The following is a 72,089-nucleotide window of genomic DNA, read 5'->3' as shown; positions in this document are numbered from 1 at the left end:
CCTGCAGCGTTTGCTGCTTCTCCTTGGCATACTGGAGGTGCGTACGCAAACCTTGCAGGTGGTTCTCCAGTCGGTGCTCTGCTTCAAACTTTTCATCTTCCAAAAGTTTATTTATTTACTTAAGCTCGTGCAGCTTTTCATTCTTTCCCTTGACGTGTTCTGTCAACTCAGAATTTTCTTTTTTTAATCTTAAATTTTCTCTTTTTTCAGTCTCTGTACTATTCAGGGCCTCCTTGCAGTCCACCTTCCATCTTTGCACATCTGCTTGGAGGCGGGCTGTCTCCTGGCGTGAGACTTCCATCTCCAGGTTTAGGTTCTGAAGCTCCTTCTGAGAGACTTTGAGATCTACGTTAAGATGTAGGATAGTTTTCTTTGAAATGTCCAGCTCCTCAGTCAGACTGTGAAGTTCCTTTCTGGAGACTTCCAGTTCTGTGTGGCATCTGTTGATCTCATGATGTGAGGCATCCAGTGCTCTGCGGAGTGTATGAACCTCCTTCTGAGATACGTCTACCTCTGTCCGGACACTGTTGACCTCCAGTTTTGAGGCATTCAGCTCTATGCGAAGTGTGTGCATCTCTTGCTGGAAGACTGTCATCTGATTCAGTGCCTCCTCATACTTCCGCTTCAGCTTAGCCATCATTTTATCAGATTGGCTCCGCTTTTCATCCATGGCGGTAATATTAGAGTTTGCAGTATCTAGCTCAGTCTTGAGATCGTCCAATTCTGTCCTGGCCAAAGAGTACATTGTGAGCACATCTTTCTGTAGCTTCACGTTATTTTCTCAGAGCCGATTACAGAAACGCCTGGCAACCTTCAGGGCATCCCCAGGGCTGGTCAAGGGATGGTCACTCAGCGGTTCTGGCTCCGCTTCCCTGGGATGGTTGGTTGAGGTTTTTTCACTATTAGCACCGGACAGACACTTCTTTGGGGTACACGACTTCTGCCTTGGGCCCTCTGGATATTCGGTCATCCGCGGGACGACTTCTCCATTTTCTCTAGGTTGCAGGGCATTTCGGACCCCCTTTTCCTCCGCAAAATCTGCAGATGTGTCTGTTTCTTCCACGGTAAGTGAAGAACCTCTTTTCTTTTTCTTTTTTCGCCTTTTTGTTTTGGATGACACTGTCCCCTCAGGGATACTGGGGTCTCCATCTTCATTTGAAATTTTAGCAGCGTCACTGGATCCACCTGGCTTTTCTTGCAACTGTAACAGCTGACAGAAATATTCGGTGATCCACTGCTCCCGCTCTTTCTCCTGCCGATCATATACGTCATCATAGGGAGCGGTCTTTTTGGTTCGTACCGAGTTCAGGCACCCCCACCATTCTTGGGGTGTTTTGTTGGTGTGACTCGGTTTGGGTTCCCCATAAGAGATATCTTCCTCCTCATCGGACTGGAAGGGCCACTCTTCCGTGGGGTAGGGTTCATTACAGGAACGCAGCATCTTGTCCTCGATATTGGGGCCATCAGGTGTATTTTTCTTCCTGACCTCAGGAGGCGCTATTGCAGCTCTTGCCACTGTATTTGCTAGAACCCCAAATGGTTGTAGTCCTACAGGTGGGCATATTTTGCTTGTAGAGGTCGTAGCTCTCACAGGCCTCTCTGTAGACTTTTTCTTCCCTTGGGTAAGTTTTACAATATTAGCATTACTGTGCATGCATTCACTCTCGTCGTCTGAATAAGGCCTGAAGGGACACTGCTCCGTGTGGTGGGGTTCTTTACACCAGGAACACATTTTCTTCCCTATTTTTACAGAGTCTGTATTTGACTTCAGCTGGGTGGCCATTTTAAATTCCCAGGGTTCTATTTCTTTAAATAAAGTGCTTGCTAGCTGCCCATTTTCTGGCTTCAGCAAAGGCATTTGCTTTACACTATTTACTTGCTATATGCAATCCCTCCGCTTCAGCAACAGAATTGGTTTTCTGCTTGAATTCAGTAATTTTCAGTCTCATCTTTGGGTATTATGGCATTCACTCTTCACACTTTGGGTGTCTGTTTTACTCCCAAGATACATAGGCAGACTTTTTTACTTGCAGAAAAAAAAAAAAATCTTTGCAGTGGAATATTTCTTTTACACAGTTCAGCAATCCCTTTTTCCCCGGTAGGGCAATTTTACACTCAGCATTTATTTGCTGAAAATTCTCCTGCTTCAGTACAGTCTTGCATCAATTTTCACACTTTTCTGCATATACTCCATTCACAGCTGGTAGTCCTATGTGGTGTGGCAACCTTTATTTGCAGAATCAGTACCGCTTGTGGGTCACCATCTGTATTCACTGCTTCAGCGAAACTTTTGAAAACAACAAACACCTATCCCTTTTAAGGGCTAACTCACTTCTTGAACCCTGACTATGGCTGGAAGGCAAAACCCCTATTTCAATGACCATATTACACTTTGTGACAGGCAAATAAGGTTTACCTGCTTCAGCAGTCTCTCTCTCTCTCCTCTTGGGATTGGGAAAAAGAGTCCATCTGTGGTTTTGTGAGTTTCAGTGCAGTGTAGATTTCCTGCCTGGGTGTGTCGCTTTAACTCTGATCTCTGCTGCATGTAATTGTTTATGTTGCTCAGGTTGTTTGTAGGCAAAAAGCCCCCAAAAAAAATTCCACAGGAAATCTCCGGGTCCTAACTTCAAAGACCACCTCTCATCCCACTTCTGACACCATATGTAGGAGGACATGTGCAGAGGTACACAATGGAGACTGTTGTAAGGTGAAATTAAAACAAGGCTTTATTGTGCCTGTCGCTTTAAACATAGCAAAAAATCAACATAAGCGAAATAGTGAGCCAAACAAAACCTGCTCCACTTTGGCATATATGTATCCTTATATTCCAGCCCTTTTTAACTGGGTGGCTACCCAAGCTATTCAACAGCCCAAGTCATATATATATATATATATATATATATACAATAGTCATTGGAAAATAAAGTCTTATACGAAAAGTCTTACCTGTTAGCTGGGCTGCTGTAGGGGAAGCTTCTCTGCTCTCTTGGATCCAAACCCATGTGTGCTAAGGCAATCTCCGGGCTCCAGGTTAGAATCTTGTCCCCTTTGTCTTGTGGTCAGCTTGTCGCTCAAGACATCTGTCCTTCCTTGGTTCAGCCCAGTTGTGGACTAAGGAATCTCTGCTCTGTCTCCTAGTTCAGCTCAGGTGTGAGCTAAGGAGTCTCTCTTCCTGTCTCAGAGGCAGGCTTTTTCTACCACCTGTAATCAGCCAGGTGGTGTTAGTTAATTGCCTACCAGCAGTTAACCACCACACTGCTGGATTAGAGGCACATTTGTGAACAGGGATAAGTCCCCTGTTACAATTACAGTAATGTAGCAGGGGGTCTCCGTAGCTGAAACACATTGATTTCAAGTCCGGGGACCCCCTACTTCCCGAGATATTGGCCATGTTATGGGGTGCCGGTATCTCCTATCTCCTATGCATGGAAATGTCCCCATCACGTGACGCGAGATATTTCCATACATAGGAGATACCTGAGATTCCTGTATCTCAGGAAGCAAGGTGTCCCCAGTGTGGTGATGGAGGGGTTAATCAGGCCATTAATAAAGGTATTGTACCCGGATGATTAACCCCAACTCACATTGGGAGTGAAGGGGTTAAAAGTATATGCATTACCCTGATGTATTTGCCCCTGTCCCAGTCTTCTTGTCCCCATTTTACAGCCTGTTCCCTGCCTGCAGTAATAAGAATGCATACAAACTGTAGTATTCGTTTTTAGGCACAAGATGGCGTTGTGAGCGTTGAGCCAAGCGCTGATTGAAGAAGCGTGGCTGGGTGTGGGAGGTCTGATTTGAAGAATATCTATCCAATTTCAAGCACTCGACCTCGTAACCGCAAGGTCAATTGAGTAAGTGCTTTGCGGTTAAACCTGAAGTGGTTGTTATCAAAATGTATCTCTCATCTTGTTAGCGTTCATAACTTGAAAGGGGGAAGTCTATTGCCGTGAGAACTAGGTTAACCACGGAAACCAAAATAGACACCTTTCAATTAAATACGCTAACTCGAGAACCAAGGGGGCCAGCACTCTGATTTTTGGTGTGCAGCTCAGAATAAAGAAACCATACACTCACATATAAAGTTTATTCCAGTAGCATAAGTAGAACATACTTTACTAATAAAATGTATTTTACTGTTAATTTTAAATGCACAGACAGGAAAGGTTTTTTCTGCAAGCCCGGGAAAAACCCTTTAGTATGTAAATATACTAAGGGTGAATGAACTGAGGGTATTTTCCTCCCTGTACTTCAAAGAACCCCTGCTAAGTGGGAGACTTTGTGTCTAGTGAATACAAGTTTGAAAAGCCTCAGAGATTCCAAGTGTGAAAATGGCCGGGAAGTTGCTGAGTGCCAGATCCTGGTACTCAGCATGAGCCATTGACACATTGGGACAAAACCCTAGACTGAGGGTTGCAGTCGCGTCTTGGACGCTATAAAGATGGCGGCAACACTGGCACCCGATGCCCCATACCGGGGTCTGTAACTCAGGAAGCAGGGGGTCTCTGAGGCAGAAATCAATGCGGTTCAGCTCAGGGGACCCCCTGCTCCCGCACACTATTATTAAAAATACATTAAAGCAGCTTCATTACCATAGCGGATAGCCGCTACGGTAATGAATTCTTATTTATTGTTATGTGTGTTTTAATACTAGTGTAGATGTGCAGGGGGTCTCCTGAGCTGAACCGCATTGGTTTCAGCCTCAGGGACCCCCTACTTCAGTAGATACAGCCCCATTTATGGGGTGCCGGTATCACCTGCAGAATTTAAATGTCCCGGTCACGTGACGCGGGAGCTTTAAAATGCAGGGGATACCGGCACTTCATATCCTGAAGTAGGGGGTCCTCGGACCTGAAACCAATGCGGTTCAGGTCCTGAGACCCCCTGCTCATGTACACTATTATTAAAATGTTTTTATTTAGTGTACGATCGCCTGTAACAGCCTTGCATGGAGATACAGAATCTCCATGCAAATGTTACATACTTTAAGTGCGATAGCAGGGGGAAAATAAATTGCACGCACGATAAGCCAGTTTTGGGCACGTCCGATAGAAAATGGGCTCAGGGCCTTAGTGATTCGCGCTGCCGGCTTCATTTTTTATCAGACGAGCTAATTTTTTTCAGGCCAGCGTGAAAGCTCGGAGCTTAATGCATAGCCCCCTTTATTTCTGCAGCTTTCGTGCAAAGGACAATTTATTTTGTTTCCCCATCCCAGTAAGTGTTGTATTAAGTGTATTCTGAGGTTGTCGTGTGTTTGTCTATTAAGGAAATAAATGATAATTTATTTTGCCCTCCTTGTGTTCAATCAAGAATCCCAAAAACACCATTGGGGCATGTCCCCGTAGCTGCTGTGGCAGCGGACGCTACTCAGCTCGGAGTGCAGGAGGTCCCTCCAGCTCCGGGACTGCAAGGACATGGGGAGATTGCCAGTGATGGCCTGGCTAGTGGTGGCGTGGTGCCAGGGAGTGCGGAAGGGGTAGTCGCTGCGGCTGCCAAACTTACCGTCTCTGGGCTCACTGCACTTCTTGCTGCATGGTGAGAGGGGGTTAGCACTTCAGAGCGTGTACAGCTGCTGGCAACAGTGCTTGGAAGATCCTCCCACTCCCCCCTTGTAAACAGGGAACAGGAGCTTCCCCGGGTGGACCACCACAACTTCAGCAAGTTTGTGGATGGCACAGATGACATTGATGCATTCCTCAATAACTTTGAGATGCAGTGTTCCCAGTTCCGAATTCCAAGGAGGGACTGGGTGGTCAGACTGCGACCACTGTTATCTGGCAAAGCCAAGCGGACTGTGCAGGGTATTCCACGTGTGGATGACGATTACTACGGTCATGTGAGAGTAGACTGTTGACCCAGTACGCCCTGACCCCAGAAGCATACAGGGGCAAGTTCCGAGCAGGAGAGGTACTCCCCGGGGAGTCTTTTGGGACTATGCCGGCCGGGTGGCCTTACATGGGACTCAGTGGGTGGAGGGAAATGGGGTTACAAAATGCCATACCCTACTGGACTTAATGTTTCAGGAGCAGCTACTGCAGTGGCTCCCCTCGACCGTGAGGGCATGGGTCTTTGATCATAAACCTAAGACCTATGAGGTGGCAGCGAGGATGGCTGATGAATATGTGGCCAGCAGGGATGCAATGGATGAAGCAGCAGCTCCCAGAGGAGTGGCCCAAGGGAGCTAAAAATACCCCTCAGTGGACACTCAAACCTGCAGCAGCAGTCAACGCACCCAAGGCTGCAGAGTTTAAACACGAGAGGCAGTGTTTTTTCTGTAAAAAGGTCGGACATTTCAGACCAGACTGTCCGAACCAGGACCGGTCCAAGGGACCCCATCAGGAGCAACGATCACCAGCTGCGAGGTCAGTCACCCGTGTGCGGAAGGTGACCATCGGGGACTGGCAGGCTCCTGGACTCCAGTGCCACCATGACCCTTGTTCGCCCTGATATGGTGTGGCCAGAGGATTTGCTCTGGGATGCAAGTGACCATGCCAGATGGAGGACCACAGCCACTCCAGGTTGCCCAGGTCATTTTGGATTGGGGTGCCGGAGGTGGGGTTTTTGTCCGGGTTAGATGCTGAGATCCTACTTGGCAATGACCTGGGGCATGTAACCTGCATTTTAACAACTGAGCTGGCACCTGTTGCAGCGATCACCAGGAGCCAGTCAGCTAGGATCGCAGCAGAACCAGCCCCCTTCCCCCTGCATTTGTGACCTACGGTACCAGCACTCTCTGCGGAGACCAGACAGGTAAGCACGACGAAGTCGCATTCTTATCCTGACTTACTGTTCCCTGTCCCTGTTCCCTGTCCCCCTGACTCAGGGATGACCGGAGGGTGGCCATAGTTAGGCACCCAGTATAGGGATGCAGTGCGATCTGACCCAAGCATGGACGGCATGAGATTTCGGGCGTCCGAGTCTAAGCCAAGGGAAGGATCTGATTACTTCTTGTGGCACCGCGGGCTCCTGCATAGAGAGCAAGGAACTACAGAGTTAGATGAGGTATGGACGGGCAAGGGAAAGCTAGTGGTACCCCAGGAGTGTAGACAGCAGTTGTTGCTGGTTGCCCACTCCATTCCACTAGCGGGGCATCAGGTGGTCGCTCGGATGCGAGCCCGGCTGTTGCAGCATTACTACTGGCCGGGGGCATCCAGTGCAGTGGCAGAATTTTTGCTTTTCCTGTGATTCCTGCCAGCGAGTAGGTAAGGTTGGTTACCGTGTAAAGGCACCCCTGAACCCATTACCGGTAATAGGGGGAACCCTTCCAGCGGGTAGCCATGGACATTGTGGGACCCCTTAAGGTTCCCTGCTGGTCCTGGAAGCGCTACATCCTCACGGTGGTAGACTTTGCCACCCGGTACTATGAGGCAGTAGCGCTTGACAGCATTGATGCTAGGGCAGTAGCTAAAGCCTTGTTAGCCATTTTTCCTAGGGTAGGTTTCGCTAGTGATATCCTAACCGATCAGGGGTCGCAATTCATGAGTGAATTGCTCCAGTGTCTCTGGGAGGCGTGCGGGGTGAAGCACCAGCGCACGACCCCTTACCACCCCCAGAGCAACAGACTATGGGCTCTATGTAGTAAGCGTTGATAAGGCTTTTTTCGCCATTTTATAGGCAAAATTGGGTTTAAGATTCAGTAAGCGCCGATATGTGCTTGATTTCGGCAGGTTTCGTAGCCGATAATTTTGTTATGGCCAGTCTGCTGTCGATAAGCCTGTTTTCGGCACTTATCGCCACTTTTTTAAATCGGCTGTATTCAAGTAGCAAAATCAGCTTATCGGGGCTGATCGGCACTAAGAAATTGAGATGTTATGGCCAATTTCTCCCGCCAACTAAAGTTGGCAAGTTGGAGGGGAGAACGATCGCTAAGGCTGCCAGAACGGCACTTAGAAAAAAAAAATCATCTGCACATCAATGGAGTCAATGGAGCGGGGACTATAACATTATAGTACTGTTTACGTTCCATTGCTCACAATACAAATGTGATTAGCATTACAGTGGGGGGGGCATTCACTGCATTGTGTCACACCTGACGTGTATTATTTGATTTACATTGTACTTTTAGATGTTTTCATCATTTGCGTGTCACATTACTCATCATGTGATGATGTGTCAAGGGAAAATCCTATACTCAACTCTTAAAGGAGAACCTCACATCATATCACACATTTTACTGAACTGAGCGACAATTGTTTATATATATACAAAAATAGATACAAAACCTGGCGCATAAGTGAGTGTGATTAAAGTCCAAAATGAATGGATGAAGTGAATGATAGTCCCAATTCTACAACCTTGAGTGGCCGGTGAGAAATGAACTCAGTTCACAGTTCATAGGGGCAGAAACCAGTTCTTCTCATGGGATGGGATTAATCCTGCATATGTGAGATATTAAGCAGAAAGAACAAACATTGCGCAGTATATATAAACAGACAATAATTATATTCTGAATGCTGGGTTCACTGAAATGCCTACTTACTAGAAGTAGCTAGATCGCATGCAGGGGAGAGAAACTGTGCTTTAAGCCTTCCTGGCCCCGGAAGCCTCTGGTATGGCACGAACCCCTCGTGGTGTCCTTAGCCTCCGTGGGTCTTGAAAAGCTGTCTCTTCAGGTCTTGTCTTTAGGAATCCTGCACCTTTTTCTCCGGTAAGAAACAAAGAGGGACAGGGGATTGCGCAGCACAAAAAAACTTTTAATGACGCCTTCCTAAAACACAAATAAAATACTCACAAGAGAAGGTGAGTGTAAAAACAATAAAGAAGTGCCCGGCACCTTCTCTTGTGAGTATTTTATTTGTAACATATAGAAGTGCACATATTATATGGGCACCACCTCATACACTCACCTTCTAGGTGTGTTGAGCGGCATGTCCCAGGTGAAGACACTTGTTCCGTCTCAGGTGACACATGTCCTCCAGGGGCAACTATATATAACAATAACATCAGTTGTACATTTACATGTGTAAATATTGAACAAACAGTTATTGTATGTTCTGTATTTAAGAGTAATTAACAGCATCAGTTCCTTAACCGAAAATGTGTGTGTGAAAGTGAACATAAATAGTTGTAATAACAATGTACATGCCTGTGTACTTAGAACTTTTGAGTTCCCTAACATACAACATACTATGTTTCTGCAGTAATGCGTTAGGATAAATTGATTACATTTGTACATACAAATCATATGTTGTGTAGTCATATCAGTATCATAATGTACATAACTATCATGAGATGAACATTCACAATGGTTATCATGAAGGTGGTCATATAGCTAAAATATTCATTTTTGGTAGAGGATATGTGTGGTACATTAATAGAAGCTGTGGCACGCCTGAATGTGGCTGCCACTCAACAACACAACACATGCAGTGTGTGATAATGTGGTGTTGATATCAGTTCAACTATAGATATGAGTGAACGAATGTGTGACGTACGGTTTGATAACTAATGACTTGTTGGGGGATTTAGTACCTAGAGTTAAGCTTTCAAATGAGTGTGATTACCTTCAGTTTTGCTAGTCAGGTTGTAAGAACGGTATTCCATTCCCCAAAAACCCTAATGAGACAGAACTTTCAATTACTTCAAAAGGTGAAAATGGTGTGAACTAAGTTGACCGTAAGATGACCCTGTAATGTGGGTGTGTGCTGAACCCCACCCCCGCTGTTCACGTGTATGCTGTGATGACATATTCATTGCAGCTGCTTTAACACAATGGTAGAGGAGCAAAATAGTCGTCTGAAGTGTGCAAGTTATGAACACAATGACATAACATATGCTACGTGTGCCTCATTATGCTGTCTGTATATGACATAAAGCAAAAATGGACCTGTTCATAAACAACTATACATTTGTTAGATGTTTGTAGGCCGTTGCATGCAATATATTCGATGCATGATTAGAATAGGCAGTAATGTCGTGTTTGTAGGAGTAAAATAAATAATATACACATTAATATTATACATATTTATGTTCTGTACCAGTAGCTAGTAATAATTTCTCATTAGCATGTGTTACACATGTGTGCTACCTTGTTGTTCCCCATCTTTGCCCACCATCAATTGCTTCCACTGCAGCAATGCATTTTGGGAATTCACATGTAAATGACCACGCAATGGCACGTGGTATATTAGTTACTGCTTTTAGTAGGACTACAACATATATGTCTATTTTGAGAGATATATATATATATATATATATATATATATATATATATATATATATATATAGAGAGAGAGAGAAACAGACATATACATATATAGATGTAGGTATGCTTATATTGTGAAGACAGTATAAAAAGCAGCGGAAATATGTTAAATAACTGTAAGCAACGACACGCCTAGTACAGTAAGATTTCTCACCTGGTGGAAATTGTGAGGGATAAATTCCGATTTCCCTGTCACCGGCCAAACCCTCCACGACGATGGGAAGTAATTTTCCCCAAAGCAGCTCCTCCAATGGAGTTAAGATCAGACGTTGTGGTGGCGGACCACCTCCAGTGCCAGAAGCATGCACGCGTTGGTCTTGTATTTTCTTTTTTAATTTTGCCCTAATATCGTCAAATCTTTTGCGACAATTCACCTTGTCCCTGACACGATTCCCACACGCATTGACACCAATTATTATTGTGTCCCACATTTATTTTTTGCTTGATGAACTTGTCCGCGCTTGAAATGCAAACAAAATATATGACGTTAATTCATAATAATAGAAGCACCAGTTTCCTACACTGCTAGCTGTTCCAAGAGATAGCAAACATACTGTTTTAGGTGTAATATGTGAAGCACATGAGCATTCACTACTAAACCTAGACATGTAAGCAAGCTTGCATTAATATTGTATGCAGTTATCGCAAATTGAACGCCTAAGTTTTGTTGTCCTTGTAACGCATGATAAAAAGCTGTGTTTCCACAATAATTAACATAGAAAGATATTCTGGACCCATATTTGCATATTAACAAAACTCACATGACCTAGGATCACATGTATTTGAAGATTAAATGGAAAGGTACACTTACCTACTAAATGTCCATAGAGACTGTCATAGTGCTCCAGAATCCCAGTGACAAGAGCTGTATTTTCCTGGTCATTGAAGCGAGGATTACGTGGATGCTCCACATGTTTCTTCCTAGCACGTTTAGGCTCAGAGCTTGCCTGCTGCTGACTGGACTCTCCTTGTTCCAATGGAAGAGACTCCAAAAGCTGGCCACCAGCAAGCACGCCACCACCAGACACCCCATCAGCAACTGAGCCACCAGCAGCACTCCCACTCCCACCAACAGCACTCCCACTCCCACCAACAGCACTCGCACTCCCACCAACAGCACTCGCACTCTCACCAACAGCACTCCCACTCCCAGCAACAGCACTCCCACTCCCAGCAACAGCACTCCCACTCCCAGCAACAGCACTCCCACTCCCACCAACAGCAATCGCACTCCTAGCAACATCACTCCCCTGAACAGTACGTTCACTCTGATGCATACTCGCACGAGTACCACTACCACTCACACCAGCATCACTCTTCCCACACTTTGCGGGCATACTTACAGCACTCACAAAAAACAGAAAACAAATGTACAGCCAATCACACGAAACACTTCCACATAGAAAACAAGACAAATATGTAAACAAAACAACAAAGGACAAAGCTTTCACAATACACAACAAGTCTCTCAGTCAATTTGCAAATATTAAATCGCCCAGCTCTGTGCGTCTCTCTCTCTCTCACTCCCAACAACACAGAGAATGATTAACAGTACACGTTGCCTTTAAATATGGCGCGCTATCCAATACATGCTGGCTTCGCCTGATTCAGCAAGATTTTTGATTGGCGAACGTAACACCACCCCGCCACGCACGCCGATACACCTGTATGTGATCGGCAAATCATCGTGAGGTGGGCGGATTTGTTTTCGTCTTGATTTTGAAGGGATTCGGCACTTACTGCATACGGAGAGGGAAAATCGCCAATAACATGGCTAATCGGTAAGCTTGCCGATTTCACATATTCGTCGCTTACTGCATGAGGCCCTATGTGAGAGGTTCAACGGGAGCCTGAAGCAGATGCTTAAGACTTTTATACAGGCAGAGTGAAAAGGGAGATTTACCTGTAGCACTTGCTGTTTGCATACTGAGAGGTATCGCAAGAATCTACAGGCTTTTCTCCCTTTGAGCTGCTGTATGGTCGCAGGGTATGGGGACCTCTGGACCTATTCCGTGAGGTATGGGAAGGGGAGAATACCAATACTGATGCTTCTGGGCTTCTTTTTGTGGTTGATCTCAGAGACCGGCTAGAGATGCTCATGGGGTTGGCACATGACAACCTTACGGCTGCTCAGACCAAGCAGAAGACTTGGTATGATCAGAATGCCCATAGCAGCAAATTCATCCCAGGACAGCAAGTACTTGTTCTCAAGCCCACTCGGGAGAACAAATTAATGGCTGCCTGTTCGGGACCGTATCCGGTACTCCAAAAGATGAATGTGTGCAACTATGTTGTACAGGTAGATGCTGAGGCAGGGAGAAATAAAATTTATCATATCAACCTGCTCAAAGAGTACATAGCACCCAGTGTGGCATCAGTTCTGGCTATTTGTAGCCCACCGATGGGGGTCCTTTTGCAAGGGGCGCACAGTGCCAGCCCAATAAGTCGGTGAATATGGCAAAGTTTGTTCTGGTCCATTGGGGTTCGTTAGATAACCCCCAGCCCTAACGAAATCCTGAAGCAGAGTTGTGTCCTTGGTTCCACTGTAATGAACTCGTTGCGTTCAGGAATCGTTGCTGCTGCTCTCATCCACTTGTAGAAGCAAAGCGGAAATTCGTTCACATTGTAGAACAAAGACGAAAGACAACGGGGATAGCTCGGGGGGCATGTATATAGGGTCTGAGATTATATCTCCAACATACCCACTCAATCCCTCTCGTGGGAATTTTCCCATTCACCAATCCCCAACTTGCCCACAGTTTGCAGAGTGGGCACTATAGGGATTTCAGGTTAATACAGCGCCTCTGCGACATTGCCACCTTGGCTGCTTAACATACAGTATGTGCACTCCCCTTTTTACCTGGCATCTCCCAGGCTTTGAGTGGGACTCAGGGTGTGAACTAGCCCAGATGGCTAACAGGAACTCCCATTCAGCGGGCATTCCGGCTAATTGACACATCCTGGCTCTGGGGCTTTCATATGCAACACTTCCCTAGACTCACAGGCTCTGCCTCAACAGGGGGTCTATGAAGTCTGCATAGGAAAGTGCCCCAGCTAATGGGTGTTAAAAAATTTGGTCCCTGGGTGCATTACAATGACAGTAGATAAAACCTCATCCTGCCTGTACCCAGTGTGGCATCAGTTCTGGCTATTTGTAGCCCACCGATGGGGGATCCGGCGAGCAATGCTCTGCCAGATCTCCTGAGGGAGGCAAGGCAGGGGGGTGCAGAAGAGGAGGTTTGTCACGGTGGACTGACCTGATCAATAATTTTATATTTTTGGGAACAAGATTGAGCACACAAGTTGAGCAAAATAAACTGACATTTATTTCCTTGATAAACAGACCCACGACAACCTTAGAATATACTTGACAAAAAACACTTACTGAGGGAGAGAACGGGATAGAATGTCCAGAAGTAAAACAAAGCCCGGAATATTGTCTTTTAAAATGCGTGTCCTTTTGCAAGGGGCGCACAGTGCCAGCCCAATAAGTCTGTGAATATGGCAAAGTTCGTTCTGGTCCTTTGGGGTTCGTTAGATAACCCCCAGCCCTAACGAAATCCTGAAGCAGAGTTTTGTCCTTGGTTCCACTGTAATGAACTCGTTGCGTTCAGGAATCGTTGCTGCTGCTCTCATCCACTTGTAGAAGCAAAGCGGAAATTCGTTCACATTGTAGAACAAAGACGAAAGACAACGGGGATAGCTCGGGGGGCATGTATATAGGGTCTGAGATTATATCTCCAACATACCCACTCAATCCCTCTCGTGGGAATTTTCCCATTCACCAATCCCCAACTTGCCCACAGTTTGCAGAGTGGGCACTATAGGGATTTCAGGTTAATACAGCGCCTCTGCGACATTGCCACCTTGGCTGCTTAACATACAGTATGTGCACTCCCCTTTTTACCTGGCGTCTCCCAGGCTGGAAGTGGGACTCAGGGTGTGAACTAGCCCAGATGGCTAACAGGAACTCCCATTCCGCGGGCATTCCGGCTAATTCACACATCCTGGCTCTGGGGCTTTCATATGCAACACTTCCCTAGACTCACAGGCTCTGCCTCAACAGGGGGTCTATGAAGTCTGCATAGGAAAGTGCCCCAGCTAATGGGTGTTAAAAAATTTGGTCCCTGGGTGCATTACAATGACAGTAGATAAAACCTCATCCTGCCTGTACATTTAAAACTGCAGCCAAAAATACACTTTATTAAAAAATACATGTTTTACTTGTCCTAAAGTTATACTTTTAATATGTGTGTGCTTGCAGTGTTACTCTGGGGATGCACACCAAATTTCAGGGTGCTTGCCCTACCCGTTCCTGAGTTAGTGCTTCTCCTTGAGCTGGCAATGCTGGGCTATGGGCTTCTCACATCAATTGACTTGCGGTTAACCGAGTTTCCACGTCAATTGGCTGAGTTCCCACGCCAATTGCCGGCTGCCTTGTAAGTTACGCTACTAACCGGGACGGGGATACTTTGTATCTGATAACCACTTGAGACTGAAAACTGAAGCCCTTTGATTCAATTGACTTTACGGTTGCGATTTCCAGCCTCAGTAATGGATACCTATACCTCTCAATGGAACAAAGAGACTGCGCCACGCTTCTCCAATTAACTTGTGGTTTGGCACTCGCAGTGGCATCTTGTGTCCAAAACCAGTAATGCCGGTATACCATGTAATACATTACCGCAGGCATATACAATCTTGCAAAATAGGGACAATAAGGGACAGAGGTAAAAACAGTACATGTATGGTGCATATAAAATTAACCCCTTCATCCCCAATGCGAAACAGGGGTAACCAGCCGAGCATACTGCCTTTATTAAAGTGCTGATTATCCTCATATTCATTACAAGGTTGAGATACGGTCTCAGCTGAGTGTCAGGCAGAGGACAGAAGCCAGAGCTATGCTAGAGCAGTATAGGGCTCTGTTCACAGACAAGACACACATTACAGATCACCCAGTGCTGACAGGGGATCTGAGACCTCTGCATAAGCATGCTTACAGAGTATCAGCAGAGACTAAGGGCAGTATAGAGAGGCAGATAGAAGAGATGCTGGCCCTAGGGGTAATTGTACCGTCCCTGAGCTCTTGGTCTTGTCTGTTAGTCCTGGTGCCTAAGAAGAATGGGACCACAATGTTCTGTGTGGACTACCGGCAGCTCAATTCAGGGACAGTGTCAGATGCCTACCCCATGCCCCGCATGGATGAGTTGTTAGATGAACTTGCGGGGGCAAGGTATCTGACTACCATGGATCTCAGTAAAGGTTACTGGCTGTTCCCTTTGACCCAGGATGCTAGGGAGAAGTCGGCATTCATTACCCCAAGTGGCCTCTATCAATTTCTAGTGATGCCATTTGGGATGAAGAATGCACCGGCTACCTTCCAACGCCTGGTCAATCGTTTGCTGGATGGTATGTAAGGGTTTGCAAGGGCATACCTGGATGATATTGCTGTCTTTAGTAATTCATGCGTCTCACATTTAGTGCATGTAACTGCGGTGCTAGCCAAGATTAGGGAAGCGGGACTCACCTTGAAACCCACCAAGTGCTTAGTAGGGATGGCAGAAGTACTGTACCTAGGGCACAGGATGGGTGGCAGGCATCTTAAACCAGAACCAGCTAAAGCGGAAGCAATAGTGAAGTGGCCCATTCCCAAAACCAAGAAGCAGGTTATGGCTTTCTTAGGCACCGCAGACGACTACAGATAGTTTGTCCCTCAGTATAGCCAAACCCCTGACTGACTTGACCCAGAAGCGACAGTCTGTGCTGGTAGTCTGGTCTCCTGCCTGTAAGGTCTGCTTCCAGGCATTAAAGACTGCACTGGTCAGTGCCCCTATTCTAGCTGCACAGACTATGCAAAAAAGTTCTTGGTGCAGACTGATGCCTCTGATTATGGCATTGGTGCTGTACTGAGCTAAGTGGGGGAGGAGGGCAGTGAACACCCAGTGGTGTATTTGAGCCTCAAGCTGCTGCCCAGAGAGGTGGATTATGCCACCATTGAAAAGGAATATCTGGCCATCGTGTGGGCTTTAAGAAAACAACAGCTATACCTGTATGGCAGACCTTTTATAGTAATTACGGACCACAACCAGTTGAGTGGGGTGTCAGGGGAAAATGCTAAACTCTTGTGCTGCAGTCTTGCCTTACAGGAATTTAACTTTACCATCCAGCACAAAAAGGGCAGCGTGCATGGCAATGCTGATGGCCTTTCCAGCTAGGACAGTCCTCATGATCTACTAACTTCAAGGGCTACCAGGCTAGCCCAACCACCGGACAAAGTGGTCAGGGCATATCCTGCACTTTGAGTTGGGGAGGTGTGGTGATGGAGGGGTTAATCAGGCCATTAATAAAGGTATTCAACCCGGCTGATTAACCCAAACTCGCATTGGGAGTGAAGGGGTTAAAAGTATATGCATTACCCTGATGTATTTGCCCCTGTCCCAGCCTTCTTGTCCCCATTTTACAGCTTGTTCCCTGCCTGCAGTAATAAGAATGCATACAAACTGTAGTATTCGTTTTTAGGCACAAGATGGCGTTGTGAGTGCTGAGCCAATCGCTGATTAAAGAAGCGTGGCTGGGTATGGGAGGTCTGATTTGAAGAATAGGTATCCATTTTCAAGCACTCGACCTCGTAACCGCAAGGTCAATTGAGTAAGTGCTTTGTGGTTAGATCTGAAGTGGTTGCTGTCAAAATGTATCTCTCATCTTGTTAGCGTTCTTAACTTGAAAGGGGGAAGTCTATTTCCATGGGAACTAGGTCAACCACGGAAACCACAAAGAACAACTATCAATTAAGTACACTAACTCGAGAACCAAGGGGGCTAGCACTCTGATTTTTGGTGTGAAGCCCAGAATAAAGAAATCATACACCCACATATAAAGTTTATTCCCGTAGCATAAGCAGAACATACTTTACTAATAAAATGTATTTTACTGTTAGTTTTAAATGCACAGGAAAGGTTTTTTCTGCAAGCCGGGAAAAATCCTTTAGTATGTAAATATACTAAGGGTGAATGAGCTGAGGGTATTTTCCTCCCTGTACTTCAAGGAGCCCCTGCTAAGTGGAAGACTCTGAGTCTAGTGAATTACAGCGTTGAAAAGCCTCAGAGATTGCAAGGGCCTCATTCAGAGAGGGTTGATAAAAATTATCGCCAGGGCATTTAAAATTACGTTTTTTTTGGTGTTGCTATCACGGTATTCAGAAAGCCTCGGTTACCTGTGATAGCAAAATTCCCAAAACGGGCGAGTTGCTGCCAGCGAGAGCATCGAGCCTCTGAAAAGGCCTAAACGGGCGATTCATTTCTGCTGCAGAGAGAGCGTCTCTGAGAGAGCCGCCTCTCACAGCTGAAATGTCGGCTGAAAATTATTTATTTAAATATATATTTCTTTCATAGTGTATATGTGCAGGGGGGCACCGGAGCTGAACCACATTGGTTTCAGGTCCAGGGACCCCCTGCTTCCCGATATACAGGCACCTTTATGGGGTGCCGGGATCTCCTATGCAAGGAAATGTCCCGGTCACGTGACGCGGGACATTCCAATGCAGAGGGATACCGGCACCCTGTATCTCGGGAAGCAGTGGGTCCCCGGACATAAAACCAACGTGGTTCAGCTCCGGAGACCCCCTGCACATCTACAATATGAAAGAAATGTATATTAATAAATATTTTAATAAACATCAATACACGCCCCCCCCCCTCCGCCCATACCCATACAGTACAGATATGGATAATAGATTATTTGCCCATTATTAAACACTGCATTAGCATACAAAAATAAAGTAAATACATACAGTTATACTTACCACAATAGCAGATCCCTCTGTCCTCCGTAGCAAGAAAGCATATACAGTATACAGTACATAATAAAGACATTCTAATGGCCCCTAACCCCTTAATCACCTTAGCGGTTACTAACCACTATAGTCATTAAGGGGAGGGGTTAACCCACCCTGACCCGATACAAACCCGGGAGGCCTAAGCACCCCCCTGACTGACTATACCCACACTGTACCCATTGAGTAGTATAGTGATACATCATACCCATATAATAATAATAATATGGGCATGATAAACCTCTATAGCACTCAATGGGCACCCTCATTACAATACATTAATACACAAGACACACAATAATAAAACATAACTAAACTCCAACACATCCAATGAATAAACCTGTAAAAAGAGACATTTGCAAACATTCAATATACAGTGGCGGCGCAGCTGAGTCTAAAGCGGCTGGAGCCGCAAGCCGCGTGGAATGCCGTTTTTTTCATTTTTTTCTTTAGGCGGGCCGCCCTTGGTTGCTCTATTGTGGGGGATGGTGGTGGGGGCTCCGAGGGACCCGGTGTACCCAGAGAGGGGAGGGGGATGCCTCGATCGGAGGACCGATCCTCTGAGGCTCCGGCGCGCTCGGGACAACTCGGCGCGCGCCCTATATCTGCCGCGGCCGAGACCGGGTAAGTGTTAGACTCAGCTCGGCCGCGACAGTATTACTTACAGTACCATTAGAAGCGGTGGCCCTCCGACTCCCGGGGTAACAGGAAGCTCACGTACCTTGAAGCCCTCCAACAGCATCTGATGCCATCCGCCATGAAGATCCGGATCAGGTACCCCAATCTTCTTTTTTCTTTCTTTAATCACCTTCTATCTTCATCTCTCACCATTTCTTGATCTTCTTTATCTTCTATCTTCATCTGTCAATCCAAAAAGCCCCATGGTAAATCCCAACCGATGTTGTCTCGTCGTCTTCTTGGGCTCAAATGAGGCGTCACGGCCTTAAATAGGGCTTGTGACGTCACATTTAGCCTCCAAATGGTTAACAGCCACCTGATTGGCTGTTAAAACCATGTTCCGACTTTACATGACGTCACTTAAAGGGAATGATGCTAGCCAATCAGAATGGCTGTGCTTCCTTTACCTTTAAGATGACGTCACGAAGCCGGCGTCACATGGTATTTCAGCCAATCAGATTGTGGGATTGTTTTCTCTTCAATCCAAGAGATGTCAGGTTACAGGATACTGGGGAGCGCAGGTATATATAAAAAAAAGAGCAAACACAAGCATATAGTGAAAATATGTCTGTTCGAGTGGTGTGGTTCTTAGAACAAAGTAGCCCAATGAGATTTCTACTTACAGATTTCACAAAGGAATCGTGTGTCTAAAGGTATCTTTGTGAGATATATGGTAAACATCCAAATCTCCCCCGGATTAAAGTTATGGGACCTTAGCAGGATGAAAGAGAGGCACAAAACATAGTGCAGACTGTTCCAACTTTTGTGTGAAAATACCTCCCAAGTTAAAAAGGTGAGGAGGAGTGAGCTCTGGGGGGAGGTGCTACCTACCTCCATACAACTGTTGCCAGTCACAAATTGATTAACACACATTTGCAGCTAGTTCAAACTCCTACACCCACCACAACATGAATATTTATTTATGTCAAAAAAGAGTGCTACGGAGCGTGGCAAATGTATACAACAAAAGACAGGGGTGCCCAATGCTACATCCAATTGACAAAACATATATGGTAATACAGCCGTGGCCCCTTTTATTCTAACACTTCACCGATATTTTCCGTTGACTTTTTCTGAATGCCACGCACTTCGCCGCGTTCATGCGGCGTTCGTGCCATATTCATGTCGCAATCATGCCAGCGTCCACCGCGCTTGATCTGTTTAATGAGAATGTTTCGGATTTAATTGGTTGCAATTCTTCGCGTATCCGCCAGGTGGCAGATATTCATGAATTGTAATGCGCATGCGCTTCAGTAATGTGTCGACTTGCAGGTGTTTAAAAAATACCACAGTTGTCCTTTGTGAATTGACCTTGGTACTGAAGAAGTTGTACAACATTGTATCTATTTAGGCGTTTCATATTAAAAACTAAATGCAAAGTGTTTGGTGTTCTATTCCATTGTGCAGAGAGGTCCAGAGATGAGTACAACACTGCAGTCCGTGTTCAGAAAGCCCAACATAACGTACGCTTATTTAATATGGTCAGCAATTAGTTCAGCAGATGATGAGATGGCCACAGTTGGTCAAATGTATCAATATTTTATCGAAAATTATGACTTTTACAGATTTTCACCAGATGCTCTGGGGATGGAAGCGCGCGATAAGGAAAAAGTTATGTATCGATCCGCATTTTTTTCGTATTGCTCCTGCACCCGGAGTTACAGGAGGAGGGTATTGGTGTGTTGCCACTGAATTTTCCAGTACCTTTGTAAAACCAACTAGGAATCGTCAGTCCCAGGCAAGCAATACGCCAGCGCCAGCACCAGCTTCCAATAACGGTCCAACCGTCTGTGAAAACCTGCTGACCGGCAACCCTTGTTATCAGCCCCCGCCTGGATACCTGCAGCCTGAGCAGGATTTGACATGCAGATACCAGCAAGCTAGCATGTACCAAAGCGATTCCCAGCTTCATCAGCTGGCAACTACAGGTCTAACAGGCCCGCTGTCAACTGTCAACTACGTGTATAATCAAGACTACGGGACTGGCAGTGGCTCTGCGCCAACCGATTGGCAAAGTCTATGGTGAGTACGGCTGCCGTATTTGATTCTTTTTTTGATATATCAATATCAAAGCGATAGCGATAGCGTAAAGCGATTCTCCTGTAATCAATCTCTTTGCTTATTTACTGTAGTTCTTTTAGTCACAATTCGCCAAACATTAGTCCAGCAATATCATTGGCTGAGCAGCTTCTACAGTTGATTGGTGGACAGCTAGGCGCATGCGCATTGGAACCTTCTTGAAACGCATACTGTATGCGTCTCATCACATCTAGGTGCATGCGTGTATGTGAACAAGAGATGCCCCCCGAGAAAATAATTGTTGGGACTGACCGAGGGGACTGCGGGGACTGACTGTGGGAACTTCTTTAGGGGACTGACTACTGAACTAACCATTACAGTATTTACAGTATTTATTTTTCTTCCTCAGAAAAAGAAACTTTGTCATCAGGCTGAGAACGGCAAATGGAGGGATTTCGATGGATAATATCACTTTTTGTAACGATGCGTGCACACTGCTGAATCTGAATCAGTGCCATTTTTATTGACCAGGATAGAATAACTGGGCTTTATTACATACTGTATAGTATAATAAACCCCAAAAATAAAAAGTATGCATTTATTCTGTACATGTATTACAGTGCAGTATGTGTGTTCTACTCTAATATTAATACAAATACGGATAATGCGTTTTAATACTGTTTTGATGTACTGTAATGCGCAGTAAGTAAAAAAACATTAATGTGTACTGTAATTAAAAACATACAGGTATATTTAAAAAAAGCAGCAATTTATTTTATTGGTGGGTGCAGTAAGTAAAAAAACATTAATGGTGTCCAATACAGTAAAAACATTGACAGTATGAATACAATCTACAACAATCAACATTATTTTTATTGGTGGGTGCAGTAAGTAAAAAAACATTAATGTGTCCAATACAGTAAAAACATTGACAGTATGAATACAATCTACAACAATCAACATTATTTTTATTGGGGGAGTACTGTAAGTAAAAAAACATTAATGGTGTACTGTAATTAAAAACATACAGGTATATTTAAAAAAACACAACACAATAGAAGAGCCACACCGCTCACTAAGTCAATAATAATTAGAGTTATCTCCTTCTCTCTAGTTAATTGAAAACATAAATGGGTGCTACCTATGTACTTGATGCTAATAGTATTAACAATTGAATGAAGGTGTTACAAAGTCACAGAATCATCCACAGATAGTACATTTGTGGTGCACACCACAATAGTATATATTTTGTATTTTTTACAGTGATAATATAACGTGAAAAACCATAAGTGATATAGGTGCCACAAATTAAAAATCACACAAACAATTTAAAATTCCACGTGGTGTTCCCTGACAAGTCCCAATGAGAACAATTCAGTATACTTCACAGCTGTAACAATTAAACAGCCCTAATTTAATGAAGTTATGACAACATTGCTGAGACTCATATGCACATATATAGGATTGCGTGATTCTTAAAGCTTGATAAGCCCAATCTAGCACCCATATATATATAGCACCAACGAAGGTAGGTAACAGACTGTAATGTAGCAATTATTGTTGTAAATGAATAAGGGGAGATCCCTATTGCTAAGCTCACATATGAATGCTGTTACTAGTGTAACGGGGTTTCCCCCGCCCAATCGCAGATTATACTGTGTGGGTGCAGGAAACATATATTGTTACTCGGTGTGGTGCATAACCTGATGGCTCACAGGAGGGCTGAGCTTCCGCCACGGGGAACCTGGGGCAATTATTCTAGGAATACTACTTACATTCGATGCAGCGCCTCCACCTGCGATGGCTCCCACCAAAGGGGGAGTGGTTCCTCGCAGGACAACACAATAATTACATAGACAGCATGTATATTAACCATAACCTTTTACTAACATGCATATGACACCTCACATTGACAATAACCTGTGTCCCTCTCACGAGGAGACACTAACCGTGACGTCTCGCAGGACGATTCCCCAACACCAGGTGCTCCCACCCAGTGTCCCAAGAACTCCACCCAATGTCCCGCACTCTTGCAGAGAGTCAATGGGTGACTGCGCAGTCACAATTAAGCTAAGGGCCCGGTGGTGCACGTATGATTGTATAATACCTGCCGAGCAATCCGGTGCTCGGATCAGCAATACTTCGCAAAGGATCAGTCGGGCGATGCCTCCTTCTGATCCTCCAACCGAACTCCTTGCACGTGGACCGTCAGGGCGGTCCCACTCCGGAATAGTCTCTGCAGACCCCAACGTGGGTCCGAACCGCTTCAACAGGAACAGCAGCAGCCGCTGCGTCCCTATCTAGTCTAAGTGGCACATGCTACACTATAGGCCATCCCTATAGTACAGCAACCTGTAGGGGCTTGGAGAAACTCCTAGGGGCCTACATGGGTTAATGACCTGTCCCACTCCCCTAACTCTCTATGTCCCCTAAGCCTCACTAATCCCAGCGCCTGCAGCAACAAGCTGTGACCCACTGGATATTGCCAGCCAACGTGCTGCGCAACAAGGTGCCTGCCTGTCAGACCACACAGCACTGACAGCCGTGACTCTGACAAGGCAGCACTCTAAACTAAGAGCAGCGTCCCTATCTTGGGCCTCCCTCAGCAATTACCCACTTCCCTAGTGGGGGGTTGGGGCCTACCTGGGGTGTGGGTACCTACAGGGCCGCAGGAGCTGCAATCGCTCCCCGTGCCCTTCCTTCCCTCACAGCTCCCCTGCTCCAACGGATTAACCTGAGTGACAGGGTCCCTCTCTCTAGAGCAGTCCCTGGCAACACTCTCTCTCTCAGAGTAACTAACTACCTCAGACCCTGGGGGTGCTGGCCTAGTACAGCGAGTCCTGGTCTCCAGTACCCTACCTCCTTCCTTGGGCTGCTCCGGTCTCTGACTGCTGTCTAACGTGCTGTAAGCCCGCCAAATGTATCTCCTCTGCAGGGGCTCCCTAAGCCCTATTGGCTCCCTGGTGTCACGTGGGGCGCGCAAAGGCTCTTGGGATATGAAGTCCCAGCTCAGAGCCTTCCCTGGTAGGCTAGGGCTTCGCGGGCATTTCCTACCCTGCACTGCGCGGCGTGCGCAAGCTGTACTGGGCTGCCTCAATCTTCCCTGAGCTGTCCCTATGCTCGCGTGACTTTGCCCTGTCTCTGGGGCTCTCCCTACGCTATCGGGTCTCTGCGCATGCGCAACCCGCAGCGCAATGGCGGTGCCCTGCTTCACCGGCCGCCGGGACCTTAGAGACGCGACCGTGGCCTTAGCAACGGCCCGATCGCGTCCCCGGCAACCGGCCGCAGGCGGGGAAAGCCGCGCTGCTCCATGCTCCAGCCCCCACCCTTGGAAGCAGCCGTCGGGTCTGTCGGCACCCGCGACCGAGCTGCTCAAAGGGAGGGGGGTCTCCAGGAGCCACGGGAGCTCCAGGCTACACTAGTAACAGCCCAGCTCTAGCATCGCTGGCAAGTTGTACTGGGAAAACCTATTGCTAATGGTATATTCATCATATGTGGAACACATTGCACTCAAATTGTAATGACAACTTACAGGATTGTAAAAACAAAATCATAGATTACAAGTCTACCAGTCTTAACCCTTAGTCCTCCGTAATTAATCACGCAGCTGTGTGAAGGCAGGCAGCAGGCTGTTGTATACCGCTGTTTGTAAATAAATGTAGGGCAATCCCTATTACTAACCTCCCATATGAATGCTATTAATAATAACAGCCCAGCTCTAACATCGCTGGCAAGTATTACTAGGGAAAACCTATTCTAGTGATACATATAACATATGTTGCAATGTAATCATTCAGAGTTGTAACAGCGGATACTTAGCTACAAACGCTGCCAGTCTTAGCCCTCAGATCTCCATAGACAGCGACACGCTGTATGAGTCCCAGCGGTGACTGAGTCAGTCACACGACGTGCGTGACGTCACCACGTCACTAAGCCCACGCCCTACGCGTTTCTCTCCAGGCGGAGCTTCGTCAGGGGTAGGTGGGTGATGGTTCAGCCCATCATACTGATTTATATACCCTCCGCAATATGCGATTCAATCAGTACAGCTGATAGAGAGATTACTATGTTGTATCACAATTGCACTCAAGAAATGACCAGATGTATGGTCATCATGATGCCCGTAGTTAGAATCACAACCTCTCCAAATGGGCTGATAACATCAAGCTTATCCCACATATTAAAATCACTTTGAACCATTCCTAAATAATTTGAATAATCGGAATCTAATCATAAACAATAAGTCACATATTTAATTATATATATATATTGCTCTGCACATTACCCAGTTATATACTGATACTGGGTGTATCTAGACCAGAGTATGGCCAACTCATATGGATATACTGCACCGACACACTTTATTCGAGCAAATACCCAGTATGTACCTGGCAGATACCTGGAATGCGCCGCTCCTCACCTCTGACAAGCCCCGTTGCGTTTGCCTTCCCAGCCTGGGTTCATGCCTGGCTGACGGGCGGCTGATCTGTTAAATGATAATGATTAGGATTTAATAGGCTGCAATGCTTCGCGTGTCTACCAAATGGCATAAATTCATGAATTGTAATGCAGTATATATATATATACTGTGCAGTATTGCAGCCAGCGGGAATAAAATGCTTCAATCCCTGCCTGGAAAATACCTCAATGCACTCGGGCAGAAAACAGTCACAAACCTCAATACACCCGGGTATACCCGAATTCGTGGGACTAGCCGAGCTCGAATAAAGTGTGTCGCCAGTGTAGAGGCAAGTAAAAGCACTGTTTGGATAAATATCCAATTCAGGATTGAATACTCCTTCTGTTGTAATGAAAATAGGGAAGCAATAGGTACGGGGATATGTATAAGAAAATGGCAACCAGATTGAGATATAGGGGTCTATGCAGTAAGTGGCGAGAAGGCTGGATTAGCCATTTTTTTTTTTGCGAGATTGCCCTATGGTATGCAGTTGATGGCGGTATGTGTGCGAGATAACTGAAACACGGCACATGCTATTGTTGTCGGAAATAAAGCGCCGTGCGGGTGGCGAGAATGGGTATTTCGCCATATTAAGCCCTACTCTGAATGCAGTAGATGCCGAGTAAGATCTCGGCGGTGCTCTTAGAGAGAAAAGCGCCAAAAAGCTGCACCAATCCAAGAAGGCACCAAAAACCAGCCGAGAGCCGAACATTTCAGCTGCTAGTGAAATTGCTGTGGCATTCTAGTGTTGCTGTTGCCAGCGCAGCTTGACTTGTATTACATGTCATTCTGAACTTCTTACATGTGTTGTTTAGTGGTTCTGCACAGGGATCAACTAAAGTGTTTGTACTGATTGGGCACTTTGCATGGAAACTCCAATCTACTTTAAGGTAACTTTCTGCGCATAAGTGGCTGTTGATCACAACTACAGGTAAATTATTTTAGGTCAAACTTTTGATGTATGATTAAAAATAATGATATTATTCTTAACCCCATATTGCAGTGGAGGGCAAACCGATACATTACGTCATCCGCCACGCGAAGCGCTGCGCCATGTACGCGCAACATGTGGAACTCACCAATTTACTCACAATCGCCATTTACAGCATTTAGCGGCAAATATCTGGCAAAATAAGGAGATCTAATTGCGCTGGCGACAGACACATCTCGCAACTTACTGCATAGGCCCCATAGAGTGAAGTAGGGCATTCAAATGAAAGGGGTAAATGTGAAGCCCAGTGGATATAAAGTTTTTAAGCAATATATCCACTCTGCTTCTCGTTGCAGGAGTTTGAGATCAATGTCACCACCACGTATGTTACTTTTGATTAAATCGATCCCCATGAATTGCAGACAGTTCAGATTCCCACTCTGTGTCAAATTCACGTGGCGTGCTACTGGCGTATCAGCTTTATTGATAACAGAGTTAACATGCTCCAATATGCGTCTCCGTAGTTCACGAATAGTTTTCCCAACGTAACTTAGACCACAGCTACAATTAATGAGATATACTACATTGAAGCTCTTACAATTAATAAAGTGTTTTATCTCAAATTGCTTTGTCTGGCCATTATTATCAAACATTTTAGTGGTTCGAATGTATTGGCAAGCCTTGCAATTGCCACAAGCAAAGCAGCCCTTGGGTGGATTTGGTAACCATGTTGTTGTTGTCTTTTTGTGGTGGTGACTATGCACAAGATTGTCTTTTAAATTTTTGGACCTCCTACTTGTAATACTAGGTGTCTCATTTAGTATTAGTGCCAAGTCACTATCTGATCTCAAAATATGTCAATGTTTGGAAAATATTTTTTTGATATCTGACCATCTGTTGCTGTAAGTGCCAATGCATCTGATTTAGGTATCCTTCACTTTTGTATTAGGGATCAGTAGAGCATCCCTATCACACATCATGGCCCTCTTGTATGCTTTTTTTAGATTGTTTGCAGAGTAACCCCTCTCAAGGAATCTGTTTCTTAGATCTTTAGATTCTAATTTGAAGTCTTTCATATTTGAGCAATTTCTCCTAAGGCGCAAGTATTGGCCTGTCGGTATCCCCCGTATTAAGGAGGCTGGATGTTGGCTACTTGCTAATAACAAGTTGTTAGTAGAGGTTGGTTTTCTAAACACTGTAGTTTGAATGATATTAGATGAATCTTTACTGATCCCAAGGTCCAAAAATGTAACTTTGGATTGACTATGTTCAGAGGTCAGGCGTAAGTTGAGAGTATTAACATTGAGTTTGTTTATAAATTCAAGCAACAGATTCAATGGCCCACTCCAAATCAGGAGAATATCGTCAATAAATCTGAGCCACAGATCTATATGTTCAGTGTACAGATTGTTACCATCAGTAAAGACAATGGTAGCTTCCCACCAGCCCAGGTACAGATTGGCGTATGTTGGGGCACAAGATGTCCCCATAGCTGTTCCCTGGGTCTGGTGGTAATAAAGCCCATCGAATACAAAATAATTATGGGTTAATACAAACCTTAAGAGGTCAATCACAAACTTATTATGTTCCAAGAATCCACAATGTCGCGACGATAGAAAATATTCACATGCTGTTAGTCCACTATTATGCATAATGCTCGTATATAGTGACTCAACATCCAATGTTACAAGCCAAGTGTCACTATCAGTTGTTATTCCATTCAATCTGATCAACGTATCTTTGGTGTCTCTGATGTATGAGAGCCAAAACAAGCCAAAACAAATGGACGTAATATTTTGTCCAGATATTGGCTAGTTTTTTCTGTAAGATTATTGTTGCCAGAGACAATTGGTCTTCCAGGTGGTCTTTCTTTGTTCTTGTGTATTTTTGGAAGTGTATAAAACGTGGCTGTAGTTGGTTTTTTGATATGCATATACTCATATTCTTTTTTATCAATACGTTTGCGATCAAGTCCATCTCTCAAGATAGCATATAGTTCCAGTTTGAATCAGTTGGTTGTATCACTATCTAGTACATTATAGGTGTTTTTGTCTCTCAAAATACGCCTGTTCTCTCTGACATAGTCTGTAGTGTTTTGAATTACAATGTTTCCACCTTTGTCTGACGGTTTGATCGTAATTTGATCATTAGCCATCAGTTCTTTAAGTGCCTTTTGCTCCCCTTTTGTGATATTACTTTTTTTCAAGTAAGTAGGTTGCAAACTCTCCAGATCTTTGGATACTAGCTCAGTGAAGACTTCTACTTGTGGGCATACAATCATTAATGGTGTGAATCTACTACGTGGTTTTAAATTCGTGAAAGGACCTTCAACAGATGCATTGGTTTGTTCATTGTCATTAAGTAATGTCATGAGGTCATCGATATGTGCCTGTTCCTGTGTTGTGATATCCCTAGTTTCCAATTGCTTTCTCCTATTTTTAGCATAAAATTTATGCAATAACAGTTTGCGGGAGAAAAGATTCAAATCCTTTATCCAGTCAAAAAGTTTAAAGTCTGTGGTCGGTGAAAACGACAGACCTTTTTCAAGTATAGTGACATGCAATGGAGACAGTATGAACTCGGACAGATTGAAGATTTTAAGTTTGTCTGTAACTAGTGGTAGTGTTTTCTTGACCTCCCTCTTCTCTCTCTTAACTTTCTTTTTTCCCTTTCTAGTTGGTCTTTTATTTGGGATTGTTCTAAAAAAACATCTCTGTCTGTCATAGGTTGTAATCTTGCACTAGTTGAAGGTTGTGCACTTACTAATCCTGGTCGTTCACTACCACCAGAATCAGATTCAGTATTCTCAACTTCTGATGATGAGTAGTTAATGGTTTTAGGCTTAGTTCTCCGAAATTGTTTATAATTATAAACCTTGTCTTGAGAATAATCCTGACTATCCCTTTGGTATTTGCGGAGTTTTCTTTCTTTTATCTCGTATTTAAATTTTAACACATCTTTGTGTAGTCTGGATTCTAGTTCAACAAATTCTGCTTCTTTTTTAAATTTTTCAATCTTTTTTAGTTGTAATGTAAGATCATCATCTATTATTGCTAACTTAGATTTTTGAGTCTATTAATAGATTTATAAGCTGGTTGGAACAGTCTGATAGAATCCTTTCCCAGTTTTTGATAAAGTCAGTGTCAGTTATATGATATGCCGGGGCCAGATTACTTCTCAATCCTCTCGGAATCATATTTTTTTCTTTATAAATTTGTAAACTTGTATCTTCCCACCATACTTGAATTTGAGTTTTAAACAATTTTTGAAGATCCTTAAAATAATCATGAATACTGTCCGAATCTGTTGTGTTCACATACACATGCTCAGTTGAAAATACATTTTTTGCCTCATCAATCCACAAGTCGGTATCCCATTTACTGGACAGAAACCCAGTCATGGTGCTCAAGCAATATAGATGAGGAGCTGGTGTGTAGAAAGAGAGACTATTAAATTCTCTCAGAATATAAACAACACAACACAATAGAAGAGCCACACCGCTCACTAAGTCAATAATAATTAGAGTTATCTCGTTCTCTCTAGTTAATTGAAAACATAAATGGGTGCTACCTATGTACTTGATGCTAATAGTATTAACAATTGAATGAAGGTGTGACAAAGTCACAGAATCATCCACAGATAGTACATTTGTGGTGCACACCACAATAGTATATATTTTGTATTTTTTACAGTGATAATATAACGTGAAAAACCATAAGTGATATAGGTGACACAAATTAAAAATCACACAAACAATTTAAAATTCCACGTGGTGTTCCCTGGCCAGTCCCAATGAGAACAATTCAGTATACTTCACAGCTGTAACAATTAAACAGCCCTAATTTAATGAAGTTATGACAACATTGCTGAGACTCATATGCACATAGATAGGATTGCGTGATTCTTAAAGCTTGATAAGCCCAATCTAGCACCCATATATATAGCACCAACGAAGGTAGGTAACAGACTGTAATGTAGCAATTATTGTTGTAAATGAATAAGGGGAGATCCCTATTGCTAAGCTCACATATGAATGCTGTTACTAGTACCAGCCCAGCTCTAGCATCGCTGGCAAGTTGTACTGGGAAAACCTATTGCTAATGGTATATTCATCATATGTGGAACACATTGCACTCAAATTGTAATGACAACTTACAGGATTGTAAAAACAAAATCATAGATTACAAGTCTACCAATCTTAACCATTAATCCTCCATAATTAATCACGCAGCTGTGTGAAGGCAGGCAGCAGTAAGTAGGTTGCAAACTCTCCAGATCTTTGGATACTAGCTCAGTGAAGACTTCTACTTGTGGGCATACAGTCATCAATGGTGTGAAGCTACTCCATGGTATTAAATTCGTGAAATGACCTTCAACAGATGCATTGGTTTGTTCATTGTCATTAAGTAATGTCATGAGGTCATCGATATGTGCATGTTCCTGTGTTGTGATATCCCTAGTTTCCAATTGCTTTCTCCTATTTTTAGCATAAAATTTATGCAATAACAGTTTGCGGGAGAAAAGATTCAAATCCTTTATCCAGTCAAAAAGTTTAAAGTCTGTGGTCGGTGAAAACGACAGTCCTTTTTCAAGTATAGTGACATGCAATGGAGACAGTATGAACTCGGACAGATTGAAGTATTTAAGTTTGTCTGTAACTAGTGGTAGTGTTTTCTTGACCTCCCTCTTCTCTCTCTTAACTTTCTTTTTTCCCCTTCTAGTTGGTCTTTTATTTGGGATTGTTCTAAAAAAACATCTCTGTCTGTCATAGGTTGTAATCTTGCACTAGTTGAAAGTTGTGCACTTACTAATCCTGGTCGTTCACTACCACCAGAATCAGATTCAGTATTCTCAACTTCTGATGATGAGTAGTTAATGGTTTTAGGTTTAGTTCTCCGAAATTGTTTATAATTATAAACCTTGTCTTGAGAATAATCCTGACTATCCCTTTGGTATTTGCGGTGTTTTCTTTTTTTTATCTCGTGTAACGGGTATTCCACCCCAACCAATCGCATATATAGTGTGGGTGAGTAGAACATGCGGTGTTACCGGTGTGGTGCGTATACCTGCAGGCTCACAGGAAGTCTGAGCCTCCGCTAGTGAGAGCCTGGGGTGAATCCTCTGGAACGTATCTTCTTTCAGCGCCTCCACCTATGTAGGATTCTATGGAAGTGTAGAATGACCCTACATAGGAACCCACTCAGAAACCACACACACAGTGATTATATAACTAATGACTTTACTAACATATAATAATAACCTGTGTCCCTCTCACTAGGAGACACTAACAGTGACGTCTCGCAGGACGATTCCCAAACACTAGGTGATCCCACCCAGTGTCCCAATAACCCCACCCAATGTCCCGTACTCCTACAGAGATAGTCAATGGGTGACTGCGCAGTCACTAAGAACCTCTTGGCCTGTTGGTGCACATATGATGGTATAATACCTGCCGAGCACTCCGGTGCTCGGGTCAGCAACAATCTTCTCAAAGGATCAGTCGGGCGATGCCTCCTTCTGATCCTCCAACTGCACTCCTTGTACGTGAACCGCTAGAGCGGTCCCACTCCGGAACAGTCTCAGTGGACCCCAACGTGGGTCCAACCGCTCCACAGGAACAGCAGCAGCCGCTGTGTCCCTATCTATCTAAGTGGTACTAACGTGACAGGAACCCTAACCTAGGGCCTGTCCCTGTAGTACAGCAACCTGTAGTGGCTTGGGGAACTCCTGTGGCCGGTAGGGGGTAATGACCTGTCCCACTCCCCTAACTACCCAAGTCCCTTCAGCCTCACTACTTTCTAACTAGTCCCAGCACCTACAGCAGCAAGCTGTAGCTCACTGGAGGCTGCAGCCAACGTGCTGCGCAACAAGGTGCCTGCCGGTCAGACCTCACAGCACTGCCCGCTGTGACTCTGACAAGGCAGCACTCCAAACTAGGGGCCGCGTCCCTATCTAGGACCTCCCTAAGCAGTTACCCACCCAACTAGTGGGGAGTTGGGGCCTACCTGGAGTATAGGTACCTATATGGGGCAGAAGCTGCACTCGCTCCCCGCACCCTTCCTTCCCTACAGCTCCCTGACTCCAACTCTCTTAACTGCAGACTTCCTTTTTCCAGCTCCCACTAATGTAAGTGGCAGGGTCCCTAACCTGAGGGCTGCCCCTGGCAACACTCACCTTACTGGGGAGCTGAGCTATCTTGGACCAAGGGGGTGCTGGCCTAATACAGGGGAGTCCCTCTCTCCTGCACCCTACCTCCTTCCCTTGTCTGTTCCTTCCTCTGACCTTGCTCTGACTGACTACGCAGCTCTCTGCTCGCGAAATGTATCCAATCTATCCAGGGCAGTCCTGCAGCCCTATTGGCTCCTATGAGGCACCTGGTGCCTCCCTCGCTAGGCACTATGGGAATTGTAGTCCCGGGGCACTTACAATAACATTGGGGCCGCGTGCGCGCCCTCCCTCTGCCTACACTAATCCCTAATGGCCGCCACAACCCTTCCTGAGCTGTCCCTACTCTCGCGCGACTCTCCTGCGCTTTCCCTGCCCTCACACAACTGTTCCCTGCCTCTCGCAGCCTCCCTGCACATGCGCGAGCTATCGGGGCCGCCTGGGACCTACTGTGCATGCGCGAACTGAAGCGCAATGGCGGCGCCCTATCCGCCCAGCTCCGGGAGCGCCGGGAGCCCTGAGACGTGCGTGCGGCCTTGGCAACCGGCCGCATGTGTCCCCGGCAACCCCCGAGCCGGGACCTGACTGCCCTCTCCCCTGCCATCACCGAACGGAGCCGCCATTGGACGCGGCGGCCCCCGCGATCGGCAGGCAGGTGAGGGGGATGCTGGAGTGCTGGGGAGACCTGGCTATACTCTCCCCCTGGTGGAAAATCCAACGTCCTCGCTTGGAGAACGCCATACCCTGGTACACAGTTATACAATAAAAAATGGCATGTCATAATTGGTACACTTATCAGGTCGAATTTACACATCAGGTTACATGATACATCACCCTCAATAATACCCGAGACTAGCTGAGACCATGTGTGGGGTGCCCCGAACTGAACATGATGGGGTACCTCACTTTTGTGTCCGTGAGCCTCCCCCAGAAAAATTTCTTGGAGAGCACACTCTAAAGCGACAGTTACAGGCTCTTCACTACTTCCTCCCCCTGGTGGAAGGAGTAGCACAGTGTCTCTGAAGCAGACCTTTACCTGGTCATCCGCGGCAGGGATGTGGTAGACCAGGAGGCCAGGACCTTTCCCGCGGTCCACTACCTGAGGAATGGGGCGCTCCTTTTTGAGCTTAAAGGAGGCAGCTTTCCCTGAATCTCTCTCCACACAGTCTTTGTCCCCATAGTTTTGCGAGGCTTCCACGGAGAAGCGAGCACTGAACAATGTCTTGGTTTCACCTGGCAGGGGGGAAAGAGTAGATACCTTACCCCTGCGGTGATTCACGGTGGCCAACAGGTCCTCGGGGACACTGTCAGTTCCCACCTTGGTGGTATCGGGACCTGTCTCCAATTCTTCTTGGACAGTCCACTCACTGACTCGAACTTCGGGAGCGTTGGATCCCAGTCCTGGGACCACTTGTGTCGGAGCGCACGGGCTCACACTCCGCTCAGGAACCGTAGCTTTGGCCTTCTTCACGGCCACCTGCATCGGAGTCTGTGGGGAACAAGGGGGTTCCTTACCACTCGGCTGACTGACGATGGGCTTCTCTTCTTCTGGAAGGATCGGCGGTAGACACTGGTCCACTCTCTTCTCTGGACAGCTACCTTCTAATGAGGACACCTCCACCAGGACGCGATGCATAGGGGAGCCCTTCGCCCGGGCGACCAGACTTAAGGAGCCATCGTGCTCCGCGGTCACCTGGAGGCTCACCCCCAACACCCCTGGGGCAGTCGACTCACCCTTGTCGTCTGTAGGCACTGGTCCCACGCCTAGGACCGATGGTACCTCTGTAGTAGGTCGGACTGACCATTGTAGGGCACACGGGCCCACAGCAGGGTCCGCAACATCGGGATACACCTCTTCCAGGGTACACGAACCCACAGCAGACTCTGTATCCTCTGCATCACCGCTGGGGTGGTTCGCCGGTAGGCGCATCGCCACCGATGGGACTTCCACCTCTTCCCCGGAAGATATCATGATCGAATACTCCGCAAGGTAGTCACCAGATTCTTCTGAAATGTAGCCAGTGGTTGTGGGTACGAAGCTGGCGTGCTCCGGTACCTCCACTGCAGTCGCGCTCTTCTCCGCCAAGGGGTCACTTGGCTCCTTAGCTGGCTCTGTAGGCTGGGGTACAATAGGTGTCAAGAAAATTGCACCGCAGCAATCACATCTGGGCTCCCACGCCAGTGCGCCTCTAGAACAGTCACAGGTGGGGCTAAAGTATTTTGTTCACGGCTCCCCATCTACCTCAGTCATCTTGAAGTTTAGCGGTAACTGGGACATGTCGGCTCCGTTGACATAGGCTTCTTGCAAACAGGGGCACATTAGCATAAGGAGATCTATTCCTGGCGCTCGCCAGGGCACATACACATTAGGGTGTATCCCCTGACAGTCTATCTCATCCTCATCCTCAGAGATCAAAGAGTATATCAAAGCTTCATCCTCAGAGAGCAAAGAATCTATTACGGCGTCAACGTATGGTTGAAGATAACCGTGCTTGCTCCCCCTGGTGGAATCTGAAGGAAGGGCACTTTCTACAAGGGAGTGGTTTTGGCTCTGCTCTGAGTCACTCACATCACAGGGGAGGGGCTCTGATTTTCGCGCCAATCCCGGACAGATTGTTGCGACATCTTTCTGTGCAAGTTGGCAGTCAGCAGCACGTGCGCTCTCCTGATTTGGCGGGAGACGCCATTTTGCTTGGTCTGCGTAAACTAGGGGGTACCCTTCTGAGGGGCCTCCGGGCAGGAACAGTGCGGACGGTGCCTCTGCCAGGCATATATCCTCAGTGTGGGTTACAACAAACAGAATGGTTTTCCATGTGGACGTGGGATCTTGTTCCTCATCTAAGACACATGTCCACGGCCACCCAGGAATTTTACACATATACTCCCGGACCTTAAGTGCGGGTATAATAGCGGGAATGCCTCCTACCGCCACTACCTGGCCAGGTTCTAGATATTGCCTCAATGCCCAGGCATGTACCTCGTGTCCGGACTTTACAAACATGGTGACAAAAATAGGGACGGGACAATTTGGAAAAAAAATGGACAGGGCACCCCAGATGGTATCTCAGCAGCGCCTCCAAATGTAACGGGTATTCCACCCCACCCAATCGCATATATAGTGTGGGTGAGTAGAACATGCGGTGTTACCGGTGTGGTGCGTATACCTGCAGGCTCACAGGAAGTCTGAGCCTCCGCTAGTGAGAGCCTGGGGTGAATCCTCTGGAACGTATCTTCTTTCAGCGCCTCCACCTATGTAGGATTCTATGGAAGTGTAGAATGACCCTACATAGGAACCCACTCAGAAACCACACACACAGTGATTATATAACTAATGACTTTACTAACATATAATAATAACCTGTGTCCCTCTCACTAGGAGACACTAACAGTGACGTCTCGCAGGACGATTCCCAAACACTAGGTGATCCCACCCAGTGTCCCAATAACCCCACCCAATGTCCCGTACTCCTACAGAGATAGTCAATGGGTGACTGCGCAGTCACTAAGAACCTCTTGGCCTGTTGGTGCACATATGATGGTATAATACCTGCCGAGCACTCCGGTGCTCGGGTCAGCAACAATCTTCTCAAAGGATCAGTCGGGCGATGCCTCCTTCTGATCCTCCAACTGCACTCCTTGTACGTGAACCGCTAGAGCGGTCCCACTCCGGAACAGTCTCAGTGGACCCCAACGTGGGTCCAACCGCTCCACAGGAACAGCAGCAGCCGCTGTGTCCCTATCTATCTAAGTGGTACTAACGTGACAGGAACCCTAACCTAGGGCCTGTCCCTGTAGTACAGCAACCTGTAGTGGCTTGGGGAACTCCTGTGGCCGGTAGGGGGTAATGACCTGTCCCACTCCCCTAACTACCCAAGTCCCTTCAGCCTCACTACTTTCTAACTAGTCCCAGCACCTACAGCAGCAAGCTGTAGCTCACTGGAGGCTGCAGCCAACGTGCTGCGCAACAAGGTGCCTGCCGGTCAGACCTCACAGCACTGCCCGCTGTGACTCTGACAAGGCAGCACTCCAAACTAGGGGCCGCGTCCCTATCTAGGACCTCCCTAAGCAGTTACCCACCCAACTAGTGGGGAGTTGGGGCCTACCTGGAGTATAGGTACCTATATGGGGCAGAAGCTGCACTCGCTCCCCGCACCCTTCCTTCCCTACAGCTCCCTGACTCCAACTCTCTTAACTGCAGACTTCCTTTTTCCAGCTCCCACTAATGTAAGTGGCAGGGTCCCTAACCTGAGGGCTGCCCCTGGCAACACTCACCTTACTGGGGAGCTGAGCTATCTTGGACCAAGGGGGTGCTGGCCTAATACAGGGGAGTCCCTCTCTCCTGCACCCTACCTCCTTCCCTTGTCTGTTCCTTCCTCTGACCTTGCTCTGACTGACTACGCAGCTCTCTGCCCGCGAAATGTATCCAATCTATCCAGGGCAGTCCTGCAGCCCTATTGGCTCCTATGAGGCACCTGGTGCCTCCCTCGCTAGGCACTATGGGAATTGTAGTCCCGGGGCACTTACAATAACATTGGGGCCGCGTGCGCGCCCTCCCTCTGCCTACACTAATCCCTAATGGCCGCCACAACCCTTCGTGAGCTGTCCCTACTCTCGCGCGACTCTCCTGCGCTTTCCCTGCCCTCACGCAACTGTTCCCTGCCTCTCGCAGCCTCCCTGCGCATGCACGAGCTATCGGGGCTGCCTGGGACCTACTGCGCATGCGCGAACTGAAGCGCAATGGCGGCGCCCTATCCGCCCGGCTCCGGGAGCGCCGGGAGCCCTGAGACGCGCGTGCGGCCTTGGCAACCGGCCGCACGCGTCCCCGGCAACCCCCGAGCCGGGACCTGACCGCCCTCTCCCCTGCCATCGCCGAACGGAGCCGCCATTGGACGCGGCGGCCCCCGCGATCGGCAGGCAGGTGAGGGGGATGCTGGAGTGCTGGAGAGACCTGGCTACACTCGTTTTTAAATTTTAACACATCTTTGTGTAGTCTGGATTCTAGTTCAACAAATTCTGCTTCTGTTTTAAATTTTTCAATCTTTTTTAGTTGTAATGTAAGATCATCATCTATTATTGCTAACTTAGATTTTTGTGAGTCTATTAATAGATGTATAAGCTGGTTGGAACAGTCTGATAGAATCCTTTCCCAGTTTTTGATAAAGTCAATGTCAGTTATATGATATGCCGGGGCCAGATTACTTCTCAATCCTCTCGGAATCATATTTTTTTCTTTATAAATTTGTAAACTTGTATCTTCCCACCATACTTGAATTTGAGTTTTAAACAATTTTTGAAGATCCTTAAAATAATCATGAATACTGTCCGAATCTGTTGTGTTCACATATACATGCTCAGTTGAAAATACATTTTTTGCCTCATCAATCCACAAGTCGGTATCCCATTTACTGGACAGTTACTGTTAAATTCTCTCAGAATATAAACAACACAAAACAATAGAAGAGCCACACCGCTCATTAAGTCAATAATAATTAGAGTTATCTCCTTCTCTCTAGTTAATTGAAAACATAAATCGGTGCTACCTATGTACTTGATGCTAATAGTATTAACAATTGAATGAAGATGTGACAAAGTCACAGAATCATCCACAGATAGTACATTTGTGGTGCACACCACAATAGTATATATTTTGTATTTTTTACAGTGATAATATAACGTGAAAAACCATAAGTGATATAGGTGACACAAGTTAAAAATCACACAAAAAATGTAAAATTCCACGTGGTGTTCCCTGACCAGTCCCAATGAGAACAATTCAGTATACTTCACAGCTGTAACAATTAAACAGCCCTAATTTAATGAAGTTATGACAACATTGCTGAGACTCATATGCACATATATAGGATTGCGCGATTCTTAAATCTTGATAAGCCCAATCTAGCACCCATATATATAGCACCAACGAAGGTAGGTAACAGACTGTAATGTAGCAATTATTGTTGTAAATGAATAAGGGGAGATCCCTATTGCTAAGCTCACATATGAATGCTGTTACTAGTAACAGCCCAGCTCTAGCATCACTAGCAAGTTGTACTGGGAAAACCTATTGCTAATGGTATATTCATCATATGTGGAACACATTGCACTCAAATTGTAATGACAATTTACAGGATTGTAAAAATAAAATCATAGATTACAAGTCTACCAGTCTTAACCCTTAGTCCTCCGTAATTAATCACGCAGCGATGTGAAGGCAGGCAGCAGGCTGTAGTATACCGCAGTTTGTAAATAAATGTAGGGCAATCCCTATTACTAACCTCACATATGAATGCTGTTAATAATAACAGCCCAGCTCTAACATCGCTGGCAAGTATTACTAGGGAAAACCTATTCTAGTGATACATATAACATATGTTGCAATGTAAACATTCTCAGTTGTAACAGCGAATACTTAGCTACAAACGCTGCCAGTCTCATCCCTCAGATCTCCATAGACAGCGATGCGCTGTATGAGTCCCAGCGGTGACTGAGTCACTCACACCACGTGCGTGACGTCACCACGTCACTAAGCCCACGCCCTACGCGTTTCTCTCCAGGCGGAGCTTCGTCAGGCGCAGGTGGGTGATGGTTCAGCCCATCATACTGATTTATATACCCTCCGCAATATGCGATTCAATCAGTACAGCTGATAGAGAGATTACTATGTTGTATCACAATTGCACTCAAGAAATGACCAGAAGTATGGTCATCATGATGCCCATAGTTAGAATCACAACCTCTCCAAATGGGCTGATAACATCAAGCTTATCCCACATATTAAAATCACTTTGAACCATTCCTAAATAATATGAATAATCGGAATCTAATCATAAACAATAAGTCACATATTTAATTATATATATATATTGCTCTGCACATTACCCAGTTAAATACTGATACTGGGTGTATCTAGACCAGAGTATGGCCAACTCATATGGATATAGAGGCAAGTAAAAGCACTGTTTGGATAAATATCCAATTCAGGATTGAATACTCCTTCTGTTGTAATGAAAAAAGGGAAGCAATAGGTACGGGGATATGTATAAGAAAATGGCAACCAGATTGAGATATAGAGTGAAGTAGGGCATTGAAATGAAAGGGGTAAATGTGAAGCCCTCATTTAAGCCCAGTGGATATAAAGTTTTTAAGCGATATATCTACTCTGCTTCTCGTTGCAGGAGTTTGAGATCAATGTCACCATCACGTATGTTACTTTTGATTAAATCGATCCCCATGAATTGTAGACAGTTCAGATTCCCACTGTGTGTCGAATTCACGTGGCGTGCTACTGGCGTATCGGCTTTATTAATAACAGAGTTAACATGCTCCAATATGCGTCTCCGTAGTTCACGAATAGTTTTCCCAACGTAACTTAGAACACAGCTACAATTAATGAGATATACTACATTGAAGCTCTTACAATTAATAAAGTGTTTTATATCAAATTGCTTTGTCTGGTCATTATTATCAAACATTTTAGTGGTTCGAATGTATTGGCAAGCCTTGCAATTGCCACAAGCAAAGCAGCCCTTGGGTGGATTTGGTAACCATGTTGTTGTTGTCTTTTTGTGGTGGTGACTATGCACAAGATTGTCTTTTAAATTTTTGGACCTCCTACTTGTAATACTAGGTGTCTCATTTAGTATTAGTGCCAAGTCACTATCTGATCTCAAAATATGTCAATGTTTGGAAAATATTTTTTTGATATCTGACCATCTGTTGCTGTAAGTGCCAATGCATCTGATTTAGGTATCCTTCACTTTTGTATTAGGGATCAGTAGAGCATCCTTATCACACATCATGGCCCTCTTGTATGCTTTTTTTAGATTGTTTGCGGAGTAACCCCTCTCAAGGAATCTGTTTCTTAGATCTTTAGATTCTAATTTGAAGTCTTTTATATTTGAGCAATTTCTCCTAAGGCGCAAGTATTGGCCTGTTGGCATCCCCCGTATTAAGGAGGCTGGATGTTGGCTACTTGCTAATAACAAGTTGTTAGTAGAGGTTGGTTTTCTAAACACTGTAGTTTGAATCATATTAGATGAATCTTTACTGATCCCAAGGTCCAAAAATATAACTTTGGATTGACTATGTTCAGAGGTCAGGCGTAAGTTGAGAGTATTAACATTGAGTTTGTTTATAAATTCAAGCAACAGATTCAGTGGCCCACTCCAAATCAGGAGAATATCGTCAATAAATCTGAGCCACAGATCTATATGTTCGGTGTACAGATTGTTATCATCAGTAAAGACAACGGTAGCTTCCCACCAGCCCAGGTACAGATTGGCGTATGTTGGGGCACAAGATGTCCCCATAGCTGTTCCCTGGGTCTGGTGGTAATAAAGCCCATCGAATACAAAATAATTATGGGTTAATACAAACCTTAAGAGGTCAATCACAAACTTATTATGTTCCAAGAATCCACAATGTCGCGACGATAGAAAATATTCACATGCTGTTAGTCCACTATTATGCATAATGCTTGTACTGTATATAGTGACTCAACATCCAATGTTACAAGCCAAGTGTCACTATCAGTTGTTATTCCATTCAATCTGATCAACGTATCTTTGGTGTCTCTGATGTATGACGGTAAAGCCAAAACAAATGGACGTAATATTTTGTCCAGATATTGGCTAGTTTTTTCTGTAAGATTATTGTTGCCAGAGACAATTGGTCTTCCAGGTGGTCTTTCTTTGTTCTTGTGTATTTTTGGAAGTGTATAAAACGTGGCTGTAGTTGGTGTTTTGATATGCATATACTCATATTCTTTTTTATCACTACGTTTGCGATCAAGTCCATCTCTCAAGATAGCATATAGTTCCAGTTTGAATCTGTTGGTTGGATCCCTATCTAGTATGTTATAGGTGTTTTTGTCTCTCAAAATACACCTGTTCTCTCTGACATAGTCTGTAGTGTTTTGAATTACAATGTTTCCACTTTTGTCTGACGGTTTGATCGTAATTTGATCATTAGCCATCAGTTCTTTAAGTGCCTTTTGCTCCCCTTTTGTGATATTACTTTTTTCGAGTAAGTAAACTCTCGAGGTTGCAAACTCTCACGATCTTTGGATACTAGCTCAGTGAAGACTTCTACCTGTGGGCATACAGTCATCAATGGTGTGAATCTACTCCGTGGTTTTAAATTCGTGAAAGGACCTTCAACAGATGCATTGGTTTGTTCATTGTCATTAAGTAATGTCATGAGGTCATCGATATGTGCCTGTTCCTGTGTTGTGATATCCCTAGTTTCCAATTGCTTTCTCCTATTTTTAGCATAAAATTTATGCAATAACAGTTTGCGGGAGAAAAGATTCAAATCCTTTATCCAGTCAAAAAGTTTAAAGTCTGTGGTCGGTGAAAACGACAGACCTTTTTCAAGTATAGTGACATGCAATGGAGACAGTATGAACTCGGACAGATTGAAGATTTCAAGTTTGTCTGTAACTAGTGGTAGTGTTTTCTTGGCCTCCCTCTTCTCTCTCTTAACTTTCTTTTTTCCCCTTCTAGTTGGTCTTTTATTTGGGATTGTTCTAAAAAAACATCTCTGTCTGTCATAGGTTGTAATCTTGCACTAGTTGAAGGTTGTGCACTTACTAATCCTGGTCCTTCACTACCACCAGAATCAGATTCAGTATTCTCAACTTCTGATGATGAGTAGTTAATGGTTTTAGGTTTAGTTCTCCAAAATTGTTTATAATTATAAACCTTGTCTTGAGAATAATCCTGACTATCCCTTTGGTATTTGCGGTGTTTTCTTTCTTTTCTCTCGTTTTTAAATTTTAACACATCTTTGTGTATTCTGGATTCTAGTTCAACAAATTCTGCTTCTGTTTTAAATTTTTCAATCTTTTTTAGTTGTAATGTAAGATCATCATCTATTATTGCTAACTTAGATTTTTGTGAGTCTATTAATAGATTTATAAGCTGGTTGGAACAGTCTGATAAAATCCTTTCCCAGTTTTGATAAAGTCAGTGTCAGTTATATGATATGCCGGGGCCAGATTACTTCTCAATCCTCTCGGAATGATATTTTTTTCTTTATAAATTTGTAAACTTGTAACTTCCCACCATACTTGAATTTGAGTTTTAAACAATTTTTGAAGATCCTTAAAATAATCATGAATACTGTCCGAATCTGTTGTGTTCACATATACATGCTCAGTTGAAAATACATTTTTTGCCTCATCAATCCACAAGTCGGTATCCCATTTACTGGACAGTTACTATTAAATTCTCTCAGAATATAAACAACACAACACAATAGAAGAGCCACACCGCTCACTAAGTCAATAATAATTAGAGTTATCTCCTTCTCTCTAGTTAATTGAAAACATAAATGGGAGCTACCTATGTACTTGATGCTAATAGTATTAACAATTGAATGAAGGTGTGACAAAGTCACAGAATCATCCACAGATAGTACATTTGTGGTGCACACCACAATAGTATCTATATTTTGTATTTTTTACAGTGATAATATAACGTGAAAAACCATAAGTGATATAGGTGACACAAATTAAAAATCACACAAACAATTTAAAATTCCACGTGGTGTTCCCTGACCAGTCCCAATGAGAACAATTCAGTATACTTAGTAATAGTGATCTCCCCTTATTCATTTACAACAATAATTGCTACATTACAGTCTGTTACCTACCTTCGTTGGTGCTATATATATGGGTGCCAGATTGGGCTTATCAAGCTTTAAGAATCACGCAATCCTATATATGTGCATATGAGTCTCAGCAATGTTGTCATAACTTCATTAAATTAGGGCTGTTTAATTGTTACAGCTGTGAAGTATACTGAATTGTTCTCATTGGGACTTGTCAGGGAACACCACGTGGAATTTTAAATTGTTTGTGTGATTTTTAATTTGTGTCACCTATATCACTTATGGTTTTCAAGTTATATTATCACTGTAAAAAATACAAAATATATACTATTGTGGTGTGCACCACAAATGTACTATCTGTGGATGATTCTGTGACTTTTTCACACCTTCATTCAATTGTTAATATATTTTAAAAAAGCAGCAATTTATTTTATTGGTGGGTGCAGTATTTAAAAAAACATGTACTGTAATTAAAAACATATTAGAATCCAATTTAAAACAATGAACAAGTCAGAAATTAATCAACATTTTAACAGACGACCAATCACGAAGCGAATTAGATCCCCAGCAGATTGTCCTTCCAGGGCCGATGCCTTGTATGCCGCAAAATGCCATTAATGGAGTCTTGCATGATTTTCATTAAAGGATCGGTAATTGAAAAATAGCGCCGCAATTCCTCCACAATAGTCCTTCTTACATTTTCAGGAAGAGCCTTTTCTTGCGATTCCCTTCGTAGGTCACATTGTGGGCCCACCCTAAGTACAACGAGTATGGCACGTGGTGCTTGAAAATTAACAAGGCATGCCTCTGGGGTATACGAGCACTTGCAAACCTATACTTCTCCCTGAGTGGCTGGGGCAGCTCACGCAGGATGATGTCGGGCACCGTCTCAATGCATGCATATGTGGGTTGAATTCTGGGAGCGGGTGTTCTTCTGGGAGCGGGTGTGCTTGTGGCGGTGGGTGAGGGTAGGTTGTCTGGGAGGATGCTTTCCTCCTGTCTTGGTCTCCTTGTCAGTGTTGCCTCCTGGCGTGGTCTTGACGGGGTTGTCATGTCATCCTCGTCAACGGCATACATGAACACATATTCTTCTGGTGGAGGGGGTGCGCTTGGCGATGGAAGGTTGAAGGTCCCATTCATACCATCCATGCCACCCTCCTGCTCTGGCATCCGAGATACAGGGGCATGAACTCCGAGCAAATTATGAATCCCCGCTATGTCAGTCTCTATCTTCTCCATCCATTGATCCATCTTCTCCATCTGTTGATCCATCTTCTCCATCCGTTGATCCATCTTCTCCATCCGTTGATCCATCTTCTCCATCCATCGATCCATCTTCTCCATCCGTTTATCCATATTTAGCATGGTCTCTAAAAGAAGATCTATATTTACCAGCATAGAGTTCCCAGGGATATCGACACTTAACCTATTCAGCATGCGGTCTAACCAGCTGGATCTTGTGCATGGGGTGCTGTGGACATCTGGGTGGATGGGTGCATAAGAGGATAAGATGGGGTTCCCTGGAGATAAGCGGCAGCGTCATCGAGGAGTGATGGAGGAGGTGTTCTGTGGATTTCCGGGAGAGAAGCGATAGAGTCGTCGAAGAGTGATGGAGAAGGTGCCCTGTGGATTTCCGGGTGAGAAGCAGCAGCGGCGGCGAGGGCTGATGGAGAAGTTGTCCTCTGGCTTTCCGGGAGAGAAGCGGCAGCGGCGGCGAGGGCTGATGCAGAAGGTGACAACTTGTTTTGCTTTGAGTGTACATCACCGAATTTAATAAGGCTTCTTTAAAGCCTTGATGTATAGAATGCCAGTGCATCAGAAAAGCAAGTCCTTGGATATTTGTGACATCTGCAGTTGAGAAACTCCCAATGTGCTGTATAATACAATAAAGTTACCCTAATAGGGTTTAAGGGACTAGTACTTAATGCCACAGCACCAATGATGAATTGTACAACCAATGTCCCATATAGTGAGAATAAAGGGGTATGTCAACCCACAGGTAAAACTCACTTTTAAATTCCAGAATCCAGGGGAGTATTCCTCAGCAGAGATACGTAGCGTGCAGTCCACCAGTATCAGAAGCAGGAACGGGTAGAAGAACGGCATTGCACTGCCAAAAAGACCAGGAGGAGGCTCACGGCAGCAAAAGCAAAAATTTATTTATTCCATAAAAAGATTGGACAAAGGTCCCCTCTAGCCCCAACAAGTATCCACCTACGCATTTCAGGCTCTATGCCCTTTCTCAAGGTGTACCCTACTCTAAAGAAAGCCGATATTTAACCTAGGGCGTTGATCGCGCTACCGAGTGATGTCACAGCCCGATTGACCAATTGGCTGGCGTCTCCTGCTATACGCATCCCTATTGGATAAAAGGATCACGTCATGTTCAACAAACTTTATTAAGAAGAGACAAATCCCTCTATATTGTCAATGGGATGTAAAGTCCAAGGAGAAGCCCTCCGATTGGTCACTAGGCTTATCAATAAGTGTAACTTTATTAAGACTGGCTAAACATCTTGTAACTAGATCATCTGTGACGTCAGTCATTCGGCTTCCTCACCCTGTGCAAACAAAACTTTATCAAAAAAGACACATTTAAAAAAAGTGAAAGAAATAATAATAAACATAGAAAACAATATAAGTCTAATGTTTAAAGAATGAATACTAAAGAATAAACAACTCCTAAACATAAACAAACCTTATCATTAAAAAAATGGCAGTGTTTGAACAACAGTAACACACACATTAAAAAGTGCAAAAAATGCAAAAAAGAAATTGGTTTTCTCCTACACATCTCAAGATCCAAAATGCACATCAGCAACATAATAGTAAGAAAACTTTATTCAATCACTTAGATACTAATGATCTAATGTATATTGATGTGCACATTAGGGCCCCGGGGTATGCAAAAGGAAAACAAATAAAATGCATAAGATAAACAAAAAAACATGACATCTTTGGAATCAGATGTAATATGATTTTGACACATTCCTGTAAAGTTAAAAGCAAACAAGAAGTGTACATAGATGTCATAGGAAGTGGAAATATGATGATCATGATAAGGAAAACATATTTAGCTTCAGATACAGAGGGAAACTTAGTTCATATGTAAATAAACATGTTTAAAAAAAGAAGTTAAATTTTAATCCAAACATGCCCAAAATACTTAATCAGAGTACTTGATTTAGTTAGAGGGATATTACCCAAAGTCAGAAACACAAAGAGGTGAGATCAAAGGAAATGGTCAAGGTCCCAGTCTGTATTAAGTCCAAAAGGGACCTGGGTTTTTAGCGTGAAAATCCAAAAGGCCTCCCTTTAATCAAGCCTCTTGACACGATTCCCACCTCTCACATGAAGTGGAACAGATTCTATAAAGCCTTACCTGTAGCCTTTGGAGTTGTCAGAAGGTTTTCTTTATTAGCTTTAGCCTTTCGCTTTGGCCTTGGCATGGAAACGGCTGCTGACTTTTGCTTTTTCTGCATGACAGGCACGGCAGAGGCAAGTGGGTTGCTGCGTCCATAGAATCGGGGTTGATCCATGGAAGCGGATGGCACAATGCAGTATCTGGACAAGGGCAAGTTCAGATACAGATCATCGAGTGGGAGGCTATGCAATGTGTGTCACCTTTTATGCATGGCGACGAGGTGCAGTCGTTAAAAGTGGGCGTACTCTAATGTGACTCATTAAAGTATAAATACACCATCCATTTTGTGGATTCACTGCACATTGAATACACATCGACTAAACATCGAATATACATTCTTCTGCTTGTATTTCTTTCTACACGCAGCGATGCCTGTTAAAAAGATTTCTAAGGATCTCCGCATGAGAATAAAGGAGATGTACACGAGAGGAAAATGAATTGCAGATATTCAATGCTGGTTAAGTACTTCTGGCCTCGTTGTACCAGCAGCCACCGTGAGCTATCATGCACACGGAAAGACAAAAAAAGTCAAGAGGACACCAACGGTAACTACCGCGTAAGTACTGTACTGTACTGTATCTATCTATTATTATTGTTATCGCTGTATATTTATACTGTATAACTCTATTCTATACAGTATCTATCTATTATTATTGTTATCGCTGTACAGTATATTTATACAGTATAACTATTCTATTAAAGTAATATCTATATTGTGGCCCACTGTAACGTATTGTTGTTTTTCCTTTAAACTGTAGGGAGACAACTGTTCTGGTTGACATAATAAGTGAAGAGAATGATGAGAAGAGTGCCTTATGGGTCAAAGACACTCTACAGAAAAATCACAATCTAACCGTATCCGAGACCAGCATAAAGAAGATGAGAAGCAGAATTGGATGGAAATATGGACGTGTGGTTAGTACTGGACAGTACAGGAGGTGAAAAGTGTGGTTTAATAAACTGTACTGTACCTATAAAATTATTCCTTGTCACTACAGAGCATACCCTATGATAAGGGACGTCAACAAGATAAAGAGAGTGGTGCAGGCCCAGGCATGGATCGACAGTGGAGAAACTTTTCAGGATTGCATCTTCACTGACGAGTCTATTGTTTCGCTGGAGAGATTTGCCACCTTTGCATTCCACAAAAAAGGTTGCATATCTATGAAGCCGCATCCAAAACACCCAGTGAAGATGCATGTGTGGGGTGCCATCTCTAGGCGTGGACCAGGATGCATCGTAATCTTTGAAGGTACAGTAAAATATGTCACCAGCTTTTGCCTTATGCACTGTACTGTACTAGTGTGCAGTTTTTTGAGCACTTTTCTTGTCTTGTTATAGGAATCATGAATAAAGCTTTTTTCCAAGAGCAAATTGTGCCTGAGATTGTGGAATACATCACACGTGAGTTCCCGGATGGTCACCGTTTCTACCAGGACAACGATCCGAAGCACACCGCGTCAACAGCACATATTCTTGAGCGCGGTATCAACTGGGTGAAGACGCCAGCGGAGTAAGTGCGGTAACCATGTCTAATTTTTTCCCACTGTTTTTACTGTGTACTGTATCTCTTTAACTAATTGTCCTTTTTTTCCTCCTCCAATGACAGATCGCCAGACTTCAATCCTATCGAAATGGTCTGGCATCAGCTGAAGGACCATATCCAAAAAGTCGTGAAACCCTCCAAAAGGATAAGTTGGCGCAAGGCATAATGAGTTTTTGGAACCATGTGCTCACCGTGGAACGATGCAATAAATATATTGACCAGATTGCGACTGTGTTGCCCATTGTGATCGCGTGTAATGGTCAAGCATCAGGAAGGTAGTATGGTATAGTACTGTACTGTAGTATGGTAAGTACAGGCACACCAAGTACAGTACTGTATGATACAGGTAAGTATGGCACAGATTTTTTCTTTCCTGAGAGAGCAGCACTAGCCATCTGGTTGCAAAGTATTTAACAGTAGTCACAGTATACAGTAGTTCCAGTATAGATTTGTTTGACAGTACTAACTACATACTGTAGTCCAATATGGAGTAGCTATACAGTACACAATGCCATAATATGCACCTAACTGCTCAATTTTTTTCTTTCCTGAGAGATCAGTACTAGCCATCTGGCTGCAAAGTATTTAACAGTAGTTACAGTATACAGTAGTTCCACTATAGACTAGTTTGACAGTACTGTACAATGCCATAATTCAGTATGCACATAACTGCACTATTTTTTTCTTTTCTTGTCTTTTCAGAAAAGTATGGACTGGCAGGGAAGGGGGGGGGGGTATCATGTGTAAAGTTTGTGAACTGTGTGTACAGTTAAGTGTATCTAAACTTCAGTCATGATTTACACAAAACCTCCCCTCTCTCAATGAACTACTGTACTGTACACAGAATGAGGAAGAAGATAAAGACGGAAATAATTATAGTATTATATATATTATCAGTGGTTGACAAATCACCAAAAAATCTACTCGCCACACAAAAAAATCTACTCGCCACCTAGTACCAAACGTGTGCTGCTTGGGCCAATATTTACTCGCCCGGGGGTTAAATCCACTCGCCCGGGGCGAGCAAATGTATAGGTTTGTCGAACACTGTATATTATTATATATTATATATTATTAATTAATATTATTGTCAATGTGCATTATTCATGATTATCCACCGGCCCTCAATTTTCAACTGACAGAAGAACTGAATAAAGTCTGCAGTTTGTATTATTCATGATTATTTGTATATTTGTATTTTTTGTTCCTGATAACATAAAATAAATATTTCTTTACATTCATGATAATCATAATCATTGACCCCCCCCCCCTGCACCAAAGAAAAAGAAAGAATGACAAAAAGTTGTAACTTACTGCACCAAAAACATGAATCAGATAAAAAAAATTAAACTCTCAATTTCACAGTGCTGTGCAAATCAGATTTACATATCAAATTCGAGAAGGAATTATCACAAGTGTTACCGTAAACAAAGCCTCAAAGGGTTGGGGTGGTGGATGGGTGAGTCATGCGCAGTAATCATCAGCTAGCTCCCTTCTCAAAGAGGATTACAAAGAGGTGACTCAACGCCAACAATAGGAAAATTAATGAATGGTTTTGAGGATTACATGCAGGCGCAGAGAGGTGATGCTCGGCTAGGGACGGACGATTAAAAACACAATGACAAGCTTTAAAAACGGAATGATTCTGGAGAGGTGTCTGTCGATAAGAGGTTCAAATCCTTGAGCGAGCCTTGTGTGTGTGCGTGGGGAAGGGGGGTACAGGGTACAGCTGCATGAAGGATTAGCTGTACTGCAGTTCAAAGAAATGGCATATTTTCAAAAAGCAGGTCATCATAATAATTTGATCCCTAAACCCCCAAATACATAAAAAGCACACAAATCAACCAAAGGGCAGTCAAACACACAGTGTCGCGGTCAAAAGCTACAGCATAGATTGAATATCGTAATATCAAGATGGTTTAGGCAGGCTTGTGGAGAAAATAAAAATAACAAATGAGGAGAATTTTTTTTTTTTTGGTTACTCACTCTTGAACTTCGCAAGCAAGCAGTGGTGAAGTTATAAACGCATGCGCAGTAATCATCAGCTATCAAGCAGGAATGTGATTGAAACCAGAAAGACACACATTCAAAGGAATGGTGTTGGAGAGGTGTACTGTACTGTAGATAAGATAAGAAGTTGAAATACTGCAGTGCAGTAAATTAGCCTGTGTGTGTGCGGGGGCGAGCGAGGGGAGAGCCTGTATATGCCGAAATGTGATACTGTTACAGTACACGCCTATGCGTTTCAACAATTTTCAAATGAGACATACAGCACTGCACATGCATGTATAAATATGCGCAAATCACATCAGGACATGTAAGAGAGAGTAAAAACACCAAATAGTGTATGTAACAGGGGATTTATCCCTGTTCAGTAATGTGCCTTTAATCTAGCAGTGTGGTAGTTAATTACTAAACACCACCTGCCTGATTAGATTGCTTACAAAAACCTGTCTGTTCAGACAGGAAGTAACTCCTCCCTAGCTCTGACTGAGAGCTGACCTTTGGAGAGACAGAGTAGAGGTTCTTGAGTCCCAGGAGAGACTGACCAAAAGAAACCCAGATCTCTGGAGCTGACGGGTCTTGAGCTCTGCACAGCAGAGCTGAATTCAAGACACAGGGAAAACTACTACACCTGAAGCTGAACCAGGAAGTGAGATTTCCCTCCAAAAAACAGATAAGACTTTTATTGTTAAGAGACTGCTTATATCTGCTTATTTCATGTTATATGTTTTGGGGCTGCGAGAACTGCTTGACTAAGGGAGATGTGAATTATTGCATAGTGTTTCACTAGAAATACTCCCAAGTGAATGGAAGCTTTGTTCCCCCCCCTGTGTTTGGATAATTTTCCTGATGAAAAGGATTAGGCACAATAAAGCCTATTATAATTTCACATTATAAAGCCTCCTAATTGTGTACCTCTGTGAACGTCCATCCACAGTGTAATATTATCTACTTCAGCAAAGTAGCTTCAATGCTGGAAGTTCTATAAAATGTGCACTCACGTGTTTAACGTGAAATCAGAGCGTTGTGGTTATTTAAAGTTACCAACTTATGTCTCCAGACAGGTACTCCAGATCCACATAGAGAGGGGGAAATTCCATATACAAAAAGAGGGGAAAAGCAAAATAGTATAGTACTGTTTTTAATGTTAAAAACACAAAGTATTCCACTTACATAAGTGCCTTTGTTTGAGAGCATTCAGACCACACTGGGTCACAGGGTCAGACAAAATATTCACAGCAAACAGCATCCGCTCCACGGCCATCACAGCAGGTACTGGGCTGATTAAAGTTGTCCTCCACTCCAGATGTCATCAACAAGGGCTCCTTTAGTGGTCACTGATATCACCCTACACGTGTTTCCACTGTAAAGTCTTCCTCAGGGGTAATCTGTAATTAGCCCCTGAGGAAGACTTTACAGTGGAAACACGTGTTGGGTGATATCAGTGACCACTAAAGGAGCCCTTGTTGATGATATCTGGAGTGGAGGACAACTTTAATCAACCCAGTACCTGCTGTGACGGCCGTGGAGCGGATGCTGTTTGCTGTGAATATTTTGTCTGACCCTGTGACCCAGTGTGGTCTGAATGCTCTCAAACAAAGGCACTTATGTAAGTGGAATACTTTGTGTTTTTAACATTAAAAACAGAACTATACTATTTTGCTTTTCCCCTCTTTTTGTATATGGAATTTCCCCCTCTCTATGTGGATCTGGAGTACCTGTCTGGAGACATAAGTTGGTAACTTTGAATAACCACAACGCTCTGATTTCACGTTAAACACGTGAGTGCAAATTTTATAGAACTTCCAGCATTGAAGCTAATTTGCTGAAGTAGACAATATTGCACTATTTGGTGTTTTTACTCTCTCTTACATGTCCTGATGTGATTTGCGCACCTGTTTCTCCTTCGTTTGCTGATTGAATTTGGTTTGAATTCTACGTCAGGAGCTGCACTCATTAAGGATAGTATATCATCTGTGTTACCTTTGATCTGTTGTGATATTATTTGCGCTTGATTTTTCCTTGCACATGTATAAATATGCAAATTTACAATTACTGCGTGCGCACTCGCAGACTGTGTACTAACGTAGGTTGAACTGCTAAAGTATTAGACTTTGAAGACAACAGCTCGCGACGGCCCCCCTGAGTTTTTAGATGGTATTGCAGTATTGCAGACAGCGCTAATAAAATGCTAATATTACGAGCGCTAAAATACCGCAATATACTCCGAAAAAAATAAAACATACTGCATCTGCCTGCGGTTATCAGAGTTGCGCTGCTACGGCCGCACTAGGATAATGGTGGCCACAGCTGTATTGTTTCATTATTATGCTTTTTCTGTATTTGTGTCATTTGTACATCCAGTAACCAACCTTTATTGCCTTTATTAATTGTTTCCCTTATTTTTAACAGCTTCACAGGATTGCGCTTTATTCTTTTTCTCAAATCTTTAGGATAGGCATATCTTTTTAGAGCTGCATCCTATGGCATAGTTCTCCTGACTAGTGCCAGATATTCTTTACACTATATTATTAAATTATTATCACTTATTAATTCACCCAAGTGCCATTTCTAGCGCTGATGTGTTTTTTTGTTTTATATATATATATATATATATATATATATATATAGCATAGCAACTGTAAATATTCCTGTATATTCATTTGCATGTCTTAGACAGGTCTGCAACCCTGTCTTTCACCATTATCACCCAGCAAACAGCACTTCCACTGCAGCAAGGGATTCTGGGAAATGACATGCAAATGAGCACACAGTGCTACTTTTTATCTCATGCTCACATTACATGAGCAACCCTTAGTCAATGCATGCTGCTTTAAACACAGCTTTTAAGCAAGGACTTGGGAGATGCAAAGTCAGTTAACCCACTCACAGACATGTTTCAACCTTGATGGGTCTCATCAGTGTGAGGTTGGCTTACTGACATTTGCTCAAATGAGATAAGAGTAGGTAATCACCACGACTATTAAGGTTATGGTGGGTAAAACAAGTGACTGAAACCCTCCACAGTAAAGCATAAAGCAACTGTAAATAATCCTGTATATTCATTTGCATGTCTTAGACAGGTCTGCAACCCTGTCTTTCACCATTATCACCCAGCAAACAGCACTTCCACTGCAGCAAGGAATTCTGGGAAATGACATGCAAATGAGCACACAGTGCCACTTTTTATCTCATGCTCACATTACATGAGCAACCCTTAGTCAATGCATGCTGCTTTAAACACAGCTTTTAAGCAAGGACTTGGGAGATGCAAAGTCAGTTAACCCATTCACAGACATGTTTCAACCTTGATGGGTCTCATCAGTGTGAGGTTGGCTTACTGACATTTGCTCAAATGAGATAAGAGTAGGTAATCACCACGACTATTAAGGTTATGGTGGGTAAAAATAAGTGACTAAAACCCTCCACAGTAAAGCATAAAGCAACTGTAAATATTCCTGTATATTCATTTGCATGTCTTAGACAGGTCTGCAACCCTGTCTTTCACCATTATCACCCAGCAAACAGCACTTCCACTGCAGCAAGGGATTCTGGGAAATGACATGCAAATGAGCACACAGTGCCACTTTTTATCTCATGCTCACATTACATGAGCAACCCTTAGTCAATGCATGCTGCTTTAAACGCAGCTTTTAAGCAAGGACTTTGGAGATGCAAAGTCAGTTAACCCACTCACAGACATGTTTCAACCTTGATGGGTCTCATCAGTGTATATATATATATACTTAGTTAAGTAATGGTGGGTAAAAAAAAGTGACAAAAACCCTCCACAGCAAAGCATATAGCAAATGGAAATATTCCTGTATGCTCATTTGCATGTCTTAGACAGGTCTGCAACGCCGCCTTTCACCATTATCACCCAGCACACAGCACTTCTATATATATATAGCTGTGCTGTGCTTAAAGCTGTGACCATGCAGGAAGCTTAAGCCTATAGGGAACCATGTTAAAAATGGTTTTGAAGCAAAAGGTGACACTGTGTGCCCATTTGCATGTCATTTCCCAGTATCCCTTGCTGCAGTGGAAGTGCTGTGTGCTGAGTGATAATTTTGAAAGGCGGGGTTGCAGACCTGCCTAAGACATGCAAATGAGCATACAGGAAAATTTCCATTTGCTATATATATATATATATATATATATATATATATATATATATATATATATATATATATATATTATATATATATATATATATATATATATATATATATATATATATATATATATATATATACACACACAAAAAAGAAAACCTCTAAAAAGCACTCAGACAAGTATATGCAAAAATAGTAATGGTAATTTATTAAATCAAAAAATAATGAAAGACACAAACAGCTAACTGAAGAGCCTGCCTGACTGAATAAATCAGAAAATAATACAGATAAACCCCAAAAAAACCCACAAAAGTACAATATTGTAAACCCAGCATGAATGATACAGTATCAAAAAAGTGAGTGATCACTTATGGGAACATAGTTCCCACAGTGAAGACAAAAGACCGGCCGGTCATAATAAATGATACTGAGCTGAAGGTAATTAAATATTAACCCTTGAAAATTAAGCAAAATACAATGTTGTGAAGTAAATAACAGGTGTGCTATACTAATATGCAGGATATAAAATGACAGAAACCTGTATGCCTATTGCCATACCATAATGCATATCATATGGAAACATGTTAAATAAGTACTTCAGTGACCCAAATACATATATCACAATGATGGGAAACAAAGGAAGATACTCAGCTCCTTATTGGCAAGGCAGTGCAGTCTCAGGCAAGCACAACCCACAAAAAACGATTTCCATGGATGGGAAAAAATAAATTGTCCCAATAGAGTGTCAGCAGGCAGGGTCAGCAGCAACAATTAAAAAGTCCCACAACGCGTTTCGCCCGCTAAGGCTTCTTCACAGGTGGTACTGGAGCCATGGAGCATGAATGTTTAAATAGGGCTGTGTATTATGACGTATTTCGCGCCAAAAAACCTTCCACAAAGGTGCACATCATATACTTCCTGATTAAAGTGTCCATATATTATGTAGTTCAACTGGGTTCCAGCTAGGTGGCGCTGGGGATTCTCGTAATACATGCTGTATTCTCTATGCTCCTGAATGTGGAGCTGAATGACATCACGAATTCCCGCGAGACCAGGGGATCACATCCCGCTCATGTGCATTGCAGGGTGCTGACAGTATCAGCCATCTTTGTTGAGGTATTGACTTAGCCCTCACTGAGATTAACTTCTCATATACAGGATCAGAGAAAACGATTCCTCGTGCATGCGCAGTGTTTATCAAGGCTTTCAACATATATATATATAATCAAAAAATAAATAGATGATACCGTTCTGTGGCTAACAAAATGCTTTTATTTGTGCGAGCTTTCGAGATACACTGATCTCTTCTTCCGGCGATGTTGATTGTAACATCGCAGGAAGAAGAGATCAGTGTATCTCGAAAGCTCGCACAAATAAAAGCATTTCGTTAGCCACAGAACGGTATCATCTATTTATTTTTTGATTATTGAAGCTCGGCTAACACGGTACTGATACCTCTACATATATATATATATATATATATATATATATATATATTTATATATATATATATATATATATATATATATATATATATATATAAACACAGAAAAAGAAAAAGAAACCTCACAAAAAGCACTCAGACTGATATTGCAAAAATAATAATAATACATTTATTGAATCAAAATATAAAGAAAAACAAAAAAAGCTAACTGAAACCCTAACTACTGGACTCAAAAGAGTATGGTTGGACAAAAAATAAATAAATGGGAATAACTCTTGTAACACCAAAATAGGGAGAGAAAAAAATAAACAAAACCTCAATTTATAAAACCACTATGGGGACCAAGTTACCATAGTGATTATCAACCGACCGGTCATATAATGAGGAGATGGTATAAAGAAACAATAAAGGCTGATGCCCTAAACTCCAAAAAGAAATATGTGGTGTAAAACCACCAGGAAAGGTGTAAGCATGACATAAATAGTACCACTAAGCATGCTGAACTCATATGTAGGGCATTGTAATGAAATCACCTTATTGTATGAAACTACAAATATAGCTCATATGAACAAGGAGAAAAACAGTGAGAATAATTCAGTGACCCAAACACAAACCCAGAGTAAGATCACATACAGGAAACTGGTTATATACTTGAAAAATAGAAGACCAGTACATTCACTGGTAAATATTACAATGGCATATAAAACAACCAGAGTAAAAAGTATACTCAGCTCCTGTTGTTACATAGATGGTCTGCGCTCAATGCAGCTTAGAGTCCTGGACGGAGATCACCCCAGCGGGAGTGAGTCACCAACATATGAGAAAAGTCCCGAACCAAAAAATAAAGTCCAAACGAGGCCAGCAGTCAGGGCCCGCAGCAAATGAATACCACAACACGTTTTGCCCCCACGGGCTTCTTCTAGGGTGGTAATTAGGCATATGAGCAATTCCAGTTTAAAAAGGCAGTGAATGATGACGTCATTTTCGCGCCAAAAGCCTCTCATCCATTCGTGAAGGGGATCCAGTTCCCGCGCATGCGCACAACAGGCATCCATGTTGAGTGTCTGGCTAGATGGTGCTGTAATTACGCAACTCCTGATTTCCCCTACCAGACACAATAAAGGTGCCTGTATTTTGTCATGCGCAGTAACGGGCTTGACGATCCTCATGTAGAGAGATTTAAGGGAAAATGTCCACTATTTTGACTGTGATGTAATGCACCTTCCAGATATATGATGTTATCTTGTTTACTGCACCACAAGTTATCCTGTGATTACAAAATAACTGCAGAAGATCTTGTGGGTGTCAGCCATCATTCAGGGAAAAGAGTAAGACACGTATTCCATTCATATAGTTTCTCCACTGCAAAGAGGTCTTCGAAATACATTGAGCATATTACAGATATCTAAATTAGTAGAAAAAAGAAAGAGTTAATGAACTAAATATATAAAAACAACCGTTATGATTGAATTCTAAAAATACTAGTTAAAGAGAAAAAATTTGGGGAGACAAGGAAAGCATCACTGTAAATAACTGTAAATAAATATAACATAAAAAACAGTCAAAAACCTAAAAACTGACCATTGAATCCCTTAAAAATAAGGCCAAAAATTAATTAAATTAAAGAGCGGGAGAAGAAAAACGAAATAGGGAAAAACAAATGACATCAATGATCACAAAAACATTGAAAACCCCAGGTAGTCATTCAGACCTTGGGGTAGCATTGAGCCCAAAATAACAATCCACCTGCATTCCCTCTATAGAAGTGCTCTTTCAATTTCACCACCCCGTATCCCAAAGAGACATGTTCTATGGCGAATGCAGATAGAACTGAATTGTCATCCCCATGTTCATGTAAAAAATGTTTGGCAACTGTCGTGATCTTTTTGGAGGATTCTAAGTCTCTTGATGCAGATTTTATATTCCGGCAATGTTCTAATATCCTAAAGCGAACCTCTCTCATAGTCATACCCACGTATATTTTATTACAGGGGCATGTAAGATAGTAGATTACCCCCTTAGAGCGGCAGTTTAAGAATTGGTACTTCTTAAACTGCTGTATTCCCCTGGCCTTATTTTTAAGAGATTCAATGGTCAGTTTTTAGGTTTTTGACTGTTTTTTATGTTATATTTATTCACAGATATTTACAGTGATGCTTTCCTTGTCTCCCCCAATTTTTTCCCTTTAACTAGTATTTTTAGAATTCAATCATAACGGTTGTTTTTATATATTTAGTTCATTAACTCTTTCTTTTTTCTACTACTTTAGATATCTGTAATATGCTCAATGTATTTGGAAGACCTCCTTACAGTGGAGAAACTATATGAATGGAATACGTATCTTACTTTTTTCCCTGAATGATGGCTGTCACCCACAAGATCTTCTGCAGTTATTTTGTAATCATAGGATAACTTGTGGCGCAGTAAACAAGATAACATCATATGCTTGGAAGTTGCATGACATCACAGTCAAAATAGTGGACATTTTCCCTTAAATCTCTCTCCATGAGGATCGTCAAGCCCGTTACTGCGCATGACAAAATACAGGCACCTTTATTGTGTCTGGTAGGGGAAAGCAAGAGTTGCGTAATTACAGCACCATCTAGCCAGACACTCAACATGGATGCCTGTTGTGCGCATGCGCGGGAACTGCATCCCCTTCACGTATGGATGAGAGGCTTTTAGCACGAAAATGACGTCATCATTCACTGCCTTTTTAAACCGGAATTGCTCATATGCCTAATTACCACCATAGAAGAAGCCCGTGGGGGCAAAAACGTTGTGGTATTCATTTGCTGCTGGCCCTGACTGCTGGCCTCGTTTGGACTTTATTTTTTGGTTCGGGACTTTTCTCATATGTTGGTGACTCACTCCGGCGCAGTCCCGCAGATTGTACTCGGCGTGTCTGCTTCCAATGTAGCTTCCGAGTAAAACAGCCTCAATCAAGCTCCCTGCACGCTCCGACCGTAGAGCGTGCACTTGTATGATGACGTAGTGTCGTAATTTACATGCCCTGATGCGTTTCGTCACACTAGGCGACTTTGTCATTCCCTTTGACAAAGTCGCCCCATGTGACGAAATGCGTCAGGACACATAAATCACGACACTACGTCATCGCGCAAGTGCACGCTCTACGGCCGGAGTGTGCAGGGAGCTTGATTTAGGCTGTTTTACTCGGAAGCTACATTGGAAGCAGACACGTGGAGCACCATCTGCGGGACTAATAGAGAATGAACTTTTACTGGTGAACCGACAAAAACTTTCCTTCTGGACTGTCGACGTGATCCGGGACGGTGCTAACCTCGTTGGTGGTGATTATTATCACAAATCGCTTGTTATATATGTAGCCCATGGACCCCGGGGCAATCGCAGATCAGCCCCCCTACACTGTACTATGGTCTGGCTACATGTCTGAGTGTGGTGCATACCTGCTGTTAACAGGAGGGCCTGAGTCTCCCGCGATGGTATGGGGGATGACAGGAACAGGTGTCTGGGGTGGATGCCTTCGTTCTTTTCTAGTGGTGCAGCGCCTCCATCTCTTGTAAGCCCCAGGAATGCGGGGTGGAATCCTTATAGAGAGTTTCCCACACAGGGAGGAGAGATTCCAGTTTCACATGGTAGGTATGTTTCAATAGCAGCAGCAGCTCTTTATTCACACAGCAGCAAGATCAGCAACAACAGCAGTGATATCAGCAGTCAGGTACATGTTGTATACTCCACCCAGACTGCTTTCCCGAATTGCGAATGGACGACAGCACGTTTTCTGAGGATATTTAAAGCTGACTGGTGAGTACATAAATTAGTCACCTTGATAAAGAGCTCACGCTTGAAACGCGTTGGTGGGGGTCTCTGTACCCCGTAATTTGGCTGTATTTATTTGTTGGTTCCATTAAATATCTTTTTTTAGGGCATACACTCTCCTTGACTTTTTCATCATCTTTTTCTTTTTCTGAGAAACAGTGCCTGCTTTTTCCTTTGCTTTCTTGTTCAAACTACACCAGAAAAATCAGATGCACACCCTCCATTGGAAGAGGACTACTCCAAAAGTGAGTTATCTCTATTGCAAACACACACTCTAGTCTGATATCTTATGTTGGGATACTTTTATCTATAGTGTGGCCCCTTACTGCAGTGCTTGTGGGGGTCCTAGCCCACTAGTCAGACTTATCAGGAGAAAGTGATTCATGTTGGACTAATTTTATATTGATCGTCGGGGGTTAATTTCTCAGGAATATCATATTATACTGCACTCAGTTTTTTATTATAATTTTTTTCTTTTTTGCAAGTATAAATTGAGGTTTTCCTTAGAGCACCACACATTTTTCATTTTCTGTATACTCCACCCAGGCTGCTCTCCCTCAGGATGGTATCTTCCCCTGCCACCACGCCAGGCCAAGGGCACCCAGGGTGGGGCTTGCTCTTCCCTCATCCCCTAAACAGGGTGAGAGGCATTGGTCCACCTCACTACTATAATTCCAGCAGCTCTAATCAGAGGCTGCTGGCTTCTCCTTCACCATCTGAAGTCAAGAGTTTCATGTTTCAACAGGCACTACGTGTGCACTGTCTGAGTAGCTCAGGTTCCTACCCACCTGTATGTTATTCTGTCCAGGCTGAGTATTTCACTCCTACTTAGCACTAACCTTTGACAGGCAGACTTACAGCCTGTAACTATTATTTAGGTGTTGCAAGGCTGAGCATATATATAACTATTATGCTGTTCATATTTATACAGCTAACTGCATAAAGGTTAAGATTAGCCCTATACATCCACTGATTTATGAGTGTAATGATTATATCCAATTAAGTGGCTATCATATAGGCTTGACAGGTGGGCAAGAGGATATACACAGCATTGATATAGTACCAAAGTCACTGCACTTACACTATCCTCTTTTCTATGAAGATAGGTTATTGGTTACATATTTTGCTGTATCCATATCATTTTAAATTCGCTGGTTCACTGGCCTCACTTGAATCACACCTCTGATTCTTGAGCGCTCCTATTTTATATATCAGAGTTATGTACTCTTTAATAAAGTGTGTTTTAAATGTACCATTCCTCACCCACTACATACATTAATCCACTAGTGTCCCTGTGATCCAGAGGTGACGAGTGCTCTCCTTGGGGTTCTTTTTCTTCTGTTGTTCTACCTTGTTATTACCCCTGATTGCAGCACCGTCACTATATACTATAGCAGTAGCGAGGGTCCCTTCCCCAGCCCCCCCCTTCCCTTCCCTCACATTCGTTACTTATTAAACAGTCTGTTGCTACTGTTGAGCGTGGATTCTTATAGATACAATCGTTCATGACCCTTTATTGCACTTTTAAACTCAGGAGCCACAGCACCCACACATGCCCCTGTTTTATAATAACCATGTATATATGTATTTGGTGTCCACTTCACTTGTGTTCCCGACTCCGCTCTGCATGTTCTAGAGTCTGGAGTTGATGGGCATGCCCTGCTACCAATGGCTGTGACTCAAGAGAGGAAGAGCCAGGAGAATGGATTAAGAAGAGTTCAAAGCAGAGCATGTGGGGAAAGACCTACAGAGACTTTGGAGATGCCAATCCCTGCCCAAGAGAGCTTCCGAGACAAACGAGAAACAAGTGTCTGTGCCAGTGAGATTGGGGTGGGGAAAAGCCTATGAGGTGGAGTATTCCAGCCTAGCTGATTTGTGGTAATAAGGCACAGGAAATTCAATTTCCAACCCAACCATCAACTGATTGTGTTACGGGAGTCGTGAGTAATCCCCAGGGGATTCCCTTAACAAACACAGTGATACAGTGGATTTGAACATACAGAGTCGGTACTTAAAGCTTTGCGAAAAACCAGGCCTGCTACGTTTACCGTAACATACATTACTCCAATGCTGTTAGAGCTCCAACGCTGTTCCAGCACCTACAAAGGGCCCCTTATAATATGGGATCATTGAGACTTGGGAGAGACACTGACAGATAAACATGCAGCGACACATATTGATGTATAATTGCATATGTTATATTGTTGACGGTATATGATCCTCCTGATTGAGGATTACATGTGTGTTCATAATAATCTAGAAATATAGGCTCCGGTTATCCAAAGCCCTGTGTGGTGTAACATTGTCTGACCCACTGGCATATTCTAATCTAGTGGAATAGTATATCATTCATACAAGGGAGTTAGACCAGGCCCCTGCCCTAGCATATGTGAAGTCAGTCTGGGGGGAAATAGAGGGGCTACGTATGGATATACATTATTGCACACCCATACTTTATACAGTCATTATTATATTATATACCATATTACTTCACACAAACATATCACATTAATCACTAAAAAACATAGTATGGTTTATAATGTGTTTCAGACATATATATGATACATAATATATATCTTTGTATGACACGTGTACATTTTTGTAATTATAGGGTTAAGTCCTATACTAATTACATGCTTTTAAGCTATTCCAATAAATAACACAACGATAATCATGATCTAGACGTGAGTAAGGGCTGCATTTGGAAGGTGATAAATATTGTAGTATTATTATCACGTGCTAACAGTAACAGAGATCTGGGGATCTCCATTGTTGGGTAAACTGCTCATTACCATATGATTTGCATATGAGTAAGCCTAAGGTCTGTTAACATGTAAGGATTCGTTATTTTAAAGGGAAATACTAGGACATTGTTGTCTGAAACACCTTTGGAGATATGCATTATGCATTTATATATATATATATATACGTTAAATTGAGATAACATAAGTGAAAAAATAATCTTATAAGGATCTACCACATAGATTGTAAGCTCATCTGAGCACTCTATTTTAATTCTTACATAGTTACATAGTTACGTAGTAGATGAGGTTGAAAAAAGACTTCCGTCCATCAAGTTCAACCTATGCTAAATTTAGACAACAGATACTTTATCCTATATATATATACTTATTGATCCAGAGGAAGGCAAACAAAAAACCCCATTAAGGGGAAAAATTAATTCCTTCCTGACTCCAAGAATTGGCAATCGGATTAATCCCTGGATCAACATCCTTCCCATGTATACTTATTTTGTATATCCCTGTATACATTTCCCATCTAAAAAGATGTCCAACCTTTTTTTTAATAAATCTTTTGTATCTGCCATCACAGTCTTCATGGGTAATGAATTCCACATTTTAACTGCCCTTACTGTAAAGAACCCTTTCCTTTGTTGCTGGTGAAATTTCCTTTCCTCCAACCTTAAGGGATGGCCCGAGTCCTTTGTACTGCCCTTGGGATGAATAGTTCTTTTGAATGCTCCTTGTATTGTCCCTGAATATATTTGTATATAGTTATTATATCCCCTCTTAGACGCCTCTTTTCTTATGTAAATAAATCTAATTTAGCTAGCCTCTCCTCATAAGTTAGAATGTCCATCCCCTTTATGAATTTGGTGGCTCTTCTCTGCACTCTCTCTAGTTCCATAATGTCTTTTCTTAGGATTGGTGCCCAAAATTGTACTCCATATTCAAGGTGTGGTCTTACTAATGCTTTTTAAAGGGGCATAATTATCTTTACTTCCCTTCCATCCATTGCCCATTTGATGCAAGTGTAACGCTTGTTCCATCTGGTCTGACCCACCCAATCTCACATTGGCCCCTGTGGTCTATCCAGCCCTCATTACATGTTCGTGTCTGGTGGTGCACCTGTAGGCAACAGGACTCCTGAGTCTCCCGCATGATGGTATTCGGGGATGTCAAGCCAGACAGGCAGCTGAGGTAGTGTGTGCGAGTCCTACTTACATCACGAGCAGCGCCTCCACCTCATCAGGATCTATGCGTACGCAGGTAGATGGTCCTGATGAGGAACTCCTTCTTGGTGGTGAGGGCCCCTGGAGAGTAATTGCAGACTCACACCATGGGGTTCTCGTTGAACAGGCCATTTTTATTGTGCGTGGTGATAAGGGCCAGTTGCCCCTCACAGTCATTGCCTCAGCCGCACATGGCTCCGTGATCCCCTTTAAAAGGTACGCCCTCCCAATGGAGTGGGATTCCCTCTCCCCGCAGGGAGATCACCCCTGTGCCAGGTCCCTGGACACAGTTGGCCTTCTTTGGCTGGATATCGAATGGTGCCACTAGTTACTGCACTAGTGGGCACCTTTGAACTTGCTGCTTCACCTTGTAACATCAACCTGCAGCAACCACACTAACTTTAGGCAGTGCAGTGCCTTATATACCTCAGGAAGCAGGCACATCTCTGATGTCACTAACTGGGGTCTCAGATCATGTAGCCACTCCCATCCATACATAGGGCACCTCACCAGGGTGTGAGGGCAAACCTCCATAATTACTGCTGGCATTCCTGTAACTTACCAGGTTTTGCTGCCAACAGGAGAGATGACTGAAGACATTGTTATGCATGGCTACACAAGATAAGATCTTGTTTGCCTTTGCAGCTACTGCATGACATTGGGCACTATTGCTAAGCCTGCTGTCTACAAGCACTCCTAAATCCTTCTCCATCAAGGATTCCCCCAATATATCTACATTTAATTTGTAAGTCGCCTTTTTATTCTTGTATCCCAAATGCATAACCTTAAATTTATCTGTATTAAACCTCATCTGCCATTTATCTGCCCACATTTCCAGTGTCTCCAAGTCCTTCTGAAGAGAAATTACATCCTGCTCTGATTCTATTACCTTACACAATTTAGTATCATCAGCAAAGATGGAGACTTTGCTCTCGATCCCAACCTGAAGCTCATTAAACAAGTTAAAAAGCAGGGGTCCCAGTACCGATCCCTGAGGTACTCCACTCACGACTTTAGCCCAACCTGAAAAAGTTCCATTTATGACAACCCTCTGTTGTCTGTCCTTTAACCAGTTTTCAATCCAGGTGCATATATTATTACTGAGTCCAACTTTCTTTATTTTGTACACCAACCTCTTGTGTGAAACCGTATCAAAAGCCTTTGCAAAATCTAAGTAGACCACATTAACGGCATTACCCTGGTCTAGATTCCTACTTACCTCCTCAAAGACACAAATAAGGTTAGTTTGGCAAGATCTATCCTTCATAAATCCATGCTGACTATTACCAATAATTTTATTTTCCAATAGGTATTCCTGAATATTATCCCGTATTAAACCTTCAAGTAGTTTCCCTACTATTGAAGTCAGGCTTACAGATCTGTAATTTCCCGGTTGTGATCTAGCTCCCTTTGTAAATATAGGCACCACATCTGCTTTACGCCAATCTTGTGGTACTGAGCCTGTGGAAATGGAGTCCTTGAATATTAAATATAATGGTTTTGCTATTACTAAGCTTTACTCCTTGAGATCTCTTGGATGTATACCATCGGGGTCAGGTGCCTTATTAACTTTAATTTTTTCAAGTCGCTTATGAACTTCTTCCTCAGTTAACCAATTGTTCATTAATATGGAGGTTGGGGCTTCCTCCTGCGGCACTACTATTGAACTTGATTCTTCCCTGGTAAACACAGAGGCAAATAATTTGTTTAATACCTCAGCTTTTTCCTTATCTCCAATAATCTGCCTACCCATCTCACACTGAAAGGGTCCTATATTTTCTTTTCTCGTTTTTTTGTTATTAAGGTACTTAAAGAATTTTTGAGGGTTAACGTTACTTTCTATTGCAATCCTTTTTTCATTATCCATTTTTTGCTAATTTGATTGACCTTTTGCAATTTTTGTTACATTCCTTATAATTCTGATACAATGTCTCTGTCCCTTCTGACTTAAAGAATCTAAACGCCTTCCTCTTCTTGTCCATTTCCTCCCCTACCTGTTTATTTAGCCACATTGGTTTTGACTTATTTCTTTTATACTTATTACCCAAGGGTATTCATTGATAAGTGTGCTTTTCTAACAATGTTTTAAAGACTGCCCATTTATCTTCTACATTTTTCCCTGCAAAAACATCATCCCATTGTATTACTACTAGATTAGACCTCAGTTTATTAAAATTTGCCTTTCCAAAGTTGAAGGTCTTTGTTGAACCCAAGTAATCTGTTTTTTGATGATTTATTTCAAATGAGACCATGTTATGATCACTTTTACCCAAATGTTCCAGGACTTGAATATTTGTTATTACTTCCACATTGTTTGATATGACCAAATCTAGAACTGCCCCTCTCCTGGTTGGTTCCTCAATAATTTGGGTCATATAATTGTCTTTAAGCACCCCCAAAAACCTGTTCCCTTTTGTTGTAACGCTAATCTCATTGCCTCAGTCTATGTCTGGATAATTAAAATCCCCCATTATGCAACCATGACCCAGTTTTGATGCCTTCTCCATTTGCAAAAGTATTTTAGCTTCCTCAATCTCACAGATACTTGGTGGTTTATAGCATATTCCCACAAACATTTTCTTTATTCTTTTCACTGCTAATTTCTATCCACAAAGTCTCTACATTTTCATCATTCCCTTCATAGACATCATCCCTTATAATAGGTTTTAGATCCGGTTTAACATATAAACATACTCCACCTCCCCTTCTATTTGTTCGATCCTTCCGAAAAAGAGAATAACCCTCTAAATTAACTGTCCAGTCATAAATTTAATCCCACCATGTTTCAGTAATGCCTATGATATCATACTGCTCCCTTGCAGCTATTAATTCAAGCTCCCCCATTTTATCTGTCAGGCTTCTTGCATTAGCAAGCATGCATTTCAGTTTTTTTTCAGCCTGTACTATTATCTTATCTGCTCCGTCCTTTCTGCGCCCACTTTGTTTAGTCTTTAGAAGTTTTCTAGTATTATCTGTATTTACTATGGGTGACTCAATTCTGAAGTGCTTTGAGTCCTATTTGGAGAAAAGAGCTATATGAAATAAAGTTGTTACTATTATTATATATTATTCATTGTTACCAAAACAGTAGTACTGTATACTGAATAAGTTGTACTGTGCAATATAATTGTATAATATTGCAACAAATTGCATTGTAGAATATTGTTGTATGGTATAATAGTGTTCTACACAAAATTTACATCAAACAGAAAATATTTCTGTCAATAATATTGAAAGCTGAAACAGTAGGTTGCTCTGTGAAGCATGAAGTAGACAGATTGTAAAGGCTATGGTGAACCTGTGTACCAAGTATTACAAGTGATATACAAAACCCTGTCTGTGCAGTGGCTACTATGTAATACTTGATCACATCTGTTTTCATATGAGATCTAGATACAAAACTGGCTGTCAACACTTGTATGCGAAACCTGTACAGCAGTGAAGAACAAACAGTTATTTTTGATAAAAAAAAATCAGTAGCTCTTAGCTCTTTTATGATCTTACATTTACTGAGATAAGGGCAAATAGTTTACAATTTTCAAACAATTTCTCTTGAGCTATGTATAAAACAGAATGTTCTTAAGAGAGCATTCACTGGAGATGCAATTAGTTAGTATTTTATTTTACACAAAAATATTTTCTTAAACCTACTGTAAGTACATTCAAACACAGTAACATGAGCAAGTATTTAATTATAAAAGTGTATTTTCTCTTGGATCCATAGAACTCCCTTAGCTATATAAAAAAAATTGCAGGCTCTGGTCCAACAAAAAGGATCATAAAAATACAAGGTCGATATTGTCTCTGGAGTTAGCGAATGGTGTTTTTATTTGCATACAGTTTTATAATTAACTATTTTCTATTTGTTAACTAATATTATTAACTGACAGATGCTCTGCTCCAATGCTCTCCTATAAGACCTAGGGAACATTAAAGTTAAAAACATTTTTAAACCTATAACATGGCAGTGCTTGCACTGTGATTTTGAGGAAAAAACACTAAATTAGGGCTTATCACAGTGGGTGTGTTTTCAGACAGTTTTTTTGTTACATTTGCAAATGCCCAAATCCTCTAATTGAGGGTTGTCTGTGCATTTGTTTAGTCTATTCATAAGAAATGATAAAAATCTAAGCTTTATAATCACATCCCCTTTGTTTTACAGCTTAGCAAAGTTAATGTGTTAGCTGAGGAAGAGCGTACAGGATCAATATACAAAAGAAAATTTGGATGCAAAATTGAGGCAAAGAATGTCTTTATAATACACGTAGGCCACCACTAAGCATCAATAGATCTTGGTCTTGTCTCCAATATTTGGTCAATTCTCATCAATTTCTATGATGACTGTCCATTGGTGGAGCCGTGGAGGTGTTACACAATTGATATATTATACTGGTGTATATTTAATCTTTAAAATATGTAATTTTTAACTTTTTTTGCTTACCACACCCTGCTCCCCCACCATTTCAATAGTGGGGTAAACTTATTTTTTTAAGGAAATCTGAGCCACATTAAGAAACGTGAACAAGCATCTTACTGTTGATACAATTTACAGCAAGAAATGGTGTAAGTTAAAACAAACTTTTGTTGCAATAATACATAGCCCCCAAAGAAATTCTTAGAATATATATTTTAATCAAATTTAAAATGTATCAGCAGTTTGTTATCATTTTGCACTAATATATATCAAAATGTGTATTTGTACTAGTTCATTCTAGAATACATTATATTATATCATTTGTAACTGCTTTTGGATCCGGTGTAATGGCAGAAAACTGGTCTGTATGAACTTCTGAACTATGCAGACACATTAGAAATGTAATTTAATCCCTGGTTAAATAAAGCACCTGGGTAAATCAATTTACAGTGGAAACAGTTGTATGAATACAAGATATTATTTATGGCTGATGATGTCTGTATTTCTCACAAAACTGATTTTAATCATTTATAATTCAAAGAGAATTTAGATATATCACATTTAAATGTTGCCGTCTATATTATATCTATACAGTATTCACAACAATTTATCTTAAAATATAGGATTGTTTCAGAGATGTTTTCAATACTAATTATATATAAAAGCTAAGTTGTACGTGTAACGGGTATTCCCCCCCCCCAATCGCAGATATAGTGTGGGGTGAAAGGGAACATACAATGTTACCAGGTGTGGTGCTTTACCTGTTAGCTCACAGGAGGGCTGAGCTTCCGCTATGGGGAACCTGGGGCAATATAGACTGGGGGTAACCACTTACTCGATACAGCGCCTCCACCTGCGATGGCTCCCACCAGAGGGGGAGTGGTTCCTCGCAGGACAATCACAATAATCACATACAACTGAAGGGGTAATAACTAATACCTTTTACTTAGGAACGTAAGATAACACATATCATGGCAATAACATCATAACAGGTGTCCCTCTCTAGAGGAGACACTTACCACTGCGTCGCGCAGGACGCTTTCCCAACACCAGGTGATCCCACCCAGTGTCCATAGAGTCCCACCCACTGTCCCGCACTCTTGCAGAGAGAAGCAATGGGTGACTGCGCAGTCACTATTATACTAAGGGCCCGTTGGTGCACTTATGTATTTGATAGTACCTGCCGAGCACTCCGGTGCTCGGATCAGCAACACTTCGCAAAGGGTCAGACGTGCGATGAATCCGTCTGATCCCAACCTTGAGTTATTCTCTGTGGCCTTGACTTGAGCCCGAACTCCTTCACTGGAACCGCAACGTCCGCTGAGACCCTACCTAACACTATAACAACGTGACACACACTGTACTATAGGCCGTCCCTACAGCACAGCATCCTTAGGTGGCTTAAGGAAAACTCCTAGGGCCTGCGGGGTTGCCTATCCTATGCAGTTAGGTCCCTGCACCCACCCTACTCGTAACATGGGCCCTGGGCCATGGCTCCCCGGACTGGTTACCGCTATGAACCCCCCCCCAGTTGTCTCACATCGCTTACCTCCCCTAATTCCTGCAGCCACGCTCTGCAGACTAACACTCAGCCCACTTGTCCCTCTATACTCTTTCTGTTCCCCAGCTCTAACTACAGTAAGTGACAGGGGTCCCTAACCTGAGGGCTGTCCCTGGCAACACTCACTAACCTAGTGGGGAATCAGAGCTAACTTGGACCTTTTGGCTGCTGGCCTAGTGCAGGGAGTCCCTGACTCCTGCACCATACCTCCTTCCCTGGGCTGCTCCTGACTCTGACTGCCCCCGTAGCTGCAAGCCCGCGAAATGTATCCTTTTCTTCTCCTGGCAGTCTTGCAGCCCTATTGGCTCCTATGAGGCACCTGGTGCCTCCCTCGCTAGGCTCTATGGGAATTGTAGTCCTTGGGCGCCTGTAATTACATTGGGGCCGCGTGCGCGCCTTCCCTGCGCCTGCACTAACCCCTAATGGCCGCCGCAACATCTCCCTCACTGTCCCTACTCTCGCGCGACTCTCTCTGCCCGCCGGGAGCTTACTGCGCATGCGCGAACCGGCGCGACATGGCGGCGCCCTGCGCAAGAGCCGCCAGAGATCTCCTGCACTCCGGTGCGCTCTCTCCTCGGCCCCCACCCTCCGGAATGGCCGTCGGGACTGCCGCTGGCCTCCAGCAGTACCTGCCATCGGTCCTGGCCACAGAGGCTCCGACGGAGGTCGCAGGGGGCAAAGGGTGACCTGGCTACATACGCTTTGATATTTTTTGGTAATACACCATACCATTTTATAATTTCCAATTTAAAAAAATTGAAATGGCATATTGAGCAATGATACAATCTCTGGTAATTGCCTTATTAACAAACTAGAGTGTCTCTATCTTGTATTGGATGAATGCTATCTACAGTATATGAATGCATTGAACCACAGTTACCCAGTAATTGTAATCAGTGTTAGAAATGTGATAAAACTAAATGATACTGAGTAATGCTCCTATATGTTATTATAAACCTATTGTTATTTTTGTTTATTTGTTAAGTGCCAACATATTCTGCAGCACAGTGCAATGGGGGTTCAGAGTTATGTATGTATGTATGTATGTGTGCGTCTGTGTATTAGAACAAAAAAAGGAAAGAACCAGCGCTTCACTTAGAATAGTCAATAAAAATCAGTGAAATAATCTGAGCAAAGTGTATGAAGGTGAAAAAAATGCAAAGCAGAGACTAAGGAAATATGCAGCTCAAACAAAGATTTTCCAAATGTAAATCAACAATAAAGTAAATAAAATTAACGCAAGTGTCCAAAGGTATAAAATTATTATGACAATGTATTAAATCAATTAATAAACACCCCTAAAAAGATAATCTATATGAGATGAATATAAAAATAAACATAAATAAATAATAATAATGCTTTAAAACTTAAAAATAAAATGAACCCAATAAAGCTGATACTCAGTAGGAGAGGATAAATCTGCTGATGTTATACACACACAATAATCAGGAGACTAACATCATAAGGGGAGACCAAACAGATGGCACTGTGACACTCGATCACATAAGAGTGTCAAGAGGAGCATAAACAAAGATGTTATAAATTTCCGGTGGATATAAGTACATGTACAGTGCTCGGTAATATTCTCACCACTGTCCACTCGTTTGTGATGGTGTTAGGACGTCCAACAGCTTTGTCTCTTGTCACGGTAGACCAGGTCTTACCAACAAATAACACCGTGATTCTGAACTGAGCAGTACACGACGGGTAAAATAAATTGTAATTTATTTCCTTTTAAGACAAACACACAATACTTCATAATTACAGTCAATATACACTTACTGGGATGGGGAAACAAAATAAAATGTCCACGGAATAAAACAAAGTCTCTGGGCACCCCTACACGCATGCAAGTGGGTTCGAGATGTGAGCCATGCGACAGTCCTTGGCTAGGGGAACAACTTGCCAGCCCTATATCTCCGCCAAAAGGAAGTCTTTTGTAACGTCCTTACAGGATTCGTTCGGGAATCCATAGTTCAAACGAATTCTGGAAGAGGGTGCAATTCTTCATTACGGTGTAGTTAACCCCTCACACTCCGGAACCGCTAACGCTGTACTTGGACGCTTCTTGGTAAAATCTGAGATGAATCTGACTGGGACTTAGCTGCAGGCATTTTTATAGGGTTAAGGGTCCTATACCTAAACTATACACCCAATCCTCTTGTGGGAATAATTTTCCCCACCTATCCCAGACTTGCCAGTACATTACAAAGAGGGCAGAAGTTGCTTCCTGGTTTGCACAGAGCATGTGCTAACCTCACACCTGAGCTACTTAGCATACCGGGCCCAACCCCTTACCTGGCGACAGTAAGTCTAGGGTTTGGCTACCAAGTGTGATGTGCCCATACTTCACACCGGTATCTGGCACTTAACAATATCCTGGCCACCCTAACACCTAGGGTCTCTGAGGCTTTTCAACTCCGGACTTCTCTTAGACACTGTGGCACCACCTTAGCAGGGTGCCCTTTGAAGCCAAGAGATGAAAAAATCCCTCAGCTCTTTCCTCCATAACATATGGGCATGTTAATGGATTCATTGCCGGACCGGCAGAAAGGATTTCCTGCCGTTGCATTTAAAGTTCCATTGAAATACAGTATGTTTATAAAAGTACATTCTGCATGTGTAACAAATATAAAATTCATATATATGTTTGTGGTACATGTATAACTAACTGCACTCCAAAAATTAGAGTGCTAGCTGTTTCCTAGTGCAAGCTATCCACTTAATTGAATGGGTTCTGTGATGTTGTTTGCGGTTTGACCTATAATTGATCTGGGTTACAAGCCGGCATAAAATGTATACGTGCTGGCTTTTGATCGGTAACGGCAGACACATGCCAACAATTCAGCTTAAGTGGATAACAAGACCGCTAGATACATTTTGACAAGACGGCTCTTCAGCTAGCCCAC

This window comes from Ascaphus truei, chromosome 1 (genome assembly GCF_040206685.1).
Source record: "Ascaphus truei isolate aAscTru1 chromosome 1, aAscTru1.hap1, whole genome shotgun sequence".
Classification (NCBI taxonomy): Eukaryota; Metazoa; Chordata; class Amphibia; order Anura; family Ascaphidae; genus Ascaphus; species Ascaphus truei.
The sequence above is the reverse complement of the archived record's forward strand: the minus strand, read 5'-3'. Positions refer to the sequence as shown.